This window comes from Cornus florida, unplaced genomic scaffold (genome assembly GCF_030987335.1).
Source record: "Cornus florida cultivar Cherokee Brave unplaced genomic scaffold, ASM3098733v1 CherokeeBrave_3.0.0_Hap2_Chr03, whole genome shotgun sequence".
In the NCBI taxonomy this organism is placed as follows: domain Eukaryota; kingdom Viridiplantae; phylum Streptophyta; class Magnoliopsida; order Cornales; family Cornaceae; genus Cornus; species Cornus florida.
The window spans coordinates 38,788,320-38,854,979 of NW_026775573.1; the positions used below are offsets into that span (position 1 = coordinate 38,788,320).

Below are 66,660 nucleotides of genomic sequence, written 5' to 3' on the forward strand. Positions count from 1 at the left end.
TATTCTTTTTCTCTAAAATAAAAATTCTAAAGAGTCCCTAAATATAATGTTTTGTTCTTACAATTTTTTTAATATCATAATTATCCTTCATCTTCTATGTTTCACCATTTATGGTACAAAATCTCTCTCGAAGTTTATAATAATTATACAATTTGTTGTTTTTATATTATATTGCATTTTATACAAGGGAATGATAAAATTGTCGTCTTATAAAATTTGGTTAACAAGCCTGCTGGAAAGAAAATGTAATGTCGTTAAGTACATGCGTCAAATCTTATAAGAAGTTGTAGGTGTTCGAAATATGTTAGCCCACACGGCCCACATAGCTTGGTCAAATAGTTAACAGACTACGCCACATCAGCAATGATGGCTCAGTCAAAAATACGTGACATTTACCACGTTATCATTATAGCTCGAACAGAAGAGCGAAGACTTAAAGATCTGAGTTGGGAGTAGGACTCGGGATTACCTGGGATCCGAGAGGTACTTGGTTTGGTGGCTGAAGTCTAGGGTTTGTCGAGTTGACCCTCGACCTGACTTGCAGAGAGAGAAATATCACTCCATACACCTTTATGAAGGGAGTCAATGGTGTACTATTACACTGTCATCTTCACTCTCTCTCTCGAGTTTGCCTGTGCTTCCACCTCTCTCAATCCACATCGAATTCTATTATGTTATATGGATCACTGATTTGTGTATGATATCACTATTTATATGTATTTTATTATGTTACGAAAATTAACCCCCACAAAAGTTAAAATAATAAATACTGAAAAGTATACTCAACGGGTAATGTTTTTCAAACTTTAACAAATGTCAATATGATATAATGTGGTAAAAGAGGTTTGGAATCACACGCAATGATAGTGCAAAATCAACATTGCGTCTTATTTTTAACTTTTTTGAGATGAGAAGGAACTTTGGTTAACAATATGTTGAACTCTAAGAACTCCAAAAATCATACAACCAATAAATAGGGAAGAAAATAACATAAATAACACCATTGTAAATGATTCGATTTCAATCAATGAAAAGACGTTTGTCTGGTATCACAAATTTTCATATTGTTCAAAGGAAAAAATAAAAAAATTAGATTAAAACGAATTCTTATATTATTCAAAATTTCAATTTACAAGATAGATAATATACTCATTCTAATAATAAAAATGAATTTTGATGGGGGACTGTACATGTTAGTGATGAACTCGTAGTTTAAGAAATTCGATATCACCATCGTTCAAAAAAATATAATAATATTTGCATGACTCTTGAAAGCAAAGAAAAGAACCTGAAACTGATTCTTATCCAAGTGGTCCTGTGGACTTCTTTATGCATGTCCCATTGAGTTATCAATTAATACTTAAAAATGGTTAATAAATTTGTTTATTGATCAAATTAATAAATTTAATTATCTAAAAATTCTTATTAAATTTATTTTTTTTAATTTCTAATAGACTAAAAATAATTATAATTATTAATTCTAAAGCATAATTTATTAACATGATAAATAATAAGGGTATGATATTTACAATCCGTTTTTCTACTTATTTATTCTATTAGCTTTTTACTAAATAAAACGGTAGAATTATTCTAAAAAGGAGTGGAGTATAAGAATACTTTTTAAATAATTGTAGAGTATGAGAATACTTAATTGGCTTTGTCCATGATACCAATGAGATAGTCTTGCGGATAATTTAATGTTACACATTGTGTTAGAATTTACTGAAGTTTACAGCTTGATTTGTAATTCTAAAAATAGTTCTAAAGAATTTGAAAAATAAAAATTTATTTTAGAGAACTTTAAAAAACGATATTTTGAAAATCCAGCCCTTTTTAAGAACTTAAAAAACAAAAAGTTATTTTCAGATAATTATAAAAGAATTTTTTTTTTTTGAAAACAGGGATGTCAGTTTTAAGAAAAACCTATCAAACATGATTTTTGTACAAATTTATTTATTTATTTTTAGTTCTCTAAAAATAGAAAACTATATTATGAGTGACAAATTAAGCAGATGATACTGTTTTTAACTAAGAGGCTGTTTGTCATCTGTTTTGTTTTACCAGTTTTTGTTGTAAGCCTGCTACAGTAATCTATTTCAAGCCCAAAACATGTTTGGCTGAGTTTGTTTTGTTTTAAACAATTGCAAAACAATGTCAAAGAAGGGCCAAAAATCTGGTGTTTTAGCTAAGGAAACAAATTGGGCCATTAAACTGTAGCAGAGGAAACATGTAATTCTCGTATAAAAGGCAAAATTGCTCATTTTATAGGGTTTATACAGGCTGCTTCTCTATGGCGATTTTGGGCGACTCAATTATTTGTAATTATTTGGCTAAAATTTGACGATGGATCGAAGCTCACATTATTATTTTCTCAAAAAGAGTATTCACGTGCAGTCAATCAGATTTTTGTATAATTTTTTGATTTATCAGTTAAACCAAGCAAGCCTTTATTTTATTTGGCCGAGCAATGACTTTTTTGTTTATTTATTTATTCTTCGAAATTGCTTTATTTACTTATTTTTGGTAAGTAAAAGTAGGTTTATTTGATAAAACCAACCTGGGAAAACACTCCTCTAATAGAAAAAAATACGAAACAAGAGAGTCAACATAAACCTATTGAAGGAAAACGAAGGTAGAGTTGCGCCTGAGATCAAAATTCACCCAAACTAAACAAAGTTCTCATTTCCTTTCATCAATCTCTCTATATTATATACATTTATATACACACACACACACAAGTTTATATTGTTGAGCATAAATGCATCAAAACAAACCCTAATCAATAGGACACAGAAAGCGTCTTCCTATTTTCTATATTTGAGATAGAAACAAGAGGCAAACTGTTTGAATCTGAAGCCGTGAAGGAGAGAGAATCGATGGAGTGAAGTTAGAGAGAGAAAGATACATATATAGAGAGAGAGGAGAGATAGAGGAGTTTTGGTATTTGGTTGATGGTCTCATGGGTGCGGCGGGTTCGAAGCTCGAGAAAGCTCTCGGAGACCAGTTCCCAGAAGGCGAGCGCTACTTCGGCCTCGAGAATTTCGGCAACACTTGCTACTGCAACAGCGTCCTGCAGGTTCAGTTCAATTCGATTGGCTTCGTTTTTCTTTTGTTTATGGGTTATTTGCTGCTCTAATTCGTGGTTGTGATCGATGTTTTTCTGGGTTCTACTCCAAACTGTGTGCTTCTGAATAGTGGGTTTTGTTTAGATTTTGATAATTTTAACTCTACATAATTGCTAGAATTTTAGGTTTATTGAGTTTTGGTCCATTTCGTTGTATGTGTTGGAAATATATATGTTTAGATACATTTATATATCACTTATGTATCATATACCCATCCAAAAGCTTGCAAAAACCTTCGCATTCAATGATGACTAAGTTTAACTACCACAGCTAATTAGCCAATGGCCATTCCAATTATCTTTACTATTTAACCCTAGTGTTTCTGGTGGTGTTTGAGATTATCACAGCACCAACTAGGTGAAACAACTCCCACCGGCATTGAGTTTCTAACCTCCGTACTACTTTTTTAAATAGACACACACATATATATATATTTTCTTCGTGATAATAGTTCCACTTGAATCTGCCGTACAATGCATAGTTTAACACCTTGTGGTTATCAATTATGAAGTGTAGATTTAGCCATGTTTAATGGGTTTATTGAAGCATCAGGACATAGCGCATGGTGATGGAATATTTTTCTGAATGATTGGTGTTCTTGAGCATCTTAAAATTTTGACCTACTGAACTGTTATCTCTTTCTTATTTATTTATTTTAAAAAACTAATTTGATTAAGATCTCTTGACAAAGGTTTTCTAATGTGTTTACTAAATACCGTCCCTTTACTACTACTCCTTGCATAAAGATACCTTGCAGAAATATCTTCTAAAGTTCCCAGCGTCTTAGACCAATGTGTTAATTAGTAATGGCGGAGGGATAACAAGTTTGCATTCCAGATAGAAACACTATGATGTGGGTTAGCTTGCTCTTTTGAGAAGTAGCCATCATCTCCTTTCAGATATCCTCACTGTAAAAATGAGGTTACTTACCTTTTCTGGTCATGTTCCAAGACTTCCAAATCTCCCGACACTACCCTGAACAATACTTTAATGATCACAACAGTGATTCAAAAAACAGAAGAAGACCTTTTGGTTGACTCTAGTTGTTCGTTCCTCAGCAGACCACTGAATATAAATGTGTGTGGGGGCAATTTTTTTTATGTATTTTAGTGCAGAACTACTGCTTTATTGAATGAGAATTATTTTAAAAACTTTGAGTCTTTGCTTGTTTTTAAAGAGTAGCATTTGATGACATTGTTTTGCATGCTATTGTCGAGAGATCATCTGTTTTGCATAGTGGGCTCTTGTGGGTTCCTTATTATGTGAGTTGGAAGTGTTTGGTCAAATATAGTTGTATTGTCTTAGATTTGCCAATTTTGTAAACAAGTTAGTTCAAAGCTAACAACAACAGGAATATCTATCATACATTTATTTCTCAGAAATTGCATAAATCACATAGCTAAATCCCATTCACTAGGAGCCTACCGTTTCCTTCCAGCGCTCTGTTTTTCTCAGAATGTGCTCTGGTTTTTAATTGTTTGTTGTTACATACTCCACTTGAAGGGACTAAAGAAAAGGTTGTATTCATTTTGGGCTATAATGACATTGGAATGTCCCTATTCTTCCTTGCTTACCATTCTTCTATTTTGCGTGCTGCCCAACCTCTACTGTGACATCCTTTCTATCCCATAACACTGCTCCTACTAGGGGCTTCTATTGCCGCATCTTCCCGTTGTTGCTGTGTATTGAGTTCTCCAGTAAACCAATGATGATAGGGTTGCAAATGAACCAAGCTGAGTTTTGGCATATTCGGGCTGGGCTCACCATAGTCAGGGAGGTGCTCAGGCTCAGCTCGTGTTCGGGCAATCGAGTTTGGCTTGTCAGAATATCGGCGAGCTCAGAGTTGGCTCGTACTTGTTTGGCCACATATAAACACAACAGATTCATGTACATGGATACAGACTACAAATCATTTGTTTAGAATTATAGATGTATAGCTATATATGTCTGCATACCTTGATATTGTTTGAAATCGTCGATGGTTGTGCATCGTTCTCCTTTCACAGTTGATTTCACTTTTCATCGATTGATGTCATCAAAGAATATGAAATATTGAAGGGCCAAAGTGAGAGGCTAGCCGTTGCCGGTTGTTGTAGAAAATGAGAGATGAGAGGTAGGGCATAATGTGGTCGGTGGATTTGAAATGAGATTAGGGTTTGTTTTTTGGTTGAAAATGGGCTTCTCAGTTGGATCTTTTTTTTTTTTTTTTGATAAGTGCTTCTCAGTTTGATCGTTACAGGGAATATAGACCATTTTTGTTTGAGCTTTTCGTTTTGACAATAGTAATGTATTTTGCATATGGGCTTGTTTTATATTTTCCAATGGATCCAACTTGTTTACATATATGGGCTGGATCTTAAAGGTAATATGGGCCATCTTATTCTTATTTCTTTTTGCGAGTGGAAGTGAAATTATTTATGCCTTCATAATCAAGAAAAATACTTCAACATGCTAATGATACAGAGTCACAGTGTTGTTTCAAGCTGAATTTTTCCTTCAATATGTTGCCTAATATTATTGCGCAATTTTGGCTTTGCAGGCTCTTTATTTCTGTGTTCCATTTCGAGAACAGCTACTAGAGTATTATGCAAAATACAAAAATCCAGGGGATGCAGAAGAGAATCTCCTTACATGTTTGGCAGAATTATTTACGCAGGTAGTAAAATAAGTTGGAAATGGGGTGCTTTGCCTTTGAAAGCACAGATGCTCCCTTATGACTTCATCTTTAAGTAATTCTACATTATTGTCAGTTCATCTACTTTGGTTAGATTGCCTTAGTCATGTTATATTTAGTGCACTATTAGATTTGAACTACTCTGCATGTTTTCCTTCTAATTTTTTTTCCCGAGAGAGAGTGAGAGAGAGAGAGAGAAGAAGGGGGTTAGAGGGACTAAATTAATTATCAACTGATGACTTCTTAATACAAAAATATATAAATTAATAATTGAAGCTATGACATAATATGTAATACACCCATCTAAATTGACCAGAATATTAAGAACAATAGCTGATTCGTATCATTAAAAGAATGAGATTTTTTTTTTTTATATTATTTTGTGTGAAAAAGTTCTAGTTTTTAAAGGAATTTAAAAAAAATAAAAGGTCTTTAGCAAATCGAAAAAATGTAAATGCCTTTGATTACGGCATTAGCAAGATTGAAATTTGTACTGCACTGGTGTTCCCATATGGTTGTTTTCAAAAAGCAGTGCAATCACATGGTAGCAATCAGGTTCTAGTGAGAAACTATTGTTGAATTGACTTCATGCAGCTTGAGTTTCAATGCTCAGTCAAGTGTAAAAATTCAAAGGTTGAGTATTTTGTATGAAGTCTACTTGATTACAAATAGTATGGAGGTCAGAAGATGCAGAAATTGACTTCCTGAAAGACTTGAATGATTCAACTCATAGATTGGATTGGAGCAATATGAAATGAATTGTGTTAAGAAAAAGAGAATGATATCATCCTTAACTACGTTCTCTCATAAAGGAATGCAGATTCTGTGCTAATGATGTTATTCTTATTCTTTTATCAATAACACACCACTTAAAAAAAATTCTTAATTCTTATTCTTATCGGTAACCAAAGAAAACTTTGTTTTTTGTTTTTCATTTTTTATTTTTTTATTTTTTTATTTTAAATGAATGCTGACATTTTATTTTATGGCAACATATGGATTGAATAATGTTCAATTGTCAATTCTCCTATAGTCTCCAGACATACAATCTGCTTGTCAACAGACTTCGGTCCTCATTAATCTAGCTTCTCAACCAGTGTTCTAGTCTCAGCCACTAGTTATCTAGTTCAATCTCTAAGCAATAGATTGAATATTGTGTTGAATTCTTCAGTTGTAGTGTGCAACGATAGATGTCAAGACAATGAAGAAGACTCACCAAAACTAAGAATGAAGAACACAAAACAAAAATAAAATGCACTCTAGAACTCAGTGATGCTCTCTCTATATTGTACCCTAGGTGTATGGCATTCTGCCTATCATGGTATGTATATAGGCAAACTAGAAGTATAAAGAGAACAGGGTTGGTTGTGTTTTAATCAGAAAAGGAAATTGAGTTCCTGCAGGCCTTGATCAATCAAAGAATTGGTCGATTGACTGACGGAACTCCAACGGTAGCTTAATCAATCAAAGTCTACTGCTGATTTTATACTTAGAAAATTCTGGTAGGAAGTTTCCAAGAATACTTTTATGCAAATTTTGAAAGATTTAGGGAATCAAATGAAATCAAATCATGAGAACTTAGAAACTCTAATCGTGTATGCATGAATCTTAGTTTGGTGAGTGCATCAATGTGTAAAATTACCTTTTTACCCCTTGTAGAAAAGGATTACACAAATACCTCGATGTGTTAAATTACCATTTACAGGAGTACACAAATACCCTATTATTTACCTTGAATTCCTTCTTCAACCAAGTGTAGGATGTAACAACTAACTTCTGAAATTTCTAATCTAAGCTAGAAATTAAAACAAAAGTTACAGTCTATAGTTTTCTTCTAGGAAATTTACCAATCTAAGTCCTATTGACCTAACAAGGTGCAAGTAAGAAACCTGGAATTGAGGGAAAATAAGGTGGAAAATACCCTACTGAGGCAATTGATTTGCATGGTTGGCTGCTAGCTCTGCATTAGAAAATTGGCAAGGGAAATTCCAGACTGAATAGGAGTAACTGCAAGGAGGTGAACATGGGAACTTACATTGTCAAATACGAAGACACCCTGCATACCAAAGCTACCAAACCACAGCCATTGCTCTCGGGGAAAACTTAACCTAATCTTCTTCTTTTTTTCCTGAATAACTTAACCTAATCAAATTGCTTCATGCTTGCAAGAATACCATGATAAAGCCTTTATAGTTCATAAGCATTTTGAGTTCACACCAAGAACTGAACCTTCTCTTGAAACTCTCTTCGTTTCTCATATCCTTTGCTTTTCTATCTGTCACTTTTGTGCCGCTCCTCCATATGCTATAAGGTCTCTCCCTTCTACATTTGAACTTGCTGGTTGTCCTGATGAGTGGCTCAACTCTATCTCGGAAAATCATGGGATAATCGCAGACTGAAGTGCTCTACGGAAGAAAAAAATGAGGATGTTGTTCTTTATGTTAGTTATAACTGGTTCGAGATTTTATCATGACTGACTTTTAAGTTGTTTTTGTCCAGATAAGTTCACAGAAGAAGAAAACAGGTGTCATTGCTCCAAAACGCTTTGTACAAAGAGTGAAGAAACAGAATGAGCTTTTCCGTGGCTACATGCATCAGGTATGCATTTGACGGGATATATGTTTGTTTGAATGTCGTATATGTTGTGCTTGCTTTGAGATTTGCCTTGAAACTTAACTAGATTTATTTCTCTAAATATATTTTTAAAGTTTGAAAACGCAATACCGACACTATGACATGTGGAAACCCTCTCATTTTCTACTCTCGTTTTTTTTTTTTTTTTAAAACCATTTACTTTGTAAAGCAGTTTTTAGAGAGACCCCTGGTCCCAAATTCTATTTGTAAATATTGTAGTTTATAGGTTAAAATAGCCATTTCAGTAATAACGAAATTCATCTCCCTATTTTTCATTTCTTTATTTATTTATTTTATTTATTAATTTTTTTTGAATGGTAAAATTCAACTACCTAAATTTGATTGCAAGAGTTAGGTGCTTCCTGATGTATTCTGTTCTGATTGGTGTTGTTTGGTTTGTTTTCTAAAAACAGTTTTATGTTTTCAAAGAACTGAAAAACAAAAAGGTAGTTTGAATTTTTTTTTTTTAAATAAAAATAAAAATTGATAGTTCTATGAAAATTGTTTTTGGAAAGAGTTAAAAAAACGCAATCTCAGAGAACAATTTTATTTTTTTCTTTCCCCACTTACCCAAAAACCCTATTGTATTTTAAGAGTTCTTTTAAAACTGTTTTTTGAGAGCTGAACCAAATAGGCTCGTAAATCAGGCATTTGCTTTTTATTGTTCATGCTTCATGGCCAATGGATACAGGCCTTTTTCTTTGTGGTTCTTGTATAGAGTGCATTCCCTTCATCTATAGTGTCTCTTTACATTTCTTATAACAAAAAGGCTGGCAATTTAGTGCCATCACTTCTCTCACAGAACTGCTTCATTGGTGATGCTGTTGCAGTACTAGTTGTTGAACTTATTAATGTTGGATCTGCTTTTTAAGTTTACACAGTTCTGAATTCATCTTCTCATAGCAGCAACATTTCTATGATTCAGTGACTCAGCAGGAGGCTGTGGTTCCTCTGAATTGGGTAGTTGACTGGTTCCTCTGAATTGGGTAGTTGACTACTTCACATTGTTTTATAATACTTGTTGTTTGGCTGAGCCAATCTATGGTCCAGCAGTTTTTTTTACACCTTGACAGATGGCCATTGGTCAGCTTTATGCCTGGTGATTAATTCGTGCAGAATCCTATCCTATTCCGGTCAATCAAATGGATGATTGGCTATGGTCTTACTCTATACCATGTCCCAACCGGGACTTGAACCCTGCACCTCTCTCCCTTTGGGGTGGCAGAAGACACCACTAATGCTGACAGCTGGTGGTCCCATGTTTGCACAACCCATGACTCCTGGGTGTATGAGACCCGGGCTTGTAGGAACTGCCACTGGAATATATTTTGAAGTACATTGAAATCTATATGATTATTGCATAAGAATACTGCATCACAAGGGCATAAACTAAGACTCCTGCATCACGATGGTCATAAACTTTGGATTCATCATGTTTCCACACATAGTGTTACCATCCTTTATATGGCCCTCTTCAATAGGGAGTGTGCAACGCAATGCATATATTGTACAATTCTTCAATCCCTCTTATATGCATTTTCACAGTTCAGAGATCGTATTGTGTGTAGGATGCCCATGAGTTTCTGAACTTCTTGTTGAACGAACTTGTTGACATACTGGAGAAAGAGCCCCATGCAGTGAAAAGTTCGCCAGAAACTTCTTCACCTTCTGAAAAGATTGCAAATGGGGCAAAGAATGCCCAGGCCAACGGTGTTAAGAAGGATCCATTAGTAACCTGGGTTCACAAAAATTTTCAGGTAAATCTGTTGTAAATTTTATGGCTTTTCCTGTCATTCTGGGTTCCTTATTGCTGGATGCTATGGTATTAGCTTAAGATTCATGATAACCTGGAAACTTCCTCCTAATTTGTACACACATTTCCTATTTTGGATGCTATATGTTGCAACTTTTGAGATTTGTTTTCTTGGGTGATGTTTGCTTACTTCTGTTAACTTGATTGCTTTTGATGAATTTACAAGTGCAGGGTATACTTACTAATGAGACGAGATGCTTAAGGTGTGAGACAGTCACAGCAAGGGATGAGACGTTCTTAGATTTGAGCCTCGATATTGAACAGAACAGTTCAATTACGAGTTGCCTCAAGAATTTTAGTTCCACAGAAACTCTGAATGCTGAAGATAAATTCTTCTGTGACAAGTGCTGCAGGTAGGTGCCTTTGTTTATTGACTTATTGCCTTTTCAGTTCAAGCACCAACTAGCAAAGTTATTTGTTTGTTTCTCCAAATGCAGTTTGCAAGAAGCCCAAAAGAGGATGAAGATAAAGAAACCACCTCACATTCTGGTTATTCATTTGAAGCGTTTTAAGTACATGGAACAACTTGGTCGGTACAAGAAGCTGTCTTACCGTGTTGTATTCCCACTGGAGCTGAAACTAAGCAACACCATGGAAGATGCTGACTTAGAGTACTCCTTATTCGCTGTTGTTGTCCACGTTGGGAGTGGGCCCAACCATGGGCACTATGTCAGTCTCGTGAAAAGCCACAATCACTGGTTGTTCTTTGACGATGAGAATGTGGAGATTATTGATGAATCTGCGGTTCAAACGTTCTTTGGATCTGCTCAGGAGTATTCAAGTAATACAGATCATGGGTACATTCTCTTTTATGAGACCCTTGCTACCAGTGACAAGAGCTGATAGTAAGGCATCTAATTCGGTGACGTTCCACCCCACCCCCCAGGGAAAAGGAAAAAAAGAAAATATGGAGGGTATTTTTTCTATACTCTACTTGTTTCCTTTAATTTCTGTTTCTTTTTTCATTAAATGTGATACTAGCTCAGAATTTTCATTTGGATTGTGTACAATAGTAGATTCTGAAGAAGTACACAGTCCCTTTGTTTGTTTCCGCCATAAAAGGAGTGTAAATGTTGAATGACACCTCAGAAAAGCTGTTATTTCAAATAAAATGATTCATGTATTTTATGATAGAAATGCAATGTGATTGCGCTAAACTTTGCTCCCCAGTTTAAATTAGTTTTCTGGAAAAATTCCGTAGCTTCTTTGCAGGGTTTGGGATGTATTTTGATACAAGAGAAACGACCAGTATTGTATGGGTCTCGTAAGCTTAAGTCTCATGAGCTTAACTTGGAGTTCGTAGCTGTGGTCTTTGATTTACGTATTTGGAGGCATTATTTGTTGGGAGTCCTTTAGATTGTTTAGTGACCACAAGAGTCTGTAATATCTTTTCACATAGCCCCTACTTAGGAATTCAAATGAGGATTTGTCCTTGGGGACACACCCAGATTTTCACGAGTAATTTTCTCAAAACTTACATGTGAGGTTTACCTTAAAAGAATTGATGCCATGCTTAGTTTTCTAAAGATGGAATTCCGAAATCTGTTCTGTGAGTTCTTCTTGTGGTGATTCCGTGCATCTCGAAGGAGACGGGACATTCTTCTACCTTGTCAATGTTTCAGCTTCTAAATTTCACGAGGATCCGACGCGGTTCTTGGTTTTAACTACCTCAGCATGCAACTCTAATGAATGGTTGGCAGATTCTCTGATGTTATGTTGTGAAGTTTTGAGTTCGTTTGATGGTAGTTCCATTTATGCTTAATGTCTCGGCAAAGGACTTTCGGGGATGGAACCTCTCACGTGCATGTTCAAACCAAATATGGGTCGAGATATATAATTCTTCAATAATAAAATTCGAGACTAAAATACAACTCTGTTTCACCGTGATGAATATATTTATCCCAGCCCTTACCTTTAAAAACCATGGTTTGATGATGTCAACGCTGTGTAACGGATGTAAAATTTTATCAACCTTGCACATTATCAGAAATGTTGATTTAGCTGATTCTTTAATGACTTGTTCGAGACTAGGATGAGCCGATTCTGTAGGGATTCAAACCGATTCTCTATACACTTGATCGAGTCGTCCCTCCAATATATCAGTGTGATTGGAATCGGGTTTGGCCCGAGTCACTGCAATACTACTTCTATACGCGAACAATTTACAAAAATTAGTAAATCATGTTGGCAATTTGGAAAAATAATTTCACAACTAGCAATTTTAGTCTTTTCTGCTTGTGATTTAGTTGAATTGCATACATTTGAGTGCAATTCAGATAAAAATGATACATTTGAGCGCAAAAATAGAATGTCAAAATGATGGGTTTTGGCTGTTATTAAAAAAACATATGGGTTTAATGATCATTAACAAGTGCCACGAGTAACCTTCTTCTTGAAAGGGTATTTTGGTCCTTAAATTCAAAAAATTGTTGTAGCACACCTCTCAATCAAATGCAGTTGCTGAGACACGGGTATACAATTCAAAAGGTTAACTCAATAGGTGGAGTGACCATTACCTTATATAAGTTTTAGATTTTATTCTTTACTAAACTCGATCGACTCATTTTCATTTTAGGGAACACTAATAGGAATTAGGTCATTTGATGAATCTTTACCAAGTTTAGGTACTTGTTTGACAAAATTATAGTACAAGGGTTTAATATGACACAAATTTAGAGCATTACGAAGTATTAAGTCTAAGGTTTGAATTCTCCTGAGTGCGACCAATTCCTTAAGGATCACGGCCGTAAATATATTTTGAGCTTTTCCTGATTCGTGTGGAGGAGTCGATTTGCACGGGTCTTATGAATGAGTAGGGGTAAAATCCCGAACAACTCCAATTATCGAGGGAAAAAAAAAAAAAAAAAAAGGCCGTACATTAACCATGGTTAATTTTTTGTTTTGCATGTTTACATTTATATTTACATACTAAATATATGTTATAATTCACATGTTTGATCAAGTACGCAGGAATTGTACTTTAATGCTACTTTATCGCCTTTCTAAATAAAAAGGCTAAAAGCATTGTCAGAACCTTGAAATCCTTGGCTTATTTGCGAGATTCAAAATGGGTAAGACAATATTATTTTGTGTGCAAATCTGTCTCTCCATTTTGGTGCCCTTAGAATCACAGCTATTTACACATTTGTTTGGAAGCCCAAAACGTGGTGATGATGGGACTTTACACATGCATTATGGGCTATTAGTGATGTGTACTTTCATTTCTTGTTTTTTTTTTTCTTTCTAAAAAAACAATTACCCGTATTAGATTAGTCAAGGTGACATAATTTTACATGTGTCATTTTATATTTGTCAATGTAGATTATATCATGACTCCCGAGTCAATTAAAGTGGCCCATCAACGCTCAAGTTTCTATCTCTCAAGGTCGTCTCCATGTAATTGGTGGGATAAATTAAATTTCTTAAAGAAGAAATTTAACACTACAATTTTTTTTTTCTTTCTTTTTTTTATATGACGTGAAAATTTTGTAACTATTCGTTCTTTAAATTTATAATTATCAAATAAATTTATGACTACTCATCCCGATTTCATAGTACAAATAACATTTTACGATACAAGTCAACGTCCTATGTACCAATTATATATTCATCTGTAGCGAATCTCATACGGTATGATTAGACTAATCACATACACGTCAGCTAAATTATTAACAGCGTGATTGACAAACTTTATCTACTTTAGCCAGCTAGTAAAAGCCTTCAAATAATCACACTCAATTTGTGACACACCGCCTGGCATTGGACCAGTGGGGCTCATTGGATTTTTTATATTTTTATTTTGGACCTCAATTTTTTTAGACTTTATAAAAATATTCTCACTAAAATTACATTTTGTCCTCATTAAATTATTATTATTATTATTTTTATTTATTATTTTTATATATTTTATACTTTAAATTTTTCAGAATTTATGAAAATACTCCTACTAAAATTACAATTTACCCTACTGAATTATTTTTTTTGCATTTTATATTTTATATTTTAAAAATTTTATGAAGAAAACTTTATTGAAATTACAAAAATAAATCCAATATATAAGTTTGTCTCACAAATTAAAAAGTCGCCCCACTTCACAAAATTTTCGAGGTCCGTCATTGCATCTAGCCCAACACTAAACATACTGAAACAATAATTGTGAACACCAATGCACAACGAACAACGCAAACACATTCGGGATCTTGTTTTTAGAAAATTATAAAAGACAGTATTTGAAAACAGAAATTTTTATAATTGAATTTTCAAAAAATAATTTTCAGAAAACTAAACTAAGTATTTTTGTATAATTTTTTTATTTTCAAAGCTACAAACAAAGCAGGTAAATTTTAAACTTGATTTTATATATATATATTCAAACTTGAAAGGGTAACTTAATAATTTTCAAAGAGGACAATACAATAATTACATGTCATCTTAAAAAAGTTTTGATTCCCAAAAAAGACATTTAATATGGGATAGAGGAAGTATAGGGAATAAATATTCAAATATAACATTTTATGTCGACGCTATTATAATTTCAAAGTAAGAAAAATAAATTAGAAATATTTAAAAAATGGAGCTCATATTTGGGCACTAAAATTATACTCAAATAACCCTAAACAATCCTAAATATGTCTTCCCTTAAAAGAAATTCTTCTATTTTTTCTCTCCTATATATACTGATAGAGGACTATCTAATCTGCTTGAAAATCCATGCTCAATTAGTGTTCTTACCAAGGTTAAATACTCTTTTTTCTCTCTTATTTTATTGTTTCTCTTTACCCTCGGCTCTATGATCTATCTCACCTTCTCTACCTTCCTCTTCAACTAACATTTAGATCGCCATTAAAACATTAAACGAAAATCATTAAAATCATTGTAAATACCAAAACAACTTGAAATAAAGAAGATAGATTAATTAGAGCGAATCCAATAAAAAAAAAAAAAGAAAAAAAAGAAAGAAAAAAAAAGAACCCATAACAAAGAAGGAAAATCAGAGAAAGAAAAGAAGGGAAAACAAGATTATGTAGGACTTATAGAAACCTCATATATGATCTCTCTAAAAATCATTTTCTTTCTTCAATGGCTTTCTAACTTATTATTTATTTATTTGGGTTAGCATATGTTTCTGACTTCATTCAATGTAGTTCCCTTTAAATGGGCAATAGAACTTGGCCTCCCCAAATGGGTTAGGAATTTTACTCTCAGTATTTTTTTATTTTTATTTTTTATTTTTAATCTAATCCAGAAATTTGACAAGGAGAGGCTAAGTGACAATAGTTTACCGAAATTATATATGTAACATCAATTAAAAAGGTGGCAAATGTAGTTCTGCTTTTTTATATCTAATCTAATCCTAAAATTTGACAAGGAAAGGCTCAGTGGCAATAGTTTGACGAAATAATTATTTTGGAATGAATAATAAAATTAAAAATAAAATAAAATAAAATAAAAAGGGACGTTTTACTTTTTGTGACGGCCTAAGCCGCCTCTAGCATAATGTAAGTGTATATATATATATACAAACACAAACATTTCACGGATGGACGATGGATCTGGACTTTTGCGAGTCAAGCTTTGGGGAAATTAAATACTCAGATGATAAAAGAAAACAAAAGTTTATATTATTTTATCTCATCTAAAATCACGTGCTAAAGAGTGATGTCATATTCATATTTAATTCTGTGTTGTTAATCTCACCATGCCCACCTTCCAGATCCTCACAGCCCATTAAGATGCAGCACACGTGTAACCTCAAGAAACGAGGTACGTTATGATCCAATATACCAAACATACCGTTACCTTTCCAGTAAACTTGGAAAACAAGTAAGGCATGATCCGTAAATCTCACAAAAGTCGAGGGCAAATTAGTCATCTCATTAGTCAAGCGGACCACCACGCTTCCAAAGAAGCCTCATTCGCTTACTTCGCAACCCACCCTATTATACTACCTCACATCCTCTCCATCATAAATCTCCACCGTTCAAGACCATCAACAACGCAACAACCTATTAAGAAAGAGAAAAAAGAAAATTAAGGAGTACTATTTTTTTTTTTCTTCTTTTAAATAACAATAAATCTTATTTTGAAATAATTTTCATATCGATTCTATCATTCTAAAACTTTCAAGCTTCCATTCTACACTCTGAACACTGTGTAATGCAAAAATTTTTGTTTAAATATTTAAACATGTTGATTTTTTTGTTTTTTTTTAAAGTATACAAAATCTATTCTAATGGCTATCCATTTTAAAATAAATACTACGTAGTAGTAATACTTTAATGGAGATTTTTCATGTGTTTTTCATTCTTTTATTTTGTAACAAAATTTTCCAGGTCTTTGTAATTTCCTTTGCAAGAGTTTCTAAGATTCTACTTTTTGTAACAACTCTTTTAAGATTATATTTTCTTAAAAAATTAAAAAAATAAATAAAGAGTCAAATTTTTAAAGAAGAAATATTAATGATGAACAAACCAATTAAAAGAAAATTCATAGTCAAAGTACAAAGATGATATATACACTTGAAAGAGTAAAAGTTGTTATTACTAATCAGTTCACGAAGGAAAAAAAAAAAAATGATAAAAATAATATACAAGTGATACGTGACAAAATTGGTCCTAATTATTTTTCGGAACAAAGTGAAAGAAGGGAAGAGATTCTTGGGCCGATTGATTAATTTTTTTTAAAAAAGAATAAAAATAATGATCAAATAATAATATACTGATGATGCTGTTTGGACCAATTCTCTAAATTAAATTAATTACTCACGACATATATGATGAGTGCCACCTAATTTCACATGATAAAATCAAGTAGGTAGCTAAAAAAATATGTGCAATAATCCAAGGATCAGATCACATATTGCTCCTATAAAAAAATTTAAAAAATGTACCATTTACTTTATTCTAGACTCCACTGTGGTTCTTAACTTCTTCTTTATAGGTTATAGTCATAATTAATGGGATTAGTTGATAACCAGAAGTAAACTAAAACAGTTGGTTGCGATGCACTGAATAGTACCTCTCTCCCGTAACTTCCTCTTCTGTGTCTGTCCCTTAACATAACAACCGCACACACACACACTCTCTATTTCTCTCTTTCTCTATATTTACTGCTTTTTACAGAATCAAATATTGCTTTTTAAACCTCTCTCATAAGTCATCAGAAAGTAGACTATTCTGTGGAATTGCGATCAACAAAGAAGATGAATCAATTGTTGGCGAAGTCTCTGACCAGAGCTCTGATCAACGGCCGGAGTTGTAACCGTTTCACTTCGGCGGCGACTATTGTCAGACCTGTCGATGTAACCGGCGAAGTGAGGGGTCCTGGTGGTGGTTTGGATTTCTTTGGTGGTTTCCAGTGGAGGCGGCCGATGAGCACGGCCGCGGAGAGGACGCCTGTGGCGGAGAAGGACCGTAAGGAGGCTCCGGTGGAGGAGGAGAAGAAGAAGGGAGACGGTTCCGTGTTGGCTTCGAGCTATTGGGGCATTTCGCGGCCGAAGATCACGAGGGAGGACGGTACTGAGTGGCCTTGGAATTGTTTTATGGTAATATACATGGATTTGATTTGTTCTGCGTGGTTGAATGTTTTCAGTATTATTTGATCCATATCCATATATATAAATTCTCTCTCTAGTGTGTGTGTTTATAAATACTATATGCACGCATTTTTATGTAGTTGTGGAGTGTTTGATTCTTGAGTTGAAATTTGGGCATTTTCAATAATTAGTGTGCGTGTGTTGGCGAATTAATGTTCATGTGGAGGTAGTTTGGTGAACTTATATGTGGCCATTTTTGTGAATTACTTTGATTATCTCTGCCCCACGCACATACATATATATGTATTTGCCGATCTCCATCTTCACTTGATGATTGATTCTTTAAGATCTCAGATATTGGTCCGTGAAGTCTACTGTAAGGCGAATTGGTGATTTGACTGTGAATCTTCTAGAGTGTACTTCTTACTAGAGGAGCAATATGTGATTGATAATTTGGTCTTTGGATTTTTGTATATATATATTTTTTATCTACCTACTTGATTTCATCATGTGAAGTCCTTGAAATGGTTTTCAACGTGACAAAATTTGCTGGCCTCATTTTTGCCCGAGTTTCATCTGCATTGCAGAATTTGTTTCCGACTCTGTGCAGGCCGGATTTATCTTTTACAATTCTAATTTGCTAACTGACTTTCTATTTATACAGTAAATTGTATCTCCAATGTCAAATTAGAAACAACCTGAATTCCACTTGTTGTGGAATTTATGACCAACACTTGGCAGCCTGGATTCAAATTTTTATGTTTCTAATTAGCTGACTGAATTTTGATGTATACTACAAATTGTTTCCCTTAATTTTCTTGTTAAGTTGGGGAAAATAAAAAACCCAATAGTAAATATTGCCTTCCAACTTCCCAACCCATAGCTGTATACTAGATTCCGTCCTTAACTGATTTTGGCACATGATCTGGATTTGAATTTGGCTTAAGGTTGTGGGTCGCAAGGATTTGGCCAACAGTGCCATCTGGTTCTTGAGTTTAGTTGTGGGTTGATAGGCAGTTTTCTGCTATATGACAACAAGTCTCTAAAAGTGTATCAATTAGTGTCGATCATTGCCACCGACCAATTTTTTTGTGCTTCTTAAAGATAACAGCTGTGAGATGTGGGACTGTGTGTAAGCTTGGAAATTGAAGGTGCATAGTGATAGTCAGAATTTGAAATTGGCTTAAAAATATGTTCATCAATCAATTTGATGCACTAATGGTCGGAATGAATAAAAAATAGTTGGATGGCTGCTAATAGTTAGGGATGGTAATGGCTTTTTACACATCGTTTCATGAAGACATGGTCAATATATGCTGGTCTGAGTGCAGCCATGAACATTCTTTTTAGCCTCTCTCTCTTGCTGTCTCTTGGAACAAAGATTATAGGTATGGGTTATGTATTGATAAAAAATTCTGATCCTTGAAAGTGACATATTTGTACTTTGCATAACTTTCTAACTGAAAGATGTATTTTGCTGTATATTTCTTCAAATTGGAAACTTGAACTACCGTCCTACGACTCATGCCTACATTCTTTTTATTCATCCACTTTCACGTTCTCTAAGTGATTGCTGCAGATTCAGCATAATGAACCTTTTTCTAGTCTTAATCTAAAGTGATGCTCACACCCATTTGCATCAATAGGCTCACTTTTAATTTAAGATGCTTGTTTTAAAATATATTATTTTATTCATCTCTTCTGAGGCTTATACTGCTAAAAAGACCTTCCACAATTCAGCCTTAGGACCATCTCATTAATTTTATTTTTTTAGGGTGGTGGAGTAGCATTTATTCAAATTCCATTACCTGGAACATCGATAGGCACTTTATTTTTTATTTTTAAAAAAAGAGTAATACAACAATAGCCAATTATGGTTAAAGTGGTAGTCACGAAATCTGTTAACCTCTCTCTCTCTCTCCCCCTCCCTCCTTCCCTCCCTCTGACAAGTAATTCAGCAATGATCAGATTAGAGCCATGAAGCCCATGTTAAGTTGTTATCCATTTTATTTTCTCTGTATGTTATTTTGAAGTTCGAAAAAGAGTTATTATTTTTATTTGTAACAAAGATCCTACAAATATTTTTTCTCCTGATGAACAGTTCTGATCCTCGGAAGCAATGTACATGTACTTCGAATTCTTTTTTATTGGTTTTATATATTTTAAAATGTTGAGTTCAGTTAAACTTGAAAACTTGTACTGCTTTCCTGTTGTCCTGTTTTCGTTTTCAGAGTTCATCCATGCTAACCTGCTCTATGTGATTGTTACAGATTGAGATTCCAGAATACTTTCTCATTCTTAACCTAAAATGATACTCAACCTCTCTCTCTCTCTCTCTCTCTCTCGTTATATAACATCATTGTCATTATCATCATGCATGAGCTTCGAATGCTCCCCCCCCCCCCCCCCCCCCCCCTCCCTTCTCCTCTCTCTCTCTCTCTATATATATATATATATAAATAATATCATCACCATGTACCATTGTACCTGCAACAAAGTTTTATAAATGATTTTTCAGAAATTGATATGGTGAAGATGAGAAAATTCCTAACAAGTTTATTTATTTATTTTGGTGGATAGGCATTAGTAGAGATCACTACTTGTATATGTAAATGAAGGAATTATTGTGTTTGTTATTTTTAGAAAAGAGAAAGAACATTGCTTTCCTATAAACAATGTCCTGTTTTTTAATTTTTATTTTTATCATTGCTATTATACTTTATCGGCTCAATTGCATCTTGTTGTTGGTATATTATTTTGGGACATTGTTTCTGCTTGATTTGCATGTAAGATTAATAAGTTGAGATTGGAACCTTTTGGCACTGACTGATGCATATAGTGCAACTTGAAAGTTTGAAGAGTGGTCTTCAATAGCTTTGTGCTGCACCAAGATGCCTTTAAGAGCTCACTGCTTATTTATTGGATGGCGTGTTGATAAATTTGGGGTTTTCATTTTCATAGTCTGTTATACAAGAAATTTTACAATCTCTAACCCCTTTTATTGAGGTCTTGTAAAAATTACTTGATCATTTCCAAAAAATAAGTGTGTAAAATGCCTGAAATTCAGTTTCCACATGAATTGTGGTTGGAGAGATTTGAATATAAATTCCACAATTGTTGTTAACATGTGCTGACATCAACATAATATCAATTGCTTGCCATTAAGTGATTGTAATATTTAGTGCACCGACATTGTTGAATAATTTACATTCACAGTTCTATTTCAGTTCTGAACAAAATATTTATGTTCATATTGGTAGGATCTTCATCATTTTTTCATTATATGTAATGATTAAGGCATTGGGTTACTCTTCTTGCACCCTTCACTAATATTCCTATGATGTTTTTTGGCAAAATAAAATATGTGATGTAGCTTAGAGAATGATACTATGAAAATGATGATGGTTAGACTTAATGCAGAATATTCCCTAGTTTTTCTGCCTATGGTTACATAGTTGAACGTTATGGGATGGCAGCAGAGAATTTTAACTTTGAACTTATTTTTCAAATATTAAAAAATATGATTTCTATTAATGAAGAGATGAGGTGGCTTAGAATTTTTTTTTATAACTTGAACCTTTTGTTAAAAATGGTTAGTCAAAAAGATCTTAGGATGTGTTTTGCACCTCTGCTTATTACCTGTTAAATACTTTAAAAACATTCTACATAATATCTTTAGTTTTCAATTTTATGTTTAAATTATCTTTTTTGCAGCCATGGGAGACTTATCAAGCAGACTTGTCGATAGACCTGAGCAAGCACCATGTACCAAAGACATTTCTGGATAAATTTGCTTACAGGACAGTGAAAATCCTTAGAATTCCAACAGACATATTTTTTCAGGTTATTTATCTCTTTGCTGCCTTTGTTCTTTTTCTTCATTTTAGCATGCATAATTTGGGTTACATTTTTGTACAAAGATATTCTTTTGGGGGATTTGGAGAGCAGCAGGGGAAGAGTATTGTGGTCTTGTGTATTCTGGCTACATTTTGGATTATATTGCTAGAAGGGGAATGCTAGAATTCTTTGACAAGAAGAGCTCTTCTTTTGATATGTCTTGGCATAGTAGAGTGTCTGTATCCTCTCTGTGGTCGTTGACTACCAAAGTTCTTGAAGGAGCCTCATCGGGGATCGTCTTGAGGGGTTGATACCTAGTTTGCTCTTCTGGTAGATCATTTGTGCCATTTGTATGCTTTTGGTTCCTCGAGGATAGAATTATATCTATTTTGATGGTTTCTCTTTCGGGAACCTTCATTAAATGAGTGTGATAGAAATCTGAATGATGAGATATATGTGTGGGATGGTGAGAAAAATTAAATTTAGCCTAGATGGTATGATCTCTCTTCCCCAAAGGGGAGGTTGAGTGTTCAAACCCTATGATAGGGCAATATTTTGGGTGTATGCCCATTTCCAATATTCAAAAAATAAATAAAAATTATTGAGATGATTAAAGTAGCACCAATTGGAGATAAATGAGAGAAAATTGATAAAAATGATTTGGCCATGTGCTGGGACAACTTGTGAGGAAGAGTTACGTGACCCTTATTGAGGGTAGAGCTACGGGAAGGGGAATATTGACGCTAACATCGGTTTTTGGATAGTTAGGAAAGATATGATAGCTCATGGCCTTCAATAGAGTAGAATTGTGAAACGGGTATCATTTAGCTGACCCAAATAGTTGGGAAAGATTTTGTTGAGTTGAGTTCTTTTTCTTCATTTCATCAATTGATTACTATGTCTAGAAATGAGCAACAATATCTTTATGTGAAGGGAAAGCTTGAATAGTATTGTTGCTTGAAGTTTGTGCCTTAAGATCAGCTATATCTAAAATATAACTAGCTTGCCATCTGGTTTTGTCCAAAAGAATAAGGGATCCAGAAGTGTTGCCAGAAGCTTTTAGAGAAAGACGCATTTGAAACGTAGAATTCAAAATTTTTTACTCTGCCCATAACCTTGATGGGAAATTCATAATGTTGTGTCACAAATAAAGTTTGAGATTGTTCTGTAAATTCTGTTACAGCAGGTGAAAGAAACCAGGAGGGACATCATTCCATCTCATGTTCAATTTTTTCTTGGATAGAGACTTGCTTACTTAGAAAATGAATTGTACTACTATAGAATGGTAGAATTTAAAATGAATTTTGTAGAATGGAAAGATATGACATAGAAGGAATTCATTTCTTCTAATATAAATATAAATATCTATATCATTTATCTGATTATTATATCTATATCATTTATCTGAATATCGGTGTACATTTGTGACTGGGATTCTCCTGTGAGAAATGTCTCTCATCACGAAGGCTTTTACCTTTCATTCATGAAGCCTATCTGGCATTTAGGCGGCTTGTGTGTGAATTGAAAATGTCAAGTATAATTGGGATAAGTGTGTGATTTGTCTGAATGTGCCTGTCTCACAGACATTTTATTCAAGTGGCGAGGTTGTAGTTAGAAAAGGTATTTGATGATTTTTATTCTTAAATTAGAATTTTATTGAACCCATAGTAACCATAAGTAAAGGTGTGTACCACTAATTTTATAGGGCAGATTTCTTTACATGTACCATATATTCATTCTCTTTTGTTGCAGTATGTGTTTATCCTTCTCTGGATTTCATGGGACTTCTAACAAGATTTTTGCTGAGAGCATCTCCATTGACTATGTTAGCTCATCATCATCATCATCCTTGCCTTTGTCCCATATGGATAGGGTTGGCCGCATGAATTCTCTGCATTCATTCTTTCCTATTATAAACCATGTCTCCTCTAATATTTAATTTTTTATAATCATTTTTAATTACTACATCCCATGCAAGTTTAGGTTTGCCTCTTTCTTGCTTAACTTCTAGGCAAACAACCCTTCCACTTCTAACTGGTGCATCTTCATACCATCTTCGGAGCTATGTTGTATATGGACTATGCTAGTTATTAGTTGTTTTCAGTTCCATTTTGCTACTACTGTTTTTGTTACAAGTTCCTGCAATTGTGTTGCAGAGACGGTATGGGTGTCGTGCAATGATGCTGGAAACTGTGGCAGCTGTTCCAGGTATGGTGGGAGGGATGCTGCTGCACCTAAGGTCTCTACGCAGGTTCGAGCACAGTGGTGGTTGGGTCAAAGCATTGCTTGAAGAAGCAGAGAATGAGAGGATGCACCTGATGACTATGGTGGAGCTTGTGAATCCCAAATGGTATGAGAGGCTACTGGTTCTCACTGTGCAGGGAGTCTTTTTTAATGCCTTCTTTGGGCTTTATCTGATCTCTCCCAAAGTGGCACATAGAATTGTTGGATACTTGGAGGAGGAGGCTATACATTCATATACAGAGTATCTGAAGGATATTGATAGTGGTGCAATTGAAAATGTACCGGCTCCTGCTATTGCTATAGACTATTGGAGACTGCCAAAAGATGCAACCCTGAAGGATGTTATAACTGTCATCCGTGCTGATGAAGCTCACCACCGAGATGTTAACCATTTTGCTTCTGTGAGTATCACTAGCCTTGTTCATTTCTTTACTTTTATTTATTTATTTTTTTCGGTAAGTAATTTCTTTGCTTTTATTGGCTTCCCCTCTCCCCTTTTTCTCTTTTCAGCTTCATCGTCTTTATGTGTGTTTCTTTCAGTTTTCCCTGACAAAAGTACTCAAGACTTAAATTTGTCATTTGATATCCAGTTACCTTGTGTGTCATTATTAGTTGGATGAACATGGGAGTTGGAACTGACCGATTCTTAATCAGCAACGGATCCATGAGAAATGATAATAATTATTTTTTTAAATAAAGGAGGGGGGCAAAGGGAAGAGAGGCTTCAAGAGTATATTAATTCAATACCAAGAAATTCATTCTAATGGGAAAAAGTAAATGAAAAAGATTTGTCTAAAAGATGTTCTGTTGTATCCTATGAAAGCAACGACCATATAAAAATCTAAGATTAAGGAATTTATCCCTCCTTTTCAAAAAATTACTTTGTGATTAAACAACTGGAGTCTGTTTGAGGTCAGTTTATATGCATCTGCTATAAAATATTATGAGAACCGTAAAGCACGTGTTTATTTCAGTTGAAAACTTGGAATCGCACTTCGTACATGTCAACTGATAGATTAGTGTAAAAAATTGGTAGCTAAGTTTTCTTTATGTGGAAGGACTAGAATATTTAATTAGCCAAATTCTGGTGTTGAGTGTCAAGAACGGTTAATTAGATCAAATGAGTTAATACAATCATTCTTTCCTTATTTTCATCTGTCCTGAATCTCCCAATATGCTCTATGCCAGAATGTTCTTCTGTTTCCTCTGTTATTTAGAACTGCATTCTTTGGGGAAGAAAACTGTAGATTCTATGCCGATTAATATTATACTTACTGTTAGGAGTAGAACTGGCTTTGGGTTTACCATCATGCCAATGCTATAATATATATTATTTAACATGATGCCAATACTATTATATAGATTTTGTCCTTGAGTATGACGAACGCGTTTCTTGTGCAGGATGTTCATTTCCAGGGGAAGAAATTAAGCGAGGCGCCAGCTCCAATTGGTTACCATTAACAGGTTGAGTCGGTTTTATGTAGATATACGAATATGTGTCTGGATTAATCTCTGCCTATTGTATATGCTATGGACCATGATCCACGCTATAAGTTATTTACAGAATTTATCTACATGCCAGTGGAAGCCTTTGTGTTTGTTGGTATGATTACTCACTGTTCGTGTTTCTTATTACCAGACAGTAGTATGAAAGAGAATTGTTATGAAATGCGAGGTCAGGCTTTTAATCAGTTCTTCATTTGCATTCATCTGGCATTTCATTAGACTTGGGTATAGAATGGATGCATGTCACTTTTCGGAAGTTGGAAGTACACGCACGCAATGTTGGGGGACATGTATTATTGATTATTGTTTGCAGCCTTTTGCTGGAACTAACCTTGAAATTACTATTAACTTCTGGGGAAATAGAATTTGTCTTCACAGTTGTCCTCATTCAGGTCTGCAATCGACTCAAATTTGTTTGGGGACATGAGTTGGTTGAGGTGTTGAACCCGTAGGCCCTTCGTTCCGATCACCATTTGCTGCCATGTCTGATTTCATTCGGATCAATTTCATCTTCTACATGGCCGTCATTGTTACAGTCGAGTTTCTACTACTTTTAAGGTGTCTGTTTTCGCAACTTGATTTGGACGGTTAACATCTCTACTTGATGCAAAATAGTAGTTTCAATCTTCCGAACACCCAACTACACTTTTTCCCTTTTCTATTAACAAGTTGCCAATCATCAATGTTGCCTACAACCTTTTTTGTTGACAATCTTTAGGCTCCATACCCTGAACAAACACCACCTCAGTAACATTTTTGGAACAAGCTGCAGTAGTGTCTCCAAAAACACGACTAACCGAACACGTGGTTGGTTTCCGTTGTCATTCTGTCTGAATTTGAATTTATGGACGATCAATTTTCATTCAAAGATCACAATTTTCAATTAGTTCAGCACTGCATTAATGTGAATATAAACTTGAGCATTGCTGGGATGTTCTCTCTTTTTTTTCTTTCAGTCATGCACAAAAGGTCTCCCCAACTTCTTGAAATGTAGCGAAGAGTCTAAGACCAAGTTCATTCCAATACTCTGATGGGAATGCATAGTCTTGGTGCAGATTAAAAACCTTGAGCCACTATGAGAGGTGACAAATGATATCAGAAAATGAATGATTGGTGTATTGTGTATTTGGTTCATGATAATACTGGTTTTGTCCAGCAATGTTGAATTATTGCTCCAACAGTTACATGAATCCTTTTGGGGGTTCTGATGAGGCTATTTGAGCCGAAATTGGCTGTTCAGGCCAAGTCAATAGATGAAAAATTATTACATGGTTCTAACCAATAACATGGCAAGTAAAAAAAAAAAACTAAAGCTGATAGTGCTTGTCTGATAGCCTGTTATTGGCCGGGTCCATGAACACGGGACCACACCACACCCACCATGTGCGCATCGGCTCAAATAACATCTCTAATGTTAAGATCAAGTTGCAATGACTTTAAGATCAAGTATTCAGCTTTCCAATTCTAAATAGCATCCATTGCATGATTCAAAGGAGAACCTGAACAAGTAAAAGATTTCCAAATGCCATTTTTACTTTTTACAATTGTACAAGAAAATCAAAAATTTGGAAAAGAAATTGAAGAAACCGAAATTGAGAAAGTTCAACCGAATATACAGTTTACTTAAATTAAATATAACCCCAAAAACAAATGACTATACTTTATGGAGTGAAACATGGTACTTGTGTTGGGTCAATAGAAAGCATGGTCAAAGACCTGCCTTTACAACAATAATAAGTTAATAACCGTACAAACTTCAGGTAATGGACTTGAACAAACATAAAAATAAAAACAGAAGAAAACAGAAGTTTTTGGACTCTGTGATCCGTTTGGGGATTCTCTTGAAATCTCATCTTTACAGGCATGTTATACGAGAGAGACGGACATATTGCCATGAATTGTTGCACTTGTCTCAACTAAAATCATTCCTCAGTATTCTGCTAATTGCAGTGCATACGCTCGTATATTCGGCTCTCTGGTGAATCCCCATTTCAGGGGATAAAATAGGTAATGATCAACAGAACACCAAAAGATGTCTCTCCATAGCAATTAGTGGCTAACCAACAAGTGATTCATGCCAATTGGTCATTTGGCCATTCCACCTTTCCATGCACCACCCTTCTTTCCCCTCCAAGCTTTTTTCTTCTCTTCCCTCAAAACTTGTGTTTTATATTCTCTGTAGGAATTCCAAAAGATTTAAAAAAAAAAAAAATAAGGCTCTTAATCGTACCAAAACAACAGTAATTTTCTTCCAAAATTTTGAGTATTTGAGATTTCTCCCGCGTTTAATGAGGGGGGCGTTCATACTTTCTTTCTTCCACAGACCCAGATCAAACATTTAACAAACTGACATTGTAATTTATGGATGCTATAATGCAAACGCAGTTGAGAAAAGAATTGTACCTGGTTTTCAAGATCTCAAATTTAGAAGGGCCTTTCATTTTCTGCCTCTTTATAGTGGTGGATGGGAATTCAAATTTCCTTTTTTTAGGAAAACTATTCGCCAAGCTCTCATTTTCTTCGGTAGTGGCTTCTTGCCTTGATTGACGTTGAAATACTCCTTCAGTATTCTTCGCGCTGCTGTTATCAATCGGCCCAAGACCTTGATTCACTGTTTCTGATGGTTCAGAAGCAGTTGAAGTTGGCCTGGAGTTGCTCATTTTCTTCAACTGCAAGATGCAAAACAAAAGGATGCAACTCAAAATACTAGTGGCATATTACAGGGCCTAATGTTTCGTAAGATTATTCAGACTACGAGCTTTATAAGCAAACCAATTTGACGAATTTGCCCAAGCAAGAAAACCAAAATCAGTTTGGTCAAGGACGTGATTTGTTCTACACAAGTAACTTGTCCCTGACCCAAGAATCCAATCACCAAAGCTATGGGTGGATTGATACGAATTTGCATTTCCCATTAAGAACAAAACTTTGGGAGCAAAGGCCACCCAAAGTTCGTTCCTCTGAAGGGATGTCAAGCCCATTCAGGCCAACATAAGTAGTATCCATTTGTTAACACAGACCATGATGATTTGAATTTTTTTAGCAAGTTCTAGAAGCATATAATCCAATATAAATACATCTGGTTTGTAGAGTGTCAATCAGGAAATTCATCTGCGTGATATGAGCAATGCAGAATCTCGTATATACATACAAGCCTTGAAAAAAAAAGAAAAGAAAAGAAATATGCAAAATAAAAACGAAGGCAACGTATCAGAATTTGGAAAAATGAAAAATGATAAGATATACCTTCGCCACAAAAAAACCATCCATGTTGTGAACATGGGGATAGAAACGTCTTGTTTTTTCTAAAGATGGGTGAAACCGTCGCTCCCTAAAGCGAATGAAACTGGTAAAGAGAAGCATCAGTAAATACAGACATGTATAAGGTTAGCTCATGACTTTTTTTTTTTTTTTTCCTAGTTGGGACTCACACACACTACCTCCACTGAGGTTTGAACTCCTGACCTCCCTTTGGGAAGTAGGAGCATTGTACCGCTAGGCCACAGACCTGTTGGTGTTAGCTCATGACTTCACAAAATAAGAAATCAGCAATACCCTGGATGCCCAAAGTCGAGTCCACACGGCACCAGTTTTACATCCCTCTTCCTTAGAGCATAGTCTATGACTGCTTCATTCTGAAAGATTTAAATTTAGAAGGGGAAAAAAATAGAAAGAAAAAAGAAATAGAAGGCATTCCTAGAAATCTAAAAGGGTGTCCTCAAACACAAACCTCAAGAATCATGATGGAGCATGTTGAATAGACAATGTATCCTCCCGATTTTGAATTGGCATCCACCATGTCAATAGCTGCGAGTATCAGTTCCTGCAAAGAAACCCAAATTTGCTTGAAATTGCCCCACATAATAATACCCAATGGAATAGTAAAATTAGCTAAAAGAAATTATTCTGCATTGAAAAGCGGATAATATGCCTTCAATTTCTCCCACAAATAAGTATTCTTCACAGACTAATTTTGCAGAACTCTAACAAAAGCCAATATCTACTCATGATGTTTAAGAGGAAAGATAGATGAGCTCACAAGTGTTTCCACCTCAAACTTTTACCATGAACCCTATGCGACAATTATTCTCCACTTCTACTTTTTCGCATGATGCTTAACCAGAAAGAAAGCGGGAGGTGAGAAAATAGAAGAGATGAGACGTGTCACGCCTCCTGTGTCTTCCTCTCTTCATTATCTTCCCGCTGGGGAGATCCATAGATTTGGATAGTCTTGCCTTGATTCATGGTACAACAAATGTTAAGGAAAAAGAAAAGTGAAGAAAGGGGTGAGGAGATAGACAAAGGAGTCAGAAAAGAGAGTGAATAGGTAGATTCAACAGAGGGAATGGTTAAGATAAGCAAGAACAGAAATGGAGGGAAGAAGAAGACCAGAGAGAGATAAGAAGAAGCAATAATATTATTCTCCATAAACTAATCAAGATGTGTCACATGAAAGCCTTTTATAGGCAAACCCTAAAAGAAAATAAATAAAAATGAAAGTATCAATAAACACTAAAAAAAAATACTAAACAAAATGTCCCTACGGCTTCTCACGATCTTCATCAATTCTCCCTGGTTGAAAATAACTCGCCTGCGAAGAATGGGTGTGAAAATTCTGCTCTAAAAGATCACGATCGATGCGGCAAAAGTCATCCTCTGTAATCCATGCAGAATCTTAGTCTGGACTACCTCTCCATCAAACGAGGAATCGCCTTGAATCGACCTGTGGCGAACCAAGGATCTGACTATCAAGGATATCAGCGACCTAATCAATAGACTGTACTTGGACTGTTGGAAGAGGAGACACTGGAGCTGATGACAAAAGGAGGTCTAACTGTAGGCAAACCAGAAGGAAAAGGAGGAGACTCAAAAGGTGCCTCGGTAAGGTTATAAATCCTCCACATTAAAAATTGGACTAATACTCATATCTGACGGCGAGTCAATTACGTTGCATTGGGTCCCAACTTACGACGGATATGGCTCGGGCATGTAATTTCTTGAAGGAGTTTTTGGTGTAACGTTCTGGGCGTGTACACGAACTAAAACATAATCTCCTTCATTGAAATCCTGATTCCTACAATGATTATTTGCATCATGTTTATAATTTTCATTACCCATAGCAATTTTTTGTCGAATATCAACATGTGAATCATGAATATGTTTGAGCAAAGGAATTAGCAAACTCAGAGAGACGGGAATATGGTGGCAGGGAATAAGGTCAATAGGCTGACAAGGGGAAAATCCAGTGACAAACTTAAAAAGGCTTTTCCTAGCGGACAGATTGACCAAATTATTATAAGCAAATTCTGCAATTAGCAACAACAAATCCCATGTACCTGGGCGCTCTCCCACTTGGCATCTAAGCAAGCCCCCCAAACTTCAATTAACCACCTCAATTTGACCATCAATTTGAGGATGAAAGCTGAGGAGAATTTCAAGTTCGTCCCAATAATTATCCAGAGTGTCTTCCAAAAGTGCTAACAAACTTGACATCTCTATCGGGCATAATGAAAGTCGGACACTCACGAAGCCGAACAATTTCCTTGAGAAACAACTTAGCCACGTGAGAGGCATCAACTTTTGCTACAAGGAATAAAATGTGCCATTTTAGAAAATCTGTCCATCACAACAAAAATAGAATTGTGCCCTCTTGTGGTCTTAGGCAAACCAAGGACAAAATCCATACTAGCGTATTTCCATGATGTCTCTGGTACAGGAAGAGAAGTGCATAAATCAATGTTGCATTTCTTAGCTTTCGTTAACTGACAAGTACGACACTAGGACACCACTCGGGTAACATCTTTCTTCAGATGTCTTAAAATCTATCTTCAACTAAGGAGAAGTCTTATCCCTGCCAAAATGACCAGCAAGTCCTCTTGCATATAATCCTAGACTAGGAATATTATGTCAAAATCTGGACGAGTAGCATAAATGCCTATTACATTCTCAAATCCTATCAGATCAGCATTCAGAGCCTAAAGGACAACTACGACTCGATTGAGGGAATCAGCTGGATCTTACAATGTGGATCATTGATATGATTTGAAAGCGTGAAAGGATTACATGCAGGGGGACTTCTTGTCCTTCAGTTGAGTCGTACCTGTTGATGAGTGCCGAAATATGCACATTTCGACCTTTATTCTTATGATTGTTAGTACTTTAGTCCTATCTTTATTCATTGTTTAGTACTTATTTGCCTTATTGTCGTTTTCAGGTTATTATATCGAAAAAGAATTCATTCCAGTACATTAAAGTCTTTTTGAAGTCAACCAAACTGCAGTGAATAAGAAAAGCACCAAAAGTCAGCAGAATGTACGATCGAAAGCAGTTACATGATCGATCCTACGATTGATCTCACGATCGATTGTGCATCGGGCAGATTCATGTTAAAGTTCGCTTTTCGGGTTCCAATTGAAGAGAGCCATGGTGTGTGAGATTTCCTGACTTGAGTGTACGGGGTCTGACTCATTTTTGGCTCTTAAAAGTCACCTATAAAAGGATTTTGGAAGACTCTTTGGAGGAGGCTGGTTGAGAGTTAGAGAAATTTTGGATCTACAATTTTGGGGGTTTTCTCTACACTTTCTCTCTGTAGGGTTGGATCTCAAGGTTGAAGGAGAAGATGAAGCTAAGTATAGAGATGGGAATTGAAGCCATGAAGATGACGACCATCACCTTTATGTCCGGCAAGATCTTCACTTAGGGCTTGGATGAGCCCTAAGCTTGTGTAATTGTATCACTTATCTTTCAATTTTGGGGAATTATAAGTTGTATATATTGTTGCTTGGTCTTGTGGATTCAAACTTGGTTGTACCAAGATTTGTATTGATAATTCTTTCAATTAATCTTTCAATTGACTATATGTTGTCTTATATGTAGTTGATTGTTGATTGTTGATTGATCTCTACATTGAGTACTTTTTGTAATTGTGCCCAATGATGGCCATGCATTGTTCTTATTGGATATAATTGTTCTTAATTTGATGGATTATGCTTAGTCTTGATGAGTTGTTCTACATCTTAGATTAGTTGTAGTTAGGTAGACAATTCACACTTGAATTTGATAATTCATACTTATTCATTGCAATTGTAGTATTTACTTGATCATTGATGTGTGCTTATAGCCACATTTTCATTACAACTTAGTTTCCCCATTGATTGAAGGCATTTGCTGCAATTACATGAGTTTAGTGGTGAAATCCATGCCTTAAGTCCCTCTCACCAATATCTTACTCCAATTTCCTTTTCATATAATCTCATTTTCAATTTCTACATAGTTAAATTTCATCATTAGTTTAATTAAACCAATCATCATCTTTTCAATCTCACGCTCATTAATATTAAGTTCAATCAAAGCCTATAGTCCCTGTGTTCAATCCCCACTCGCTATACTCAAATATAGTTGTGTAGTGACTTTATAAATTTAAAATTGATGTTTCTCAATTGTCATATTTACACGTCTATATTCGTTACACATCAGCTGTATCTTATAGGCGGATCAATGATAGCACTCATAGCCTCAATCGAGTCGTAGCTGTCCTTCAGGCTATGAATGCTAATGTGATAGGACTTGAGAGAGTAAAAGGTGATTATGCTACTTGTCCAGATTTTGGCATAATATTCCTAGTTTGTGATTACATGGAGGTGGACTTGCTGGTCATTTTAGTAGGGATAAGACTATCGCCTTAGTTAATGATAGATTTTTATTGGCCGTCCTTAAAGAAAGATGTTTCCAGAGTAATGTCCTAGTGTCACACTTGTCAATTAGCAAAAACTAAGAAATGGAACACTGATTTATACACTTCTCTACTTGTGCCACACACACCATGGAAAGATGTTAGTATGGATTTTGTTCTACTGCGAGAGGACATAATCCTATCCTTAGTTGTCGTGGATAGGTTTTCTAAAATGGCACACTTTATTCCTTGTAATAAGACAGTTGATGCCTTTCGTCGCATTAATCCTGATCTCTTAGAGCAGTATTTTCAATCACTCTCCAGAGGGGAGTTCTTTTTAGCCGGATAGAATTGATGAGATCGTGAGGTGTTTCACACCTATATCAGTCGTAGGCACAGGGACATCTTTTTAGGTATATTTTAGTATATTTCATTCGAGTGTTCACGGAATATTTTTTAGCATTTATTGGTGGTTTCATTTTATTTTATTCTTTTAGGGTTTGCCTATAAAAGGATTTCATGTAATTGATTTTATCACTTTTTGGAGAATAATATATATATATATTTTTTATAAGTAAGAATAAAATAGAAAGCGTTCAACAGGGAAACGAATCCCGAAAGCTACACAAATGCCGAAGCCAAAGAAAAAGGTCCTAAGGACTCAAGGAGCCCAAATAAGCAAACTCCTTTGTAGATATACAATTTCTCCGCATCCCCCAACTAAAAAGAGAACTAATAATATGATATTTCATAGCCCCAATGGAAGATTCCTCCCCATCGAAAGATTTTCTATTATGCTCCTTCCAAACACAAAAGGGTGCCACCCTCCAAAAATCACGGGCGTTGGCTCCCACAAAACAGCCTCTCCAAGGGTCAATCAAACCTCTCGAAGGTCGAGGCACAGCCCAGTAGACGCTGAACAAACCATAAATAAGGCTCCATCAGTTATGAGTCACGGAGTAAGGCAAAAGAAGGTGATCCACAAACTCTCCATCCCTCTTACACAAGCAATACCAATTGACAATAACCTCTTCTCCTTCTCAGCATTGTCAAAATCTTGCCCCAAACCGCAGTCTAGACAAAAAAGGCCACTCTAAGAGGAGCCTTCGAGCGCCAAACCGTCTTCTAAGGGAAATCAGACCCATAGAAGTCAGAAAGGCAATAGAACAATAGACCTCAAATCTCCCCTTAGGAGAGGGTACCCTAAGAAAGGAGTCAGGGCCTCTGCCATCCAGCTCCTGACTATACAATAAGTTCAGAAATCCGTAAACATCATCCAACTCCCAATCTTGGAAATGACACCGAAATTGCACATCCCATGTTATCCTACCACTATCAAGCCGATAACAAGTTGGAAACCAAGGCATATCTATCAACAGCAATCCTAAAAAGCCTAGGAAAGGAGAGGCCAAAGGAGAATAATATTATTGCTCCTTCTGATTTCTCTCTTTGGTCTTATTCTCCCCTATTTCTGTTCTCATTTCTCTTTACCCCTCTCTGTCTGTCCAATCTACCTATTTACTCTCTTTTCTCACCCCATTTGTCAGTCTCCTCACCCGTTTCTTTAAATCTCACTTCTTCTTCTATTTCCTCACCTCGTGCTTTCTTTCTGGATCAGCATCAAGTCCCATATTCATCAACTTGTAAAAATTTCAGTAACTGGCCCCTTCGCCAAGGAGATTCTAGCAAAGGAAAAGCTTGCAGGGGAATTCCAAATGTCACCTTTCAAGCAGGAGTCCGGTTTTGTTTATGTTCCCAATTAAATTTAATTGCATACATATGTTTGCTAACCAAAACATGGACAATTTGATCATTTGAAGCTAGAGTTAAGACGACATCTTAAAACTGCTAAATTCCCTGGAGAAAAATCCCATTGAATCCACATTGAGCAAATTAGAGAAACCAAGGTTTTTTGTGAGTTCTTACTAAAGATTCACTACATGTACAAATTTCCATATAAGTCAACAATCCCTAAGAAATCATCATCATCCTTGCCTTAATCCCATTTGAATGGGGTCAGCCACATGAATTCTCTCTTCCCATTCTTTTCTATCAAAAGTCATTTCTCTTTGGAGACCCCATAATCGCCTATTAAAATGTCTCTTTATGGAATTGCAATTCTTTCACTTGAAGCGTAGGGGTAAGCCGAGAAAATTTGAGTTTGAAAATGACAATTCTATTCCTCCTAATCAGGATGGGCTTGTGCTTTTTTCAGAAATGTACAATGATAAATTTTATGGCTTCAAAGATTGAAAGAGTGAATTTACTATAGACTCATCCTTGGTTTCTCAAGTGGGTACAATTCCTCATTACTATTAGTCCAATAGATTGTCCTCTTCTTCCTTCTTTCTTTTTTTTCTCACTGGCTGCCCCTCAATACCCCTTGAGGCCACGTTCGTTATGGTGGAATGAAATAGAATGGAATTCCCATTTTAGCTCTCTAGACACTTCCCAATATCTAGTAAAGCCAGAATAAAGTTGGGATGACCATTCCACAAAAAGTTAGAATGAAAATTACTCCATAAATTCAGGAAAGAGCATACCATTAGAGAATGTAAAAAAAAAAAAAAAAAAAAAAAAAAAAAAAAAAAAAGAAACCAACCCAGACAAATGCAATCCAAGACCAGTCTCAGTAACAAACATTTGCAACAAAAAAAAATTGGTGGGCATCACCATGACCAACAATGAGAAGCTTCACACAGGACACAAAGCAATCTCTTATCCTCTTTTTTCTTATTTTTTTCTTTCTAATTTATCTATCACAACACTTATCAAGCCTCATCCAAATCCTAAATACGTACAACTACCTAAAACCACTGATCACTAGCACAACTCTGGTCACTCTCTACCTCAAATAGATCTAATAAAACCACCCACAACCATGACAGGCAAACCACTTAGCTGTTTTTGTTATTATATCAGTATTAATTAATTTTATTTCTCATACAAGGGAGATGTCTGAAAGTGTTTGTCTAAATTATATCATTTATATAAATATATACTCTATGTTTTTGTTGTAAGATCAAATTTTTTATTAAAATATTCTTATAATAAATTTTGTTTTATATGGAAAAAATTTCCAATCATTATATTTTTTAAATAAAATTATAGTAATTTTGGCCTATCGTTTTATTTTTTATTTTATTTTATTTTTCAAAGTTCGGACAATAATAGCATCCACAAATAACTGTTAAATGTCATATTAATTTGATTTAAATGTTATTGACACGAGTATTTTCTAGAAATACTGTTTAAAGGTCTTTCTATTTTAGTATTTGAACCAGCCTAATTAATTAGCAAACCAATTAAGAGGGAAATAATGAAATAGAACATTCCTACATCATTCCATGTCCCTAACCCAAAAAAAAAAATGGGACTGACAGTTACATCTCCACATCATTTATATTCCTTTCCATACTTTTCCCGTTCCTACTACATTCAATTCTTGCATATCAAATCTAGCAGAAGAGGCCCAACATGCATTCAAAAAGAAAAAGAAGAACAATTCCAAACAAAGTCTGGAGTGGGGAAAGTTATTGCAATATCAGGTTCATTCACAAAAGAATCATCAACTGTTTTTTCCTAGTATCCAAATAGACTAATGTAACTAAGGAGTTTCACATCGTCAAATGAAGATGTACCTTTTGCAAACGAGAACAATTCTGTATATCATCAGAACTTTTCGAGGTTTTGACAGACTCGTCTTTAGATATAACCTGCAAAGTAATTAAAACTCATTTGATTTCAAAGCAGCGCCCAAAGTGAGTACAAAGATTGACATCACCTTCGATCACTCACCCCAGTACCACTGCAAGGTGCATCCAGTAAGACCCTATCAGCTGTGTTGTGACCCAAGACTTTGGGTAGCTGGAGTTGGCGAAAGAGAAAAGGTAATTAAAAACATTAGACAAGTTGACCGGAATTAAGGAAAGTCTTATAGAATTACCAAGTACAAAAAGGAGGCAAAGGACTACCCCCAATTTGTGTGCATGTGCATGTATGGATGTAAAATTACTCAATGGGTACCTCAGAATAGTAAAGAGAAAGACCAACTGAATTCCAATTTATAAATGCAAGCATCATGGTAAAAGAAATTTAAAAACATAAGCATTAGACAAGTATTTTTTGAATGGTAAGCATTATTTCTAAGTATTAAGTGCAATAAACCAAGATACTAACCTCTCTTCCGTCATAGTTGCAAACTATTGTGTTCGTCACCCCCATCCGATGTAAATTTGCAGTTAGTGACTTGAGTCTCGGCTCCTTCATCTCATTTGCAAAAATTGTACCTGGAAAGGATTGCATTAATGTAATAGGGGGAGAAACATGTATGGATCTTCTATAAAGACTTGACAAATAAAATAAAATAAATCAATACATAGATAACAACATTTAGTAGATAAGCATATGTCCATGATGACAGTGAAATTCTTAATAGAGCTAATGCACAAAATTTTAGAAGACAGAAAGAAAGAAAAAAAAAAATAGACATAAAAGTATAAAACATATAGTACACAACTAATATAACTAAAGAAGTGAATACCGCAAATAACCATCTACTCCAAAAGCTTAAGCTGTTAGAGAAGGTGTAACTTTAATATTTATATTGTCTAACACGCCCCCTCACGTGTGGCCTTCTTTTGGTCCAACAGATGTTTTCAATTTTAATTGTCAGGGTGAAGTTTGAACTCGTGACCTTTAGCTCTAATACCATGTTGCGTTTGGAGTAGATGGTTGTTAACAACTTTAATATCTATATTCTTCAACAAATAAAATTTGGGGCTCAGCAATTGAATTGATCCATGGCATTATATTGATGGCTCACAGTTGCAACAATAGGAAAAACACTTTATCACACCAGTGATACCAATGGCATTGTATAACCGACAAGTTAAATGCTAACACAGTGATAAGACCTACTAAAATAGAACCATTTTTTCTTATATCACAAGATATAATTTGGTTGGTGTTACCACATGACATGTTATCACTGGCACACTGAAGACTTTCTTCAATATGAGTCTACTTACATAGAAGATTATGTAAATTATGACTTTAAGCACATGCAATAAAAAAAAGGTAAAGCCAATAAACTCAGCAGTCAGCACATATTCCCTTAGCTAATTGTGATGCCCAAAGACAGAGAGGCAGGGTGCAGGGTGGGGCTAGATTCCATCCCAAGTCGCAACTCAAGTTAATTTAACATGCTCAAACTGATTAATCAAAATCTTCAAGTCAAAATGGTAGTATCAAGCATGAAAGATGACAACTTTTTTAGTCCTAAACAAAAGCTATACATAGTCAGGTAAAAACTTAATTCTAGTATTTGTCAACTAGATACCAAAAAAAAAGAGAGAAAGAAAGAAAGCACCTAAAAAATAGTTAAATAACATACATAAAAATATATAAAACAATCTTTCCAACACATGTTTAACTTTTTAAAACCAAAAAAAAAAAAAAAAAAATTGTCAATCAACTATGTGATTGGGCTAGAGAAAAGACGAATGCAAGTTATATATATATATATATAGAGAGAGAGAGAGAGAGGGAGACAAAAAATCCACCAGTAATTATTACGTACCACTGTTTTTCATAAGAGCAGCAATATAAGTAGTTTTACCACCAGGATCAGCCCTGCAATAAGTATAAATCATAATCAAACAAGAGAATAAACATAAGAAGATGCAGTGATCTCTGTACATTTAGTGATAAATAGATAAATGCCTTAGAGACATAATTCTACAGTATTTAATCAAATTATGCTCTTTGAATGCTTGAATGCCTATGAGTGTGTGAGACAGAGTACAATACAAATTTTAACATAAGATCTGTGCAATGGCTAGTAGATACAGCAGGAAGAACACTCTTCAACCATAAGACAGCTTAGATAAAATTATAAAGCCCTGCCAGTAGTAGAATCCCAGAGGAAGAGCTAAGACAGCTTAGATAAAATTAGCGGGAAGAACACTCTTCAACCATAAGACAGCTTATATAAAATTATAAATTTCTGCCAGTAGTAGAATCCCAACGCCCTTTAAAGGATTACGTGGTATGATTAAATCGAATAAGCCCTTCTGGAATAAATATCCGACCACTTGTGAAGAGGAATAGCAAGTAGATATTTCTATTGAACGAAGTACAATTACTTACGCCATATCAACAATCTGTTCTTTCTCCTGAGGAGCAAGGGCCATCACGGGTAAAAAAGAGCTTGCACTTTGCAGCTGTGAACAAACACAAATGTGAGTACAAATAATAGCTTAAAATGGAAAATGCAACAGGCTACCACACTAGCATGCCAAGATACCATGTAATAACCAGCCATATATTCAGGAGTGGCACCAATTGGAACTTGCGAGTCATACACAACTAGTCCAACCTGAAAATTTCAAATTTTAAAAATAATAAATAAATGCTTGATAATATAGGAGAAATGATAAGAGGAAAAAATACAGCCATAAAGTAACTCTTACTTTCGACCACTTGCTTAATGGATCCAAGTTGACCCCTCTGTTCAACAAAACACCAGCCAAATCCCGTCGTCGTGTCTAATTTTACAGCCATATAAGAAAATTTATCAGTAGGATAGTAACAATAAAGTCACAAGTCAAAAATATGGTAATGCAGAAGTCTTATCTCACCTTTAAGGTGTTCGTTCGAAGACATATAGGCCGAGGTTTTTCAAAAGCTTCAATGAGTTCCATAAGTTCAACAACTGGAAACATCTGTACAAAATGCAAATTGGGAGACAAAATCCTCATAAGCAAGGAATAAAGGATAAAAAATAATGTTGTATGGATGAATAAATAGAACCTGGAAATTACCTCCAACAAAACCCCAATTAGGAATTCATTATATCCATAGTATGAACCTAAATCCATCTGAAGCCGTTCCATGTAATTCTTTCGTGTCGCCCCCTCTTGCCTCAAAGACTTAAAATTTGAAAGCACCCGAACAACTGAAATCAAAGAGGGATACTAAATTTCAATAAAACATTAATAACTAAGAAAATTTCATTAGAAAATGGAAAAAATAAAATTTTAAAAAAAATAAAAATTGAAAACTTAAATGCACATATATAACTTACTCTCTTTTATCCTCCGCTGGAGATTTGGGAGATCCGGGGGTCTGTGTGCCTCTTCTTCAAGCTCCTAAGTTATTGTTGAGAGAAACCAAAATTAAACATGAAAATAGATGTTTCTATCTGATGAACAATAGCAAAATCAATGAAATTAACTTTAAAACGAAAAAAATTCTAAAAGAGAATCTAACCTCCTTGGTTGGCAATCTGAATTCATCAGCTTCTTCTTTGATGTTGAGCTGCAATTCAGCCTCTGCTTCCTCTTCTTCCTTTGCCTTTTCTTCATCAATAGCTCTTGACTTCTCCTCAATATCAGATAAACCTGAATCTGAATCCACATCGGAGCCTTTCTCTGTGGATAAAAGCGTAATAAACCAAAACCCTAAACAAAAGAGAGTTGACAAAAACAAAAATGTAAAAAACCTATATTCAAAACAACACAGTACCTCCATCGTCACTTCCTTGGAGAAAATCATCAGTAAAGGGGTCATCCCCATCAGAAGACATTTCAGAACCTGAATCGACTCCTAGTTCTCTTTCACCATCAAATCCTCCATGTTCTTTTACTTCTTCATCTGTGCTATCCGAATGGGTGAAAATATCATCTTTTTCCATGTGTTTAGAAGAGAAAGAATCATTCTTTTGCCTCTTTTTAGAGGGCAATTTTTGTGGCTTTGTGCCCGTTTTCTTTCGAAGTGCAGTGGCAGTCATTTACGCTGCAAATACCTAGAGTGAAACCCCAGCAATAACGTTTAGCTTCACATCACAGAAGACTACAGTATTAACCGAAAATTATTGACCCTGATAAATTAACAGGGTTCAAATTAGACAGGTTTCAAGATAAATTGGAACCAATCTGATCTCAAGAGATTTAATAAATTGGAACTATAGCAAACCACTCAAACCACCTAAATCGAACCATTCCGAACCGTAGGAGGACGGATTAGATTGGTTCAGTTTAGCAGCTTGTGCTTTTATGGAGAAAAAGCCCAAACAAAAATATTATCAACTGTAATCAATTTCCAACCAAGTTTATGATAAAATTTTATAAATACAAATTGATTTCCAGCAAAAGTTAAATCCGAAATACTCAATCCTATGAGAAAATTGTTGATTTCTGAAAATACGGATACTAAATACAAACCTGTTGTCAAAACCCTAATTTGTAGCCTTATTTCATACTTCGATGATCCAACAGCAGTCTCAGAAAATCACAGAACAATACAGAAACTAGAACATTGATTATAATCAATGTGACTGAACAGTAATCTTCAGAATTGTTAGAATTGGACTAGGCAGTCATCTTCATTAAAAATGTCAAGTTTCAAATATCTGACCAACCAGTAAACTTGATTAGAATTGTTTGCTTCAACTACTACTAATAATCTCTTGACAATCCTCTGTCTTCCATTTTAAAAAACATAGAACGGGTTGTCAAAGAGGATTCTTTCCCACTTGATTTCGGGTTCGAAATTATTTTCACAGTACTTGGTTTACATGAAACCATGGATTAAAACATTGAGCAATCTTACCGGTCTGGACGGTAAACTCTGCAATGTCTTTGCTTGGCATTGCTTTTTTTATTATTATTTTGGTTTCTTTCTCTATGGAATATTTAGCATTTGGTTTCAAACAAACGTTTTAGCATTCAATATGTAAATGATGCTGCATTGGACAGCAAGTTGGGGATTATTGATCAGAACTGTTCTTCTTAGAACTGGCATGGGAATGAGGTGATGCTGGAGTGGGTCAGAGACGGTTTGACCCCTCAAACTTATATATACATATACACACATACATATATATGTGTGTATAGGTTTGGAGCTACGTGAATGTGCAAACTAAATATACAAACGTCCGGTATACAATTCAAGAAAGAATTTATGAAGAAACTTTACCTGATGATTGAAACCCTCAAAGGTTCTCCAGAAACCGACAGAGAAGAGAAGAGAAGAGAAGAGAGTGAACCTGTTCACTTAATTGGGTCTAGTTTGTTTTTTCTGCTATTTCTCCTTCAGGACAGGCTAGGGTTTTATGCAGGACTTTGGAGTGGGGTGGCAAAATACCCGGTTCATGCGGGTACCCGCCCGCCCCGCGACCAAAAATACTCCGCTTGTACTGTATAATACTTTAATAACGGTATCTAAAGATACTAAAATAGTCTAAATAGGCAGACTTTCATTATCAAAATCTTATCCTTTATCATGTACTTACACGCATTTCCTTTTGATTATTTTTATAAAATACAAATATGGTTAAAAACGGGGCAGGTGGAAAAAGGGTGAGGATTTTTTTTTTTTTTTTTTTTTTTCCAGCAATTTCAAAATAGCCACATGACTGCCACATATTTCAACTTCTTCACTTGAATTGCCCAACCAAAAGAAATCCACCAACATAAACACTGTCAAACACCAACACAGCCTAACCTTAGCTTGGATACTACCTGTGACGTCAGGATTTTTGGTTTTTGGGTATTTTTATTTTATTTGTCTATTATTTTTGTGTGTGGGAACACGTGCCACACGTGTTTGGAAGTTGTTTGAAGTATTATTGGAATTTAGAATTTTTAGGCTCGTTTGGTATGCGTTGTGTTTTGTAGTTTTTTATTTTAATCTAGAATAGAATGAGTGTTTTGTTAGATTTTGTTCTGAGACGAAAACAAAACATGTTTGACAACCAAAATTTGTAGTGAGAATTTTGGAACAGAAACATGATAGAACATGTTTGGTAAGGTATTTCGTTTCAAGAAATATGAGAACAAAACATGTTTGACAGAATGAAAGTATAATCAAAATCAGTAAAATAAAAATATGAAATATGTTTGGTAAATAGTGTTTTTTAAATAATGTTTTCAACAATACATTATTTATAATTTATTAAATATAAAGTAAAATTTAATTATTGTATAATTTTAATATACAATTGATTTAATTATTGTATAATTTTAATATACAATTGATATAACTTTTTATATATATATATATATATATATATATATATATATATATATATATATATTTGTTTATGTTAGTTTATTAACTAATCTATAAAAACCAATAAAATATATTCTAAATTGTAAAACTTATGAATGTTGTATATTGTTTTGACAATTGTAGAAGACATTGTTTCAATATCGAACTAAAATAAACTTTTAACATATTACACATTACATGAGTTTGAAGATATTACAGACATGAGTTTCATAAATATTACATCATTTGTCAACAGGCGCAATAAAGTTCATGAAGTAAAATTGAACTAATATATTACATCATTTATTAACAGCCATAATAACCAACAACAATAACATGAGCAATAACATTATAATGTCCCTGTGACAATAAGATATATGTATAACAAATTATTAATACAAAGAAAATTGTATACTCCCTAAACTGGACATCTATAGAATGAACGTCCATAATTTTTTGAAGTTTCAGCCGTATAAAGATTCATTCGACCCCTTCCACATGCATAAGGTGGCCCGTCACTCTGTATCTCATACATGACTGCATATACAAGTTATTACAGTTATCCAAATCATAAAATAAAAATAAAATAAAATAATAAAAAAAGGTTAAAATATAGTTACCAAAAGTTATTATATTTATCGAAATCATAAAAGAGAGTTAAAATAAAGTAAGTATTATGGTTATCCAAATTCTAACAAATAGTTAAAATGAAGTAGTTATTACAGTTATCCAAATACTAACAAATAGTTAAAATAAAGTAGTTATTACAATTATCCAAACATGATAAACATCTAAATGCAATTTCAAGGGTGGTGAATTGTATTCCATATATTATTAGCAATATGATCACGGAAAATATCCATTGATCGCGAGCGAGACTGCGACACATTAACCTGAACATCATCATTATCATTTTCAAATATTTCATCTATCATCGCCTCCATAGTTGCATCATCAAATATTGCATTTACTTGCGCCTCCTTTCTTATAAAGTTGCATCATCAAATATTGTATTTACTTGCGCCTCCTTTCTTATAAAGTTATGAAATCTGCAGCAGGCTAAAACAATAGCAACCTGAGCTTCAAACTTATTTGGGGGCATTTGCTTCAAGATAGGGAATCTCATCTTAAGCATTCCAAAACAACGCTCAATGATATTTCGCAAAGACGAGTGCTTGTGATTGTATATTTCCTCTCTACCTCGGGGTTGCCAAGAAGCTCTACAGTACTCTTGGAAGTGGTACCGTTGACCCCTGTAGGGAGCCAAGAAACCCGGTTGATTGGCATTCCCGGAGTCCACCAAATAATATTTTTCTGCCATTTTACAAACTATAAACAATTGTAACATGATATTTAAAATAACTATTGCAAAATTGTAGAAAGTATGACATTTACTGTCTAGAGGCTGTGGGAAATGCATATCCTTATTATTAATGGTCTCGTTCAATATCTTAGAATCATTAGCAAACCTCTCCCATCTTGCTACAACGTACGTGAACATCATATCAAAATCACAAACAGCCATTACATTTTGTGTGGTATCCCCCTTCCTAAGGTCCACAGGCACATTCACATGGATATGAGTTCTATCAATTGCCCCTACGCAATTCTAAAAAAGGGTAGTACTTTTTTGACTTCCTTATATGGTTAGGACCATTGGTTAAATCTGGGGGACAATAATCTTTTTCCCTAAATCACATATTTTTTGTAAAACCGAATGGAAGTGTTCTGAAATTGTATAGGTAGAGTGTTGAAATCTTTCTGCTACCACACGATTCCTTTCATTGTGAGCTAAAGTAAGCAAGAATATGTCAACTTGTTTATAAACACTTACGCCTTTAGAGTCTTTCAACCCTAATGACCTAAGCTCCCCACACAAATTCAAAAAAACTGGGGTGGACATCCTGAAGTTTTCAAAACATCTACTTCCATGCCTGTTCAAGATCTCTATTATATATGTTTCCCCGCTTAAAAGTGAATCCCTACAAGGTTGTTTATGGTAATGTTTCATATAATAATCCAACATACATGTCATTATGATGACACATTCATTCTCATCATCATCATACAACTCAATTATTATCCTAATATCCATCTGTATAATACAAAATATAAGAAACGACATAAATTACAATTATCCCAAGCCAAATATTAAATAAGAAATAAAAGCAAGACAGCAAATAAAATCATCCTAATCCAAATACTGATATTATCATTGCAATAATCCCGATAACATAAATACTAGTGTACTTAATATTACAATCGTCCAAAGTTATAACAAAACCAAATAAGAAATAAAAGCAACATACCAAATAAAGTATACTTAATAATACAGTCATCCAAAGTCATAATAAAAGCAACACACCAAATCAAATATTCATGATCCAACCAACCCTCTTATCATCAGGAAGGTCATTCAGAAAGAAATCTCTCCAAACTTCATCATTACGTAACATCTGGGTGACCTTAGCATATTGTTTCATATCAACGTCCTCCAATTGATTCAAAATACTACAACATAATTTAAAATCTCCTTTTGTCTTGTCCGGAGAATTTACTTCAACCTGACATTCTTCATGGACTGTTTTCATATTAGATGATGAAGCTTCTTTTATGGCATTTTCAATTCGATCACATTTCATGTTAGCATTGTTTTTCATTTCATTGTGGAGGTAAAACTCTATTTCTTTGGTTTCTTAGCACGAGGTTCAGGAGAGGGACTGATCTCATGATCATCTAACTCAGCTAAATCATCGATTTCAAATGAGCTATGTATGGCTGCATGGTGTGCGGGGGCTTGGTTGATAATGGGTGGATTAGTCGAAGTATGGACATGTGCACCTGTAGCGTGTGTGCCTCCAAATATGGTGGTGAACTTGTCAAAATGTTTGCATCCCTTCTTTCGAAACTTACCATAAAGGTTATTCACCTACAAATTATTAAAGTACTATTAATATTAAGTTAAGTATACATTTGTAAAATCAACATACATTTATTTGAATAACTAACCTTCATCAATCTAAGCCATCTTTCTTTTTCAACTATAACTATGCCCATCTCAGCATTGTATCACATGCCTATTTCTGCTAACAAACTCACAAAGGCTTTGAACTCTACCCTCACATGGTTGAATTTGTTCTTAAGTTGTTTCGGTACATACTTCTTCCCTGTATAGACTCTCATGCTTTTTATTATATTCTCCCAACCAGTTGGACTAAAAGTTCAGCTAGTCTGATTACCAACCCTCACTTCTTCCTCCATACAGATGATGAAAGCTTCGAGCTGACAATCATCCCATACTAGTTTTGCATCATCGGTATTGTCTATAAGGTCCTCTATTTCTTCTCCCACCACATTGTTATCATTGATATCCATCTAATTATATAATTTTAATAAGAATGGGATAAAAGGGTTATTAACAACAGTAGTCCGATAAATTATGCATGTTGAGTGACATTCTTAAATCTTTCTTTTTTAAACTATCATACATGTGTAATTGTAACATGCTATTGATCTCACCATTCATTATTATTATGTTCACCAAAATATTTTATAGTCAAAACCTAACTTAAAGATGTTATATCTTTATAAATAAGTTATAAGTATATTAATATACAATTTTAAAACTCTCTATTAAGCACTCAAAGTTTTCAAAGTCTATCAACAACATAAAATAGAATCAGACATGCACAACAAAATTCTTATACATATTCTAATAGAAAGCTAACAATAAAAGTTGAAATAGTATACATATTCAATATATAGAATTAAGGTATGACAATGGTTATATGGGTCATGTTTTAGTAATGAAGGTTGAAATAGTTTTACTCTCAACCAATTTATCCAAAATTCTTGCAAGTATCATAAAGAGAATGTATGTAAAATGGAAGAATGAAGGCATAAACAAGTCCGACTTCCATCTACTACAATAGCACTGGAATTTGTAACCATCAATAAAGAAACTCATATGAGACAAGAGAGAAACTCATATGAGACTTGTTGTCTCGATGCTAAATGTCAAAATTGCATCAGTTTCTGTTAAAGTTTTTGTTAATATATGACGAAGAAAGTTTATAAGGAAGACGTTGGTTCTAAAATCTCTAGGTTTTGTATACAGTTTCTACAATTTCTTTGAAACAACTTTACTGGCTCAAAAAAATTATAATATACTTTGAACATGGAAAAAAAAAAAAAAAAAAAAAAAAAAGAAAACAAACAAAAATTCATCTTTACGGCCAAAAAAAAAAATCAAAACAGCAATTGTCTCAAAAAAAATTTAATATCTCCGGTCATTAAAAAAAATAAAAATAAAAATAAAAAAATCATCTTTCCTGGCAAAAAAAAAAAAAAAAAAATTGAAAAATCCAAATTACAGACCATCCATGGAATTCGAACCAAAAATTCAAAAATTACAGAAAAATTAGGGTCTTAAGTAGAAAAATCCATATTACACCCCATCTATGGATTTGTAAGCAGAAAACTCAAAAAAAAAAAAAAAAAAATGAAAAGGAAAGACGAATTCCAACTCTTAATCGAACAAAAGAAGCGAAAATGGTTCAAACCTGGGCTGTTGTGCGACGAAAAGACTGAAATAGCAAAGTTTGTTGAGCGATTTGAACAAAAACTCAACAGATTTGTAGTCGTTTTCAAAAACAACGCACGAACAGTGGAATCACCTCCGGAATCGCCAGACGAGAGTGCAGAACAAACCCTAGAAATTTGTTGCAACTTGTTAATATACTTGTGCTGCGCTTGGGCCAATGTTCTCTCCGCTACAGTGCCAATGTTCTCTCCGCTACAATGCCTTTGAGCCCAACTAATTGTTGAAACAACCTGGAACACCTAAATGGTGTTTCAACTTTGGACCCGAAATCTTGGGTTGTTCTGGTACTGTTGAAAACAAAACAAGGTGGGTCAAACATGTTTTGGACTAAAAATGGGCTACTGTAGCGGGCCGGGAACATTACAAAACACTTCCCATACAGGGCCTTAAAAACCCATTTGGATTCATTTCGGACACTTTCGGTTTTTGAGCCGGGATGTCTCAGGTGGGCCCTATATCAAGTTTTTCGTGCTCGGGTTTAGCTCTCATGGTATATACTTGCTACTATGGTGTTAAATTGTGTAATTTGTATGCCATCTATGTCAAGACCTTGTTAGTATGTTTTATATGTTGAATTGGTGCCAACTTTTATGATCATATGATTGTTTTTGAGAAGTTGTGCATATTCTATATGAAATTGCTAAGCCTATGCTCGTAATGATTTAAATTGAGTTCTCTTAGTTTCAAGTATTCTAAGTGTTTGTTAAATTGTCAATATAAGGCTAATTGTTAAATTTTGTGTTAAAAAGACATGTTGTGAATGTGGTTGTATTGAGTACTCGAATGTACATTCAATTCATGATGATAGCTAAATGGTTGGCCATTTATTAAGTTGAAAATTTAGTAAACATAAAAACATGCATCCATCTCATGCATAGTATTGATACAAGGGGATGGTGGTTAGTTATAGGTGTGAGAAGGATGTTGCAAGGTTTAAGGTTGAATTTCAAAAGTTTCAAGAAAGGTCTTCCGAAAACGGGAGATGAGTGGTCGCTTTGTTCCCGATTGTGTTTTGTGAAAAACGGAAGACGAGCGGTAGTCATGCTTCCGAGGTTGCAGTAGCTAAGCCCAAAATAATGGTGAGCGGTAGTCTTACGCCAGGGATGCCTAACTGGTGTTCCAAATGGTGGACAAGCGGTGGACTTGTGCCATTTGGAGTTGATGGTTTTCGGTGTGTACGTGTAAATGAGTTGGGTTGGCTAGAGGAGTGCGGTTGCTTGCATGACGATGTCATAGGTGTGGTTAGGAGAAGATCATGGCATTTGGCATAATCAAGGGCTTTGTTTGCATTGATGTATTTGTAATGGATTTTGTATTGTATATATGTAGTTTTGCTAATCATTATTGATGATACAAGTTGTTGATGATTTTGATATTTTTCTGTGCAAGCATGACCCCACATTTTAACTTCATTTTCATTGGGTGCATGCTCACTTAGTTTTAGGAGCTGTGCATTAGGCATTCTCTACTGAGCCATCGTGCTCACCCTATTATTATTTAATATTTTTCAGGCACTGGAAGGAAAGTAGTGGATGTTGCCATCACGAGTTAGGTGTTGATGGAACAGTCTTTTGGGATTTTGTTTGATATAATTAATAACCACGTATTTTGAGACTATGTTCATGGTGGACTTGTATAAAATGTCAGCAAGTAATTTTAATTCCTTCGTTTATGTTCATGTATTTCAACTATGTTTTTGAGTTATATATGATGACTTGTATATGAGGTGTTTAGAGATGGTTTTAATTTATATATATACACGGCATTGATGCAAATATATGTTGTATTCACTTATCTATGTAGCATGAGCTATGACAGGTTTAGTATGATCAAGAGATCAAAGTGTGGGCTTAATAGAAAAGATAATGGATTTTTACATATAAATAGGCTTAGTGCCCATATTTACCCATACATTGAGTCAAAGTCAAGTAGTTTCCCTAAAATGTGTTTGACCAAAAAGCTGAGTTGGTACATGAAAAATCACTATTTCATATTTCTGTTGCCTAAAATACCCTTTTCAATATTGAGTATATTTACCTTATTGCCCTTTATTTCCTCATCCATTTTACCTTATTGCCCTTATTTATTTCTTAACACAATTTAAACTACTGGAGACCAATTTAACCCAATTTACTCGTCACTTCAACAAACCAGCCAGGAGCCCTAACCCTAACATTCAATTTGTGCAGAGCCCTCACCCTCACATACTTTACTCTTGTCATTGTTCCTCTTGTTGGCGGTCCATGTGCTTTGTTACTGTTCTTCTTGTTGGTGGTCCATGTGCTTTGTCGCTGTTCTTCTTGTTGGTCGTGAACTGAGCTTAGTAATTTGGTAAGTACTCTCTCTCTCTCTCACACACCCATTTTGGGTGGATCTCCCCCGATAATTTGTGTTTTAGTTGATTATATGTTTATGGTTATTTTGTTCTGGGATTTGAACCTGGAATACATTTTTTTGGTTAGGCAAAATAAATTTTATTTTAAAAGTGAAATTGGTTCTGGTGATCCGAATTGATACTTGGCATTGGTTCAGTGTTTTTTTTTTTTTTTTTTTTTAGTTCGGCAAGTAAGTGTGAATATGCATTGGTTTAGTGTTCAATGTTCATATAATGAAATTTTGTTTAAATCACCCGATCTTATATATAAATAAAGTTTGTTATTTGTTTAGTATTGAATTATATAATTAATGTTATGGATAATGAAATGTTAATTGGTAATAATGCCATATATAAAATGTAATTGTATAATTTTGATGTAATTAATGAAACAGTTCATTCCTTGCTTATGAAAAAATAAAATAAAAATTTGTTCATTCCTTTAAAAGAAATTATATATGATTCATCAACAATAAGCATTGGTAATCCAAATACTATTGAGGGGTCTGTTGCTCAATTTTATATGTGTATGAATTTAGTTTTTTTTTTCTTTCTAATATAATGAAAAGTTCATTCCTTCAATGGACAATAAACAACCATGCAGAATTTCTACTGTGTGTGTGTGTGTGTGTTAGAGAGTGTGTGTGTCCATAATTCATGAATAAGAAAGGAAGATGATGCTATCTCTAACATTTAATAATGAGAAACTTTGTTAACAAAGTACTGTTGTTAACAAATTTCTACTCTCTTTGTGTGTGTAAGAGAGAGAGAATGTTTTTTCTTTTTTGGAAAGTTAAGCTGGTTTTTCCGTTAAACCACAAAGGCAAAATCCATACATGGGCCATTCCCCAAGTAATAACATATTCCCAAAGTGAGAATTCTCAATAGGACTTCGTTGCTGGTGCACTGAGGGGTCTTGAATTGGTTCATTGCTGCCCTATTTCTTATCTAGTACTCCAAAATCTTCTTAAAAGTCCCTCTCTTTAGAACATGATTTAGTTTCCACTAACATGATTTAGAGCCATTTTAATATGATATACCTTGTAGCCTGCACTCTCCATTTCCTGATGCTAGTTAAAATGCCATTTTCACTTATCCTTTTGCTTAATGTGGAATTTTACATTTTATTTATTTATTATATACTCAACTTTTATGGTAACCGTTTATTATTATTTATTTTTTAAAAAAAGAAAATTAGAAAAGTATCTAGTGATATCAAGTACTACGAGCGAGTCTCATCTTTGCTGAAGTATATTTATGCAAAAACTGAATTCATAAAAAAAAAAAATGCCAGTGCATTGGTTTTATACACTAAAACATGAAATAGCCACGTCTAACTCTACTGGGTTTTCCTCCCATTCTTCAACATACAGTCCTCCCCCTAAACAAAGAATAATGCACTGGCATTTTTTTTTATGAATTCAGTCTTTGAATAAATATACTTCAACAAAAATGAGACTAGCTCGTAGTACTTGATATCACTAGATACTTTTCTAATTTTCTTTTTTTTTTTTAAAAAAAATAAATAAACAGTTACCATAAAAGTTGAGTATATAATAAATAAATAAAATGTAAAATTCCATAGTAAGCAAAAGGATAAGTGAAAATGGCATTTTAAGTAGCATCAAGCAATGGAGAGTGCAGGCTACAAGGCATAGCATATTAAAATAGCTCTAAATCATGTTAGTGGAAACTAAATCATGTTCTCGTTCTTTATGTTTTTACACAATATCTAACAGATTAATTGTCTAAACAGGAAAGTGAATGGCTATATGAAAGAATGTGCAGATTGAAAATATTGATGACAAAGCATTCATTTTCACCTCTTTATATGCAGAAGGAAGCTAATTTTAACTGTAAACATAAACAAAGACACAGAAAAAGACCTGCAGTTTGTGGTGGAGAGGGGATCACAGATACTGAGCAAGGCGAGAGGCAAGCTAATCGATTTCATGAGATATGCTAACATTGACAAGAAACCTGGTCACTACATAATTTATTGGGAGATTAAAGGGGAAGTGGAATAGAGGGTTCTGAGTGAATGCTGTAGGGAAATGGATGCATCTTTTATCGATCATGGATACGTTATGTTGAGGAAAACCAACTCAGTTGGGGCTCTGGAGCTTTGCATTCTGAAGAGAGGGACTTTTAAGAAGATTTTGGAGTACTAGATAAGAAATGGGGCAGCAATAAGCCAGTTCAAGACCCCTAGGTGCACCAGCAACCAAGTCCTGTTGAGAATTCTCACTTTGGAAATATGTTATTACTTGGGGAATGGCCCAAGTAAGATGTAGATTTTGCCTTTGTGGTTTAATGGAAAAACCAGCTTAACTTTCCAAAAAAAAAAAAAAAAAACATTCTCTTTCTCTCTCACACACACATAGAGTAGAAATTTGTTAACAACAGTACTTTGTTAACAAAGTTTCTCATTATTAAATGTCAGAGATGCCATTATCTTCCTTTCTTATTCATGAATTCTGGACACATTCTCTCTCTCACACACACACACAAAGAGTAAAAATTCTGCATGGTTGTTTATTGTCCATTGAAGGAAGGAACTTTTCATTATATTAGAAAGAAAAAAAACACTAAATTCATACACATATAAAATTGAGCAACAGACCCCTCAATAGTATTTAGATTAGTAATGCTTATTGTTGATGAATCATATATAATTTCTTTTAAAGGAATGAACAAATTTTTATTTTATTTTTTCATAAGCAAGGAATGAACAAATTTTTATTTTATTTTTTCATAAGCAAGGAATGAATTGTTTCATTAATTACATCAAAATTATACAATTACATTTTATATATGGCATTATTACAATTAACGTTTCATTATCCATAACATTAATTATATAATTCAATACTAAACAAATAACAAACTTTATTTATACATAAGATTGGGTGATTTATATACCCCTTTTTTGGTCTATCAAAAGTATCTGCATCGAATGAACAAAATTTCATTATATGAACATTGAACACTGAACCAATGCATATTCACACTTACTTGCCGAATTAAAAAAAAAAAAAAAATCACTGAACCAATGCCAAGTATCAATTTGGATCACCAGAACCAATTTCACTTTTAAAATAAAATTTATTTTGCCTAACCAAAAAAATATATTCTAGGTACAAATCCCAAAACAAGATAACCATAAACACATAATCAACAAAAACACAAATTATCAAGGGAGATCCACGCAAAACGGGTGTGAGAGAGAGTGTGTACTTACCAAATTACTAAGCTCAGTTCACAACCAATAAGAAGAACAGCGACAAAACACATAGACCACCGACAAGAAAAATAGCAACAAAGCACATGGACCGCCAACAAGAAGAACAACGACAAGAGTAAAGTATGTAAGGGTGAGGACTCTACACGAATTGAATGTTAGGGTTAGGGCTCCCAGCTGGTTTGTTGAAGTGGCGAGTAAATTGGGTTAAATTGGTCTCCAGTAGTTTAAATTGTATTAGAAAATAAATAAGGTCAATAAGGTACAATGGATGAGGAAATAAAGGTCAATAAGGTAAATGTACTCAATATTGAAAAGAGTAATTTAGGCAACAGAAATATGAAATAGTGTTTTTCATGTGCCAACTTAGCTTTTTGGTCAAACACATTTTAGGGAAACTACTTGACTTTGACTCAATGTATGGGTAAATATGGGCCACTAAGCCCATTTATATGTAAAAATCCCAAAAAGATAATCAAAAAGGGGTAAAGAATCAATTACTGGGATTGGGAGATTGATCACCGCTTTAGACGACTGGTCACCCCCTTTTGTATTTTGATTCTGAGGTCCATTTCACTGTAGACCAGAGAGTTGGGATGTCGATCAGTCATAGCCCCTTACGACTGGTTGTCACTTGACGTGTCGTGCACAACGTGCAACCTCCGTGCGCGCATAAATGCACTGGACGATCGGTTGTGCAATGCCTGACGATTGGTCATCACCTCTTGGTATATTTTGAGGTTTTGCATTTTAAACCCGAGCTTTGTTTTAATCAAGTAACATCTATTATAAATGACTAGTATGGCCTTAGAATGAGTATTAACCAATGTCACAACGTGAAATGACCATTTTACCCATAGTTAGCCCTCAGATTTGGGTAAGGACCTAGACTTGCTTTTATCACCAGTTAATGACTTTAATCCCCCAGGCTCGGGTCGGTACATTACCAACATCAGCCCATTCACTATACAAAATCATCATTGCAACCACAAAAGAGGAGATGAGGAGGAATTGAAGTAAACCTGCAGCAAAAAAAAAAATACCAAAGCTAATAGCACACATTCAAACAGCATTAATACTCTAGAGGCCATAGACGACTAGGCACCAGGAGTCTCGCCATCTCTGTACCAAACGAATAAGAAAATGACGAGTCAGTGCGAAGACTATATTGATGAGATTGTTGGGCACTATCATTCAACGACTCCAAAGGAATATATTGATCTTCCAACCTAGGACTTTTCACAGCGGCCATCAATTTCTTCCCTTCTATATCATACGCTTCCTAATACCCCATAGAAACGCTTTGGCATCTTTTCCTACCTTTTCTTGATGGAGATGAGCTCTGATTTGGACATAAAGTTGATGTTGAAGTCTTTTTCTTCTTTCTGGAATCGTTAATTCCTTACCTTTTGAATGAATAAAAATTATAACATCATATCGTGTTAGAGGTAAAACCTAACCTTGTGGTTGTGAAGACTCAGGAGCACAATGCGGCCTCTCCTTAAGCTGGTCGGAATACACTTGAATGGGACGAGAAACATGTTCCTTACTTATGCCTGTAGCCTGCAAACTCCCCCCCCCCCCCCCCCCCCCACCCCCATCCTTAGCCACTGCATCCAGTAAAACTTGGTTATTGTGAATATAGTCCTCCAAGTGTTACGGATCCACTTTACCAGTTGAACATTCACCCTTGACTGAATCCCACCTCTTGGAGTTATACACCACCTACCGTTGACAAAGCCATACAATAATTTGATTGTTGTCCCTGGCAAAAAATTTGATGATGTGGCATAACCCTAAGAGTAGACATTAGTTACGGCGATCGGAAATACAATGACTATGATTTCTCAACCTATAGATATCAGTTTCCTTTCTTCAATTTCTTCCCTTTTCTTAGGGGTGGCAAAGTTCAACACGACCCGCCAACATGACACGAGTTAAATGGGTAATGGGTTTACTATAAACAGGTTCATGTCATAAACGGGTTGACACGATTAACCTATTTGGTTAAACGTGTCGTGTTCAAATTTTGGGGCTCAACCCGTTTAATTAAATATGTCACCCATGAACCAGTCTAACCCATTACCTATTTTGAGTCGTACACTCCTCCATCTCTATCTTCTCTTTCTATGTGCAGAAGTGCTCTCTGTTTGGATTACCAGATATCATCAAAGTAATCCAACCTCATCAAAAAGCTTCTCCTGGTCATTCTTAAAACTTTTGTTGTACCTTATTCTTCTACAACACAGTGAACTCACCCAGATTGATCGATCTATCTTCTTGTTTAGGTAAAATTATTAATACCTCTCTATTTCTAAGATTCACAGTTTATGTAATGAATCCACTATTTTTCGTTGTGGATTTTGTTTATTGGATTTCTTTGGTTGTTACGTACTCCTGATTTAGGTTGGGGTTTGAATGTTGGTTTGGATTTGTTTGTGGTGGAGAGTTTTTATCAATTAAATATTTTTTTCCCTTTGCTAAGGAAGTTTGGAAGTGGTTCATGTCTTTCAGATCTACTTTGAAACAAGTTTTCTCTAATTTTTTTTTGTCTTTCATTTTCTCTAACTTTACTGTAATTTTATTTTTTTTGTCTTTCATTTTCTCTAACTTTCCTATAATTTTTTTTGGCTGTTTTCTCTAACTTTACTGTAATTGGATTTCTTTGGCTGTTACGTACTCCTGATTTGGGTTGGGGTTTGATTATTGGGTTGGATTTGGTTGTGGAGGAGAGTTTTATCAATTAAATATTTTTTCTCTTTGCTAAGGAAGTTTGGAAGTGGTTCATATCTTTCAGATCTACTTTGAGATAAGTTTTCTCTAATTTTTTTTTGTCTTTCATTTTCTCTAACTTTACTGTAATTTTATTTTTTTTGTCTTTCATTTTCTCTAATTTTACTGTAATTTTTTTTTGCTATTTTCTCTAACCTTATTGTAATTGGATTTCTTTAGCTATTTAATCGAATTTTGTTTATTGGATTTCTTTGGCTGTTTTCTTTAACGTTACTGTAATTTTATGTCCTCTTTATTATATATGTCTAATTTATTATTATTATTATTACTACTACTACTATTTTTAATATTTAGATGGATTCTGCCATGAGACTTGACGAAAGTGGATCAGAAGATGATCTTGATTTGATTGACCTTGACGTGGATCAGAATCAAAATGCAAATGTGCAACTGAAAAAGAAACAAGATATAAAATGCAAAAGAAAACTCACATCAAAAGTTTGGTTGCACTATGAGATACTTCCACCCGGCAAGGATAAGAAGAGAGGATGCAGATGTAAAAAGTGTGGGATTGAGTATATTGTTGAGGGCAGGTATGGCACTGGTAATTTAAAGCGACATATAGATCCGTATGTTAGGAGTGATACACGGGACATAGGTCAGTTGTTTTTATCTCAGTTATTTGGATCCATATTTATGTGTGTTTATAAGTTTGATTTTAATAGATTTCGTGAGTGAGTGAGTGCTTCGTAAGTGAGTGAGTGAGTGTTGCTATCATTATGCATGATTTGCCATTTTAATTTGTTGAATATGAGAGCATTAGAGCTATATGTCATTATTTATATAAGGAGGTTCAGACCGTAAGTAGAACACAGCCAAGGCTGGCACATTAAGGATGCATAAAAATGAAAAGGGTAGGGTTCGAAATATGTTGGAATCAACAAATAGTAGGATTTCTCTAACATTTGATTTGCGGTCTTCTCTGACTATTGATAGGTACTTATCTCTTACTGCACACTTTATTGATGTGGATTAGCGCTTACAAAAAAGGATTTTGAACTTATCTTACATGCCATATCCATACAATGGTGTTGCTTTAACAGAAAAGATTTATTCATTGCTAGCTGAATGGAAGGATTAAAAAAAAAAAAAAAACTATTTTCAATTACTCTAGACAATGCTTTTTCACACTGTTCATTTGTTGAATTGTTGAAGTCTCAACTTAATTTGAATGTTGCTTTATTAAGTGGTGGGGAGTTTTTTCACATTCGTTGTTGTGCACATATTTTAAATTTGATAGGTCAAGAAGGGTTAAAAGAGGTTGATAAATCTATCATAAAGATTCGTGAGAGTGTTAAGTATGTCAAAGGTTCTTAAATGAGGAAAAAAAAATTCTTTAAATGTGTCTCTCATGTTTAATTCCTTAGAATGTAAAAAATGATTAAGGCAATATGTTCATACAAGATGGAATGCAACATATCTTATGCTTGAGTTTGCCATTTATTATCGTGGGGCTTTTTGTCATTTGCAGTTGAGTGATTCAAATTACAAGTTTTGCCCATCTCAAGAGGAGTGGAGTATGATAGAAAAGATTTACAAGTTCTTAACTGTTTTTTATGATGTTACAAACATCTTTTCTGGATCCAAGTATCCCACAACAAACTTGTATTTTCCATCTGTGTTTTCGGTTCAATTGACATTACGAGAGAAAATGGATAGTAAGGATAAGTTTATGAGCAAGATGCCAACTCAAATGTGTTCAAAGTTTGCAAAGTATTAGTCTGATTGTAGCATGATCCTTGCTATTCTTGTGATTTTAGATCCTAGATACAAGCTTGAGTTTGTTATTTTTAGTTATAACAAGCTTAATGGTGATAACAACATTGAGAGCACACTAGTTCGTGATGTACTGTTTTACTTTTTTTATCAATATTTGTTGAATTCTCCTATGGCTTGTACCACCAAATCCACATCTTCACCAAATGATGGAAGTGAGCTTGAGCAAGTTGATGAGGGACAGTTAACTAAAAATTTCATTGATGTTATGAAGGTGAATAATACGTTTGTGAGATATTAAATTCTTTTAATGCCTATTTTATTCATTACATCTATTCATTGATTTTGCCATTGATTGTTCTATTTGGTTTTCTTAATTACTGTCATATAGGAATTTGACTCATTTGAGAGTAATAAATTGCTTGGAAATGCCCAAAAATCAGAGTTGGAACTCTATTTAGATAAACCAAAAATCAATAGGAAAACGAACCTTGATGTGCTTACCTATTGGAAAGCCAATTAGTTTAGGTATCCTGTGCTTGCTCAAATGGCTCATGATATATTGAGTATTCCAATAACTACAGTTGTTTTTGAGTCTACATTTAGAGTTGGTGGTCAGGTTCTTGATCAATATCATAGTGCACTTCAACCAGAAAATTGTGGAGGCTTTGGAATGCACAAGGGACTGGCTTTTTGGTTTGAAAGGTAAATGACTCATAATAAACTTCAAATTATATTCTTATTGCAGAAAATAGTGAACTAGTAAATTTTTTGTGTATGTTTTGTTATAGATACAATGAAGCTTCAAATGGATGACTTGATTGATGATGTGATGAAACTAAATATCAACAATGACGACCTTGCTGAAGGCCAATGTTCCACCAGTGTTAGTGTAACTGAAAATTAAAATCCAGGGCCTCATTGCCTCAAGACTCAGTTTCAGACATTTTATTAAACATTTTTATTTGGTTATGTAATAATTAATAACTTATGACTTATCTTTTGTTTTTAATCTATTTTGGACTAGAGTAATGTTTGCTAGTATTTTATTTACTAGTATTTTAATCTTTGGCCACCTTAAACAGGTTAAGTGGGTAAACAGGTTAAACAGGTTAAGCGGGTAAACATGTTAAACAGGTCTTTAAACAGGTCGTGTTTGGTGTGTCTAACACAACTCGTTTATTAAACGGGTTACACGTGTCGTGTTATGTCACCTGTTTAATAAACATATTGTGTTCGGGTTTAGGATATGTGACACTATTATTAATCGTGTCGTGTTCAGATTGACATGTTAAGTGTTATACCCTTAGGTCGACACGACACGACACGATAATGATACGCGAACCCGAAATGCCACCCTTACCTTTTCTTTTCCACGTGCATTGTGCATTTCGCGACACGGGGATGCATGTTTCGGGGTTCACGGGATTCTTTTGAGCCTTTCCTAGAGTCACGGACTCTTAAAAATGCTTTCAGGATATTTCTTTTATTACGGGTATGTCGACCAGTGAAGTAACGCGAGTCCGGGTTGAGTTTTATGTTCGGGAATTGTTCCTGAAACTATATTGTTTATTTTGGATCATGTTGGGCATTTAATACTTCAAGTGCAGGACATTTATCCGTACGTAGGTATGTTTTATTGAGAATGTGGCACAATTGTAAATTAGGGGATATAGGACCAACCCTTGACGTATTTGGTGAGAGGTATATATAAAGTATGGAATTGGTATGGAATTGATATTGAATGTTACTAGATAGCCAAAATATTCTGATCTTAACCCCCTCGTCACTGTCACATGATATTAAATCAAAGTTTCTTGGAATTAGAATTCATTTGGATTTAATAGATAACAAAGCACATTAATATAATTAACAATAGTTTCAATGTGTTCTTATTAATTAAGGGAGACGATATTTGCACTCCACTTTTTTCTAAGGTCCTTGAATTTATTAATGTACTATCCCTTAATTTATAATGTTATAACTATCCTTTATACACCTTTAACATTTTTTTACTTTCTTTGCCTTATCTACTATTTCTTTTTTTTCCTTTCTATTTGTTTTTTCCAGAGGTCCTCTCAAAGAAAATAATTTATTCCATACTAATAATTTAATTTTTTATGGTCAAAAGAAATAATTTATTCCATAATGACATTTTTTTTTTTACATTTGAAAGGGATATTATTCAACAAAGTTAAATTTTTTTTAGTCTAAAGAGATAATTTTTTATAGGTCCTGTCAAAAGAAATAATTTATTAGACAAAAATAATTTTTTTTTTGGGTCTTATTAAAAGAGATCATTTATTCAATTTAGATAAAATATATATATATATATATATATATATATATATATATATATATATTTAATCATCTTCTTTTCATACCTTTTTTTTTTTTTTGGGATGTTGACAAAAAAAGATAATTTCTTCAATAAATATTTTTTTGGGGTTTTTTTTTTCATGTCAAAGAGATACTTTTTTTAATGGTTACTTTTTATTTTTTTGATCCGGTCAAAAGAGTCAATTTGTTCAACATAAATTTTTATTTCTTGGTCCCGTAAAAAAAAATTATTCAGTTAATTTTTTGTCTCGTCAAAAGAGACCTAAAATAATAAAGATTAGAGATAAGGAGGAGAGAAAATCTAAAAAGAGAGTTTTGTCATTTAAAAAATTATTATTATTTACCGGTAAAGTTAAGGGTAGAACTGACATTTCATTAAAAATTGTAGTGCAAACATTGAAAAGTAGAGTACGGATATCGCCTCCCTTAATTAATTGTCACATTTTGTGTATTCTAAATACACCAACATACTAGTTTAGAATATTCAATCACCTTAACCATTCTTGAGATTACCATTTTTGAGAGAAAATACCGCGTCTCATAGAAGTCACGTGTATATTTAACCCATAGGGATCAGTATAGTTTAGAAATATCAAGTATAAGGTTCAATTCCTTTTGAATGCAAACAATTTCTTGAGAAGAGGTTAAGTATCGACTAGGAAGAAAAAAAGTCCCGTGTATGCTCGGAATTTTTTTTTAAGTCTATCCGTATATTAACCCTTTTATTTATACCCAAGTCATCTATAATGTAACCTGTGAACTTGCACACTTATTATACCCATGTACAAAACTAAATTTTCAGTTAATGAATACACAAATCCATTAATAATGTTAATCATCGATCTCAAATGTATTAATAGAATTGACTCTTAGGACATGCAATATTCCCAAGAGCACCTGTGTAGGTCCAAAGGAGAATAATTCCTAGTCATCTATCTATTACTTGTTTAATGATATAAAAACATATACTACTTGGTTATCTAACTAATAGATAGAAAAAGCAAATACAGGACAAAAATTGACAGACTCATCTCTATCTTTGGTTTGTATATGTGGATCTATATTTCTGGTCCTAAGGTTATGTTATAACAAACTAGCTTGCAGTTTTGAAATAAACACAAAATTGTACAAGAAGAAGAAACAAAGAAAGTGAAGCTGTCTTTCCATTAATCTAACAAATCACACAAAAGTAAGGATTATAGCTAAATATGGACTAATTTTCTATGCATGGATGGTTAAGGTTTTTGAACAAATCTACCCCAATACCAATGATCTCTCCAAACTGTGTCCATGGATTGCAGATGAATTCCTTTAGTCTCGGGCACGAACAAGGCCACGAAAACAGTCATGAACACGATGAGTGCAGCGTAGAGTAAGAACACGCCGTACTTCAAATGGCAAAGCATGGACAAGGATATCTGAGCCATAATGAAGGTGATGGCGAAGTTGAAAGCAATGCAGATGCCCTGACTGGCTGGTCGGACCTCCATTGGCAATGTCTCACTGGGTACAAGCCAAGTGAGAGGCCCCCAGGACCACCCAAATGCAGCAGAGATGCGACACATGAGGACTAGTATGGTAATGCCCAGATTAGTTGAGAAAGGTAGAGTTCCAGAAGTCCCAATATGAATTCCCAATATACATGCAATGGCTACCTTCAACAGTGAAATAACATTGCATTGTAAATCCATAATGTAACAAGCATTGATATTAGATGGTTCAAAGCAAAGAACAAGGAGGAGATTGCTTAATTTGAAGAATATTACATATATATCTGCATATCTAAACCTGCAAAAAGTGGGGATGATTAAATTACAATGGAAATTGAGTAAATGTTATGGAAAGACTTAATTAACAAAGAGAAATTATTTTAAAAAATTTAAGAGTTTGGATCAAAAGAAGAAGAAGCTTTTTTGAAAATTAAAATTTACATAACTGCTTAATCTTTCTCACAGCTTTCCCATGTTGCAAAAAACTAGGAAATTAATATCTTCTTGTAAACTTTTAGATTCTTCAAATCATAAAATGCTGACATCTTCGAAAATTTTCATCATAATCAAATACATTGGAAAAAATGTCTCTTTTCTCATTCACTTCATTTTCTACTACATGTAAGAAGCTTATTCATGCAAGAAACTTCCTCCTCTTATAGATCGTGTGTATATGAGTAATGTCTACCAAAAATGGAGGACCGAAATGGTAGCCGAATCCAATACATCTGTGGGATGCATTGGAGTGACACCACATGGGCCACACTCAATGCATTCAACCTATGTATTGATTGAATTCAGAACTCTATTCGTTCCTCCAGTTTCGGAGAACAAATCATTATATATATATATATATATATATATATATGACATTTGTAGTTGTATGTATGAACACTGAAAATTTAAATAAAATATTTATGATTTGAGCTCCAACATATATAGAAGTATTTAGTACTCCTATATATATACACACACCCCATATATATGTTAAAACTAACCTGGCATATGGAAATTTGGATCCCACCTTCAAGGAAAAGGAATCTCCTACCAACTCTATCAACCAAATATGTGGACATAAGTGCAGAGCTGAGATTAACGGCTCCAAGTATAATGGCTCCAACCAAAGCAGAGTCGCTACCCGCGCCAATTGACGGGAAGAAAACAGGAGCATAAAATGCCACCAAATTGATCCCCTGAGCTGTTGAAAAGTCGGAATCACCACAGTCAATATGAGTTGGGGCCGGTATTGGCGCTGGAAGATCATTGTAAACGGTTTCCGTTGACTGACTTCTACCTTTCGATGTGCGTTGACAAGGTGATTTAGCTCAGCTTCTTTATCAGAGTCAACACTTCGAACTTGAGCTAACGATTGACGAGCTTCTTGGACTTTTCCCCTTTGGATGAGGCTACTAGGAGTGTCCGGGATAAAAAAAAGCACCAAGCGTCATGATGAAAGCGGGTATGGCAGCACAACCCAAGGAAAGCCGCCAGCCGGTGTCTCCCTTCTTCGGCACTGCAAGGTTAATGAAAGTGGCTATCACCACGCTGGCGCTGAGGAAAAATTGGAAGGCTGTGTTTAGTGAGCCGCGCCATCTTGGTGGAGCCATTTCTGAGAGATAGACGGGAGCAGCCTATAATTGTAACACCACAGACATATGATATGAAGAGACCTTACCCACCCCAAAAAAACAAAAGACGAGTTATGGAACTACAAATTTTGCTCTATAAACTTGGCATAAAGACAAAAATTGTTGAATTCACTCCTTCGAATCATTTCTACTAAAAATCAATAAATTTCTTGAGGGAAAAAAGAAAGAAAATATATCAAAGTCATTTCGGTTTTGTAACAAATGATGAAAACCATGTCATGTGTTTTATGTAAGAATTTATGTAGTAGTGTGCATGGCTTGTTTTAGATAATGATAAGATGACATCAAGTGAATCCCGTATGAATATGTCAATTAGTGTATTATATGTCAACCAGTAGCATTTATATCATGTGGAAGGGGTTCTATCAACCTTTTTTTTTTTTTAATTTATTTTTTTATGTGGCTCATTTTAGGGTTTCTTTATTACATAATCTACCTTCTCTAATTCTTGAGAACAGATTGGCGTTTCTTTGAGATATCTTAACAATTGTAAGGCTCTTTGAAAGAATTTTCTGTATTTCCTGATTGAATTATTGTAGTACTAATATTGTGTTCTAAAAGAAAAGTTGAAAACTAGTTACTATTTTTTTCTTTCCATTGCTACTTTGGTATATATTTGCTCAAGAATTTAGTGGTTACATTTGGGGTAGTTATGACCTGATTAAGTGATGTGCATGATTGTTTTGATCAGTAACTCACCAAAAATAGATTAATGAAGCACTTCAGTTCTTCCAATGCATGATAATCAAGTTTTAGATCAATTTTTGTAAGCCTGTTTGGATTCGGAGTCTATTTGTACTTCAATTCTTTGGACAGGGTTTGAGGTTTGGTATCTTATTTGACGATGAAGATGACCAAGTTTTAAAACACAGGACATATAATCTTACAAAAGAACCAACTATTCGGGAAAAAATGATGCACCTGATTTGCAAAACCAATTCCAAATCCGAGGAAGAGGCGTCCCGCAATGAGCATCACCACATTCATGGCAAAGGCATTAAGGGCAGCACCGAGTAAGAAGTTAACACCGCCAAGAATCAGAGTGCCTTTGCGCCCAGCTGCTGTGGTGACAAAGCCAGCTACTAGGGATGACACCAGACCAGCAATGTACAGTGAAGAGGTGAATGCAGTCACGGTCTGGCTGTCGAATATGCAGTAGACATTCTGCCTGGTGTCCGCCGTCTTCTTCAGAACCGATGGGAAGAACTTCTTTAGAAATGGCTCCATTGTCGTAACACCTCCTGCATTTTAACAATGTCATAGCATGAAATGTAAAGTAGATGATGTGAGTTCAATATAACATTCTGATGCTATTCAACTATACGATTGAGATGATTTAATAGAACTTGGGACTGCTGAGGACTAATTAGTCGGAGTTGGACTTGGTCGTGCATGGCAAATCAAATTGATATGTAAGTTCGGAGTAGAAAATAAATGGCCATAAACTCCACCTGTCGTGTTAAGTAGTATAATTTAGTGCCAAAGGGTTGTAATCATTTTCAAAGTTGATTTTCAATGAAACTACGTTTCTTGCCTTGAAAAACAGAGAAAATTTGAGTAATTTGGGAATAATAATTCAGACATTATGTGGATTATTTAAACATTAACCAAACTATTGAAGTCCTAGCACTATGCTGAAATTAATATATATATATATGTATGTGTGTGTGTGAATGCATGCTTGTGATAACATTAACTGAAAAAAGGTGCACAAATCTGGTAATAGAAGTCTCATACAAATGTTTCTAAATTTTCAATTTCAAAGGTGACAGAATCCAGATGCATGTGTAAAATTACTGGAACATATATTAATATGTTTATATGTGTCATGTTTGTGTGTGTGGGTGTGTGATGATTTGTGTGTGACTAACCAGAAACGCCAACATCATAGCCAAACATCAAACCAGCCGAAGCTGCAATTATGCAAACCATAACAACTGAAACTGTTAAATTTTCTTCCACAGGATTTTCCTCCATTTTCAGTCTCTCTCTATCTCTTACAAAGAGAATCCAAAAGATTTATTATTATTATTTTTTTAGTTTTATGTGTTTTGGTTAATATTGGTCTTGTGGGGAGAGAAAGAGGAAGTGCCCTACAACAAAGGGTACTTCTTTGGTCCTTCAATGCCTATAGTCAACATGAGCTTCCCTGTTATCAGGAACAAAATGAGAAATAATAGGTGCTTTTTATTATGGCTAATAATGAAAATTAAGAAAGAAAAACAAAATTTTTAATGCATAATAAAAACAAATTTGATGTGCCATTGTAGCTTCAAGAGCTGCTAAATTTAGATTGTTGGTAGAACCAAAAACATGTGATGCAAAACAAGTGGTTGTAAAAATTTGAATCTTCCAATAGCTTTTAGAATAAAGGGTTGTTAACATGGTCCCAAGTTCAAACCTCATGACACCATCTCTAATAGCTATTGGAAGATTCAAATTTTCCACCATGTCGGACACTGACACTCCATGAACATTCTTAGATATGTGTCCTACATATCATGGCAGTGTCCATTATTTAAAAAATAAATTTTATTGTTTTGAACACTTGGCCGACACATCTGGGACACTTGGCCAACACATCTCGGACACTTGGTCCACACACTCCAGACACTTTATCAACACATCTTATACTTTTCGTCTTATATAAAACAAACACACGACAATCCCAGAAACAACATTATGAACATGCATCAAATTATTCAACATCTAAAAAACAAATACATAACTATAATGATAAGATAGGATAGTAATATCATTTATAATATAACATATTCTTTTTTATATTTGAATTACATCATCTTCTAATTTATATAACTTTTGTATAGAATTTATAAATTAATTAAAGTTATATGATTGTCTCATTCAATAGATATATAAATGAAAATTTATATTTATATTAGCCTTGTCCGTGTCCAACTCGTTTACAATTACAATTTTGACGTATCCGTGCTTCTTAGGTTATAATAAAATATTTCCTTCACATTAATAACTGAAATCCATACATACCAAAATATATATATATATATTTCATAATAGATTGTTAAATTAAAAGGGGGGAAAAAAAAAAATGGTACTTGTGATCCAAAAAAATCAAAATTTTCAGCATATACTGCTTTCTCAGCCACCAAACGGATGGTTGAGTTTCAAATTTCAAAAACCCAATACCCATGACTGTAAAATTAGTGAACTAACCACATAATCAATATTTGGTTCATGAAATCCACAAATCAGAACTCGTGGAAAAATGGGTTTCACAGAAAAATGAAAATTACCCACTGGATTGAAGCGGTCGAAGAGAGGCCGACGACGAAGATTCCTCGTAACCTCGCTTCATATCCTTCGATTGTGTCTAAAATCAA

At 34.4% G+C, this 66,660-nt stretch overlaps 3 protein-coding genes and 1 pseudogene across 5 annotated transcripts; 2 read left to right on the forward strand and 2 right to left on the reverse strand.

Moving 5' to 3' along the window:
- The first annotated feature begins 2,557 nt into the window (after positions 1 to 2,557).
- Positions 2,558 to 11,403, forward strand: LOC132300309 (ubiquitin carboxyl-terminal hydrolase 4-like). The gene is made up of 6 exons (XM_059797335.1): positions 2,558 to 3,076; positions 5,665 to 5,781; positions 8,299 to 8,397; positions 10,002 to 10,190; positions 10,418 to 10,599; positions 10,684 to 11,403. The coding sequence occupies exons 1-6, from the start codon at positions 2,960 to 2,962 to the stop codon at positions 11,087 to 11,089; spliced, it is 1,110 nt and encodes a 369-aa protein (XP_059653318.1). The 5' UTR covers positions 2,558 to 2,959; the 3' UTR covers positions 11,090 to 11,403.
- A 5,924-nt stretch (positions 11,404 to 17,327) lies between these two features.
- Positions 17,328 to 25,552, forward strand: LOC132300312 (ubiquinol oxidase, mitochondrial-like). The gene is made up of 4 exons (XM_059797339.1): positions 17,328 to 17,789; positions 21,495 to 21,623; positions 23,774 to 24,262; positions 25,263 to 25,552. The coding sequence occupies exons 1-4, from the start codon at positions 17,448 to 17,450 to the stop codon at positions 25,320 to 25,322; spliced, it is 1,020 nt and encodes a 339-aa protein (XP_059653322.1). The 5' UTR covers positions 17,328 to 17,447; the 3' UTR covers positions 25,323 to 25,552.
- A 1,379-nt stretch (positions 25,553 to 26,931) lies between these two features.
- LOC132300310 (26S rRNA (cytosine-C(5))-methyltransferase NOP2B) lies at positions 26,932 to 42,220 on the reverse strand. Of its 3 annotated transcripts, none has more exons than XM_059797337.1 (18): positions 42,019 to 42,214; positions 40,567 to 40,846; positions 40,312 to 40,448; positions 40,127 to 40,190; positions 39,864 to 39,997; positions 39,681 to 39,764; positions 39,513 to 39,587; positions 39,347 to 39,418; positions 39,190 to 39,263; positions 38,621 to 38,673; positions 37,219 to 37,328; positions 36,838 to 36,906; positions 36,681 to 36,755; positions 29,098 to 29,190; positions 28,923 to 29,002; positions 28,614 to 28,713; positions 27,771 to 28,036; positions 26,932 to 27,543 (listed from the first exon to the last, which is right to left on the reverse strand). In XM_059797337.1, the coding sequence occupies exons 2-18, from the start codon at positions 40,829 to 40,831 to the stop codon at positions 27,453 to 27,455; spliced, it is 1,842 nt and encodes a 613-aa protein (XP_059653320.1). In that variant the 5' UTR covers positions 40,832 to 40,846; positions 42,019 to 42,214; the 3' UTR covers positions 26,932 to 27,452. The 3 variants fall into 3 exon arrangements, with proteins under 3 accessions (XP_059653320.1, XP_059653319.1, XP_059653321.1); XM_059797336.1 differs by having other exon boundaries at positions 40,312 to 40,472; positions 42,019 to 42,209; XM_059797338.1 differs by lacking the exons at positions 26,932 to 27,543; positions 27,771 to 28,036 and having other exon boundaries at positions 28,876 to 29,002; positions 40,312 to 40,472; positions 42,019 to 42,220.
- Positions 42,221 to 61,016: 18,796 nt separating this feature from the next.
- On the reverse strand, positions 61,017 to 65,957 carry LOC132300313 (sugar transport protein 5-like; annotated as a pseudogene).
- Positions 65,958 to 66,660: the final 703 nt, after the last annotated feature.

Bases quoted from the DNA above. Each gene is read 5' to 3' on its own strand.
- LOC132300310 (XM_059797336.1), bottom strand. From the start codon at position 40,831: ATGACTGCCACTGCACTTCGAAAGAAAACGGGCACAAAGCCACAAAAA. The intron at 39,419-39,512 runs GTAAGAGTTACT...TGAAATTTTCAG, and splicing joins CATTAAGCAAGTGGTCGAAA to GTTGGACTAGTTGTGTATGA. The intron at 28,037-28,613 runs GTATATCTTATC...TGCATCTTGCAG, and splicing joins ATGGTTTTTTTGTGGCGAAG to TTGAAGAAAATGAGCAACTC.
- LOC132300309 (XM_059797335.1), top strand. From the start codon at position 2,960: ATGGGTGCGGCGGGTTCGAAGCTCGAGAAAGCTCTCGGAGACCAGTTC. The intron at 8,398-10,001 runs GTATGCATTTGA...TATTGTGTGTAG, and splicing joins TCCGTGGCTACATGCATCAG to GATGCCCATGAGTTTCTGAA. The intron at 10,600-10,683 runs GTAGGTGCCTTT...CTCCAAATGCAG, and splicing joins TTCTGTGACAAGTGCTGCAG to TTTGCAAGAAGCCCAAAAGA.
- LOC132300312 (XM_059797339.1), top strand. From the start codon at position 17,448: ATGAATCAATTGTTGGCGAAGTCTCTGACCAGAGCTCTGATCAACGGC. The intron at 21,624-23,773 runs GTTATTTATCTC...ATTGTGTTGCAG, and splicing joins CAACAGACATATTTTTTCAG to AGACGGTATGGGTGTCGTGC. The intron at 24,263-25,262 runs GTGAGTATCACT...TTTCTTGTGCAG, and splicing joins ATGTTAACCATTTTGCTTCT to GATGTTCATTTCCAGGGGAA.